A 72,089-nucleotide genomic window follows, 5' to 3' on the forward strand; every position below is an offset into this window, starting at 1 on the left:
TACCATGAGCTTAATAAAATGTTGACGGGTACTTTCCCATCTTTTGCTCAAATAAGGCTATCAATAAGGTATGCTATTAACAATGACTGAATGCAAAATGACAATCAATCCAGGTGGAAATCTGGGTGAGTGAATGGAGTGCTAGTCTGTAAAATCTACAAGCTTTGATTGGCTGCAATTATGCTATTTATCTGCCATATGAACATCCCTAAACAATCATACATGAGAATACAAAGATTTTCCATTGCAACCTTTACACTGTTAAATGTTCCCTAACTGGAGCAACACAGGCACAAGTTTGAGATACAATACAAACAAATGACAGTAAAAATATTTAGTTCATCAGGTCACAATACCGTGATTTCTTGCAGAGGAAGCCTCTTCCCCTTTTTTCAGGCTGACTTCAAGACAATATCACCACCATTTGCTGAACAAGCTTCAGTCAATGTGAAATTAGTTGTGAAGGGTAAACTAGTGAGCTGGCAGAGAAGCTCAACAAGGTGAAGGGTCTAGAACAACATAAACTTTAACTGCTTTAGGTGTACTTGTCGAAGTGGTTCTTTCTATTGCTTGTTTAACCCTGCGAACGTTAAATGAAATGAAAACCCTAAGATAAGTTGAGACATGAATTTTGGATCCACTAATAGAGTAGAATGATGCATGCCTGTTGGCTCATGAGAATTTCAATGGCAACACTAGGATCTCCATCAGCAGCAGCAAGGGCAACTTCAGCCTGAGTCTGCAGCAACAACAAGGAGCCCATCTCAGATTTTAGCAGTCTAAAGAAATTTGATGCTCATTTTATGCCAAAACAACATCCCGAACTTGCATAGACGTGTAATGCTTTTATCAGTAAATAAGAGACTGCCGCAAAAAATACTATCAGAATAGAAAACCATATTTACCATTAAATGGTAGGTTCAGCTTTATTATTATAAGGGGTCAAAGCTTCATCAACTAACTCCATATGCAATCTGTTTTAATAATACAGAGAAATCTAAAATGAAGCCGATCCCCACAATCGCTAAATTCTAGTGTTTTCTGGGTTCTTACAACAATATTACAATACTGCTCTCTTCCACTAGCCACAATCAAGAACCTTTGTTTCATTATGGTTTGGCATAAAAAAAGTGTCTTTTGGTTCATTCTTAGCAAGAAAAGTTTGATCCCTAATGTAAGCCTCGTCTAATCTTTTTTAAAGAAATTCTGTTCAGTCTTTTACTCTCAATTAAAATACAACTGCATAATTTACTTTCAAATGTCATGTTCTAAACTGATATATGTATTGGACAAAGTTTGTGCTAACTGAGCCAATGGAGTAGAAATTATGACTTAGAAACCCTATAAAGCAACAAACTGGCAAATGTAACTTCAAAAATCCAATTCCACCATGCTTATTGTACTCTCAGGGACTGATGCTGCCATGACATAATTGCATAAAAAAGGTGAGAAACCACAGATAACATATGAACAACTATTCATACTAGAATAAAAGAGGAAATCAAGATCAATGCAGGAACCTTCTCAAAACCCATTGCCACTAGTTTCTTGAGCTCTTCTTCAAAGTTATCTACACCCTGTAGAAGAATATTCTAAATAAAGGTCACAAATGACAGAAAACAAAAGCAAAATAAAATGTAAACTATCTGAATTACAAGTCAAGGGATTCGACCTGATTTTGTGCAGCTAATAGAGCGATGCTCTCACTGTCTACAGTTAAATGCCTAAAATCACAAAATGGTAGAAATGATAAGCATATATCATCTGTAGACAACAATATTTTATTGAAGGCATTTACCAGATACAAGTAGCCAATGGATATCAGGTAGAAATGCTAATTTTAGACCATATAGATACAAGTATGACATGCATTTCAAAACAAAAATGGGTTGAAGTAAAACGGCAAATATGCAAACAAACCAAACAATAAACAACAAAACATTAAAAAGAAGGAAAATTTGAGAACTTTCAACTTGTATAATGTGATGTGGAAATATATTTTTTAATGTTTAAACTTTAAACATATTTTAGGCATCCAACAAGCATTGATGGCCACTTATTGCCTAATCAGAATAACTATATCAGAAAATCAATAAGATAACAAAACCAAACTAAGATCAACTGAATCATAACAATAATCAAATAAACTCATTTAAAAACAGCTCTAACAAGCGAAAAAGTAAGTTGAACCATCATGTCAGTGACTTACCAACACGCTCACAAAATTATAAATTAAAATTACATTATGTATTGATAGAAACCAACCCAAATAAAATTTCATCATCCAATTAAATTAGTCAAATCTCATTTATTAATTATCATTTGCCATTGCTTTCAGTACAAAAGAGTTGCAGAAAATGCATGTGAACTTTTAAACCAAAAAGACATGATCAAATGAGTTCCTACCATCGGAATTCAATGTTCATTAGTCATAAAAAGTTCCGTGATTCTGCCAAATAATAGGGCATCATAATAAATAAAATAAACCAAAGTTTGTAGTATTTTAACATTTGATTAACTGATACTCTATCTTATGCTTCTCCATATTGGCTAGTATTCCTGTTCCACAATATGATCTTTATATGACAGTTGAGCATCGTCATAATCCCAATCATCTTCAAGCTCAGCTCCATCTGTACCTCTCCAACCTCATTAATATTATCCTCTAATTCTAGAAGCATCTTTCCTAGGCCCTAAATTCCAACATATTGTTAAAAATAATTGATGTTGAAACAGTTTCTGACCATTGTCTTTCCTATCACAATGGCTGTTAATTGGCATATTCATGTATAGATGATCAGGGTTGACTAAATCTAGAATATCATCCAGTTTAAAGTTTATTTCAGACAAGAAGAATTGCAAAAATATGAAAAAAAATTCAGATGATCAAGAAATATCAGTGTAGGGAACAGTCTTATGCTCCCAAGAGCGTTCGTTTCCACAATGTGCAGTTATTCCTCAAGCCCAAATAGAGAATATAAAAGTTAAGAGACAGACAGATGCAGACAGAAAGAAAGAAGCACAAAGATTCATTATTCATCACCGAAAACCACCTAAACAGGACTGTATTTAACTAGAATACCTCTAGGCTTTTCCCTCAAAAAGGAAATAAGAAAAAAGAACAAAAAAAAAGGGAATGGTGCTTTGAGACTTTTTATGTGTGTTTGTGCAGATTAAGAGATGGCAATGGATAGATCATTTTAGCGCATGGTTTGGACCATGATCATGGAATCGATCTTCATTGTGGTAAACGAATCTGGTAGATATTCATTTCAAGGTTGTCACAGGTGGCTGCCTAGGCACCTACGTGGTCCTGCATAGGTGATTGGGCAACCCAACCACCAAGGAGCCTAGTGCTTTCCAGGCCTTCAAGCAAGGTGGCCACCCAAGTGCCTAGGTTGGCTCCTATCAGGTCCTGAGCTGTCTAAGGGCAACCTTTGTCTTGAGCAGGAATCTTGTTCATTGGTTTATTTAAGGAATTAATTTTTTTTAAATTGATTCTCCCTTTAATGAAAATGTTTCAAGAGAGAGAAATTATCCATGAATAATATGTTTGCATAGATACAATCAGCGTCATCTAGGAGCCCAGCCTAATGATAAGCTGCCCAGACAGACTGCCACACAGAGACAATGTTCCTGAGGCTATCCTGCCTGATGTGGCTGTCTTGGCAATTTTTGTAAGTTTTCTTCCTATTTTTGACTTGTCTATTTTGCATCATGTTGCTCATGCAGTACAATTTGTATTTTATGGAATATGGATAATACAATAAGATTCTTGCAAAACTTAAATCAAATACAACTCAAGTGTTGGATTTAAAAATGATTGTATTCAAAAATATCAATGACTTAAGCTTTCATAAGTAAGTGGATTATATAGATTGTTTTCTAGCTAAATTGGTATATAAGATTCTTGAAAACTTAAATCAAATACAACTCAAGTGTTGGATTTAAAAATGATTGTATTCAAAAATATCAATGACTTGAGCTTTCATAAGTAAGCGGATTTTATAGATTGTTTTCTAGCTAAATTGGTATATGTCTTCATTTCCTTTGTTAAGCAGAACAAATATTTGTTGGATGCAAACATAATTATGAATCACATGTACACTTGTGTTACCTTCCATTTGATGCTCGTGGTTCTGTGCTTGGTGGTGCTGTTTCTAAGGGATGATCTGGAGCAGAATTATCTAGGAGTCTAGCCTGCAAGCTTATATCAGAATCAGCTGTAGTAGCTGAGCGACTTCGTGCAGAGCCAAGAGTCATTCCCCTCCCAGGAAATCTGGAGTCTTGTGCTGGCTAGAATATAAAGTAATAATGCCATATGAGAAGCATGAATCTAGTTTAAATGTTTAAAAGTGAAGGAAATTTAGCAGCAAAGAAATATAAGTAGAAAATTCTAGCTATGTGGTAACAGCACCAATTTACAGCAAAATCGAAAGAGAAAGGCGTATAGCCTGCGGGTGCTCATAATTACTTGCAGAGTTCATTAATTTCAACTAGAACATAGAAACCTTCCTCCCCAAGGAATTCAGGGTCCAGGGCTGACATCAAGTTACATACTAAGTACCAATACAGATTGAAAGCAAAGACACAATCACAAACTTAATTTAAACATTTAATAAAGCAAGGGACTAATGTGTAGCAGAAAACAGATCTGGAAAAAAAAATAGTGTGACGAGAGTGCCAAATTGCAAGAACAATTAACAGACTTTCCACAGAGTACAATTTCTTGAGTGTGTAGTGTAACTTGAAAACCAATTCATTCAATGTTCTCTACAAGTTCATGATTTTTTCTTCTTAGTTAATATTGACAACAGACCAGGTAGCGTACAGCAGAAGGCTAGTGCAACAGTAAGCATTCAAAGGCTCTATCCTACCATATCTGGCTGATAGATCTCCCAGCTTCAAATGAACTAGCAGTTCATGAACAGATCGTGTTCGGCTCAGAATTCAGCTCAAAATGAGCTTGTGCGATTAGTAAATGAACCGAACATGAGCCAAATATTTGAGCTTGAAAGTAAAATGAGCTGAACATGAGCTGAGCATACATCACTCATGTTCAGATCGATCTCAAAATTAATATATGAATATATAATACAAATATAATATAAATATTTAACACAAACATAAATATTTTCCACACATTTTTCATTTTTAAGTTACAAAGATGAATAATGAATAAAAAATTTGCCACCAAAAAATTATAGGGCTGACTGCCAATGTTGACCTGGGAGTTTAGAAGATGAAATGAGTTGGTAACAGATCAGTTCCTATAGATATATTTCAAAAAGTCACTATAGAAAGAAAGTCAACTTTTCACACAGCATGCCAATTGCTAGATCTCAATCTAATAGTTGGGACAAGATTAATAAACTCCAGGATACCATGGAGACCCCTAAAGTTCTCATCTCTCTCCACTTTCTGAATGACCTCCCTCACCTCCATCCTTGCTCCCTTCACCATTCATCCTCTCTCTCTCATGTTCTGTACGTGGTAAACTAAATTTAGCTCCCAATATTCCCCAATCATCCTCTCTCTCTCATGTCTTCTTGATTATGATGCTGAGCCATCAATGTTGCCTCCTGCATTGCTTCCTATGCTTCAATCTACGTTTATTCTCTTCCCACTTTCTCTCAACCTATCTCCAACAGCAAGCTAGCCAAGCTAAGCTCGAGTTACCTTAGGTACATATAAGCCAAACTTGATTATATAGTCCCACACTGCGTGATTAAGGAGGTGCCACATGGGTTTACAAGCATGGGCCTGTCCTCCATGCAATAGCTTAAGTTTTTGGGCTATAAATTCGTAACAAGTGGTCTCAAAGCTAGGTCTGGTGTGCATCATAGCCCTTATCAATCATATGGATCCCACATTGGGATACAAGGATCTCATAGGACCCAAGCCATGGGCGGGCCCCCTTCTCAAGTAGGAGCCAATCCCGGACATTACAAAGTCAGGTTGGGGAGATTGTTATAGTCTCACATTAGATGATTAAGGGGCACCACATGGGTTTATAAGCCTAGGTCAGTTCTCCATCCAAAAAATTAAGCTTTTACAACGTCATTCTGAGACATTAAACTGATCCTTGCCAACTTGTATCAAGTTAGGCCAAGCCTCAAGCCAACCTTGGCAAGCTTGTGTACAACACTAGGATGGAGAAACTAAATCCTCACTTCTTGTTTATTTTAAGTTCATTATACATATCTTGCACAATGATGCATCATTTTCCCAGTCCTTTAATAACAACATGCAGGAGAAACTCACCAAAACTCCATGTAAAAACCAAGGTAAGCCATACCATACCGAATCGGACAATACAAAGCATATATACCATACTAGTTTGGTACCGGTACACGGCATGGAGAACGTGCCGACACTTGGTATGCTGAACCGGCCCCATACCGAGCATACTAACATCGTAACAAGATGGCACCGGTATGGGACTCGGTACCGAGATGGAATACCTTGTGTAAAATAGAAGTTGCAAGAGTTTCTGAAGAGACTTCTATAAAACTTGCCATTATTTTGTTGAATCTTTTCATATACCTGTATGTTAGGTTCGCCATACCATCCTGAGTTACTGGCTTAGGGCATACCAAATCGAACTAACAAGGAACTAGAACAGTTTGCGTTATCAGCTTAGTAAACAGGCTGAACCCATTAAAAGGCCCCCTCCCTTCCCCACATCCTTCAAACCCCTTCGAACCCCCCACGTCGCAGATCCCCCCTCCTCCGGCCACTTTGCCTCCCCCTCTGCTCGTGATCGCCCCCCCCTCCCTGGCATCTATCAAACCCCCCCTCATCTCTCTCTCTCTCTCTCTCTCTCTCTCTCTCTCCTGCTCTTGATAAGAAATTGAGGATTTCTACCCCCTCTCTTCTCTTCCTCGAACCCTAGTTGAGAACGCCAAGAATCCGAGGCCTTCAAAACCCTCATCTCTCTCCCTCCTCCACTCAGTGCCGCTGATGCCTTCTCCTCATTCCGGCCTTTCTCTTGCTTCCTGTCCTTCCTTGTTTACGGCTGCTGAAAGACCCAGCTACGGATCAATCCACACTTCCAGATGTGTTCATTCTTGCATGTATGTATCAGCTCGAGAATCTTTCACAAATATCCACAAGTAAAATCCTAAAAATTATATAAGTGTGCCAATGTGCCATGAGAAAGTTTTTCTAATCTCAAAATGCCCCTATCCTAAATATCCTTATAATATCTCTTTCTCTTCCAAAATGTCACCAAATAATGAAATAAGTCACCTCAATCTTTGAATTTACTTACGATCATCTTGACCACTCAAACTCCAAACCATTTAAAACTCCGTAACCACTAGGTCCTCCTCTCCATGTTAATATCTAATTGAAATATTTCTTTTCCCATCCCTATGATGCCCCTATACCGAAGAATAGGAAAAGCATAGTGTCCATTTAAAACTTTAACCATGCCCTTTTACTCTCTACTCATCCTCATCAGCGGCAATCACTTGGCATACTAGAATAAAATAAGATATCAATAAGCAGAATATTATTGCTATTGGATTTTGTTAGATTCAAAGAATGTAATGACACCCATACTCCAAACTAGACTGGATGACACCTGGACGATGATTGGGTTGATGTTGTCATACTTGTGTGGTAAAAGCCAATCAAGAAAACAGCATGTAAGGAAAAGAACCAACAACAGAATAAGGTACCGATCGCCTTGTTTTCAAGGGAAATGAGCATTCAAAAGGTGGTACTAGAGCCTCCCAATATGACATCATAAGATTTAAAAGCAAGTATGCAGTATCTGCCGGTAAAAGAGCCTATTGCAAGTAAAGAACGCTATTTTATTGTGAAACAAAACCTACTTGTCAAGAAAAATCTTTTAAAGTTTAAATATTAGGTACTGTTCCATTGCAGAAGAAACACCATTTGACATGCAAAACACAATAAGCGGACAAAACAAGGTACATGGATGATACTATAATATATCTTATTTTGCTTGTGATCCCTTGTAATGGAAACCCTATCAAAGAGAAACTGAAAATCTGTCTTTTCCCTCATTATATATTAATCTAAAAAAATAAATCAATCCATTTATTTAGTTATTTTGGTATCCTTGATTGAATTCTTCTAGTCTGATACAATACGTGTATATATATATATATATATATATATATATATATATATATATATATATCAATTTGTGCCAATTGTAAATTATGATTTAAGCAAGGTATGCCATACCGCATCGAATTGGATAGTACGGGGCATATTATAGTACCGATTCAGTACCGATATACAGTACGGAGAGTGTACCGATACTCAATATGCCAAACAGGCCCCAATGCCAGGAGTACCGACACAGTAATAAAATGGCACTAGTACAGAACCTGATCTAGAAATGGCGTACCTCGGATTTAAGTTTTATTATCATCAATTACATGTGCATAAGCATGTGCATTATAACCAGTGATACTAAACATCCCAACAATTACTATAGCTATCTTCAATATATAGATCTGATATTTCCACTAAGGGATCCTACAGCTAACAAATGTTTACTTTCCCAAAAACTACTCAATTTTCGCAAAAAATATGCTTTGGAAACTTAGAAAGGAACTCAAAAGTTCATGCTTTTGATTCTCTCTGAATTGTTTCTTCATCACAATGATTTGATGTTCAAGGAACCTTCTTCTCATAAAAGTCCCAAGCATCTGCTTTTAGGAGGTAACAAAAGTCCATATCCATCAGATCTAAACGACAAATCTAACTCCACACTAAAAACCAGCTGAGTGTTTATTAACAATTACAAGAATAAATATAATTCTACTATACAAGAAACTGAAATGGAGAAAAAAATGTCAAGGAAAAAATAAGATGGATTTATAGAATAGTTTCAATTATGAAGAAAGCCCTCCATTATGAAACCTTTATGACGAGCAATTTGCTTATATTTCTGCTATAGAATGAGTTAGCTATAGCATTTCAGTTTGACTAATCCAAACAATAACATGAATTGGTCCACTCTATAACAATTTATAATTTGTCATATAGAACCAAAAATTCGCCAACTATGGCTCATAGTTTGCCCAGTCAACTCTCTTCTAAAGTTTTCTATATATTCATTAGACTTTTAAAACCAATTACTAGATTAGAAAAAAAAATCATTCATTTAGGGCCTATTTGGTATCATTTTTATTTCTTATTTTCTATTTTTTTAAAAAAAATAGAAACCAAGAAAACATGTTTGGTGCTATTATTTTTATTTTATTTTTTAATAAATATTTTAACTATTTCTAAAAAATGAAAAAAGTAGTCCTTAATTTTCATATTTTTAAAAATAAAAAATAATGTTTTTTAGTCACCACTACCACCAACGCAGTCCACCACCATTACCATCACTTCTGCCATTGTCGCCACCCTCACCATTGTTGCTGCCATTGTCACACCACCAGTGCAACCATCGCCACTTCCACCAGATCACCAGTGCCTTCGCCATCACCTCCACCACAACAACATCATCATTATCACTTCCTCTGCTACTACTACTGCCTTTGCCATCGTCGCCATGTTTGTATTTAAAAAATAATTAAAGATATTAAACATGCTTATATTTTTAAAAATTAGAAAAAATAAAGGCAATTTTTTTTCTATTTCTGTAAAATAGAAAAAATGAAAGTGAGGCCAAATGGCACCTTATAATACCCATTATCAAACAAACAAACAACCTATATAAATTGTCCTTCCCACATTTCATGCAGTACCATTCACCTCTAGCTTCACCATGGTTGTGAATGAACCTAACTCTAGGAATCAAATGCCATGGATATTAACTCTAATTTGTTGGAGTGCCACCTGAATGATAGTCGTGTACATTGGAAATGAAGGCTAAATGAGGCTAGCTGATTCATTTCCCTAAAACCATCAAAGCATTCCCCTCAATGAGAAATTAACCAAAAAATTCCAAGAAATGCAATGTCATTCTTGTATCAAGCATGCGGTCTTTAGACATGGACATAAAGATGTTATAATACTGGACTAATCAAAAAAGGTACTAGGAGAAAGCTTTTTTTCTTCAGATATAGCGAAAATAAGAAGAGTTCATGAAGGCCATCACCTATTACAAGAGACTATCTCAATCAAGATCCGTCGTACCAATACCGGTCGGCATACCGATGGCAGCCTGGACCAGTTCCGTACTAGCCCCGTACCAGTACGACAGTCATACCGGTCAGTTTTCTAATAAAACTTCCGGTACCGAATCCCACATTGATTCGGTACCGGTTCCAGCCCGGACCGGTTCGTACGGGCCCGAACCGGCCGGTACGGCATACCCTGGTCTCAATAAACTATAGAATGTCCTATCAATAGCATAATTGTTTACATAATTCATGAAATTTATGACATTATACAGCAATTTAGGAGACCACCTTTCTTATTCAACATACATTGTGACTAGGAAGTCTTTTGGAGGTCTTCATTTCATGCTAGAGAACACCTTACAAAAACCAAAGGAAGTCCTATCTAGAGCACCAAGGATTAAGGACCTTCCAAAACAGGATGGTAATTTCAGTGCACTACTATTCCAAAGGCAACATGAGACTGATATAGGTTCTTAATTGGATTGGGACATCCCACATATCTTGGCCAAAATTGATCAAGACTGACCGGTGCCAGGGCACGGTTCAGCCATTACCAAGCGCAACTTGACCAGATTGCCCACTTCAGAAATGTGAAAAGAGAAAGAGAGCTTGGCGGCCCATGCTCTCTCCCTATGCTTTGGTCATGGGTCTGCTATGGGTGGCAACCGAGAGAGAGCGAGAGAGAGGACAGGGGAAGGAGGCAAATTTGGCTTGCCCTCAACATGGTCCGACCCTTGGCAAGGCTTCGTCGTTCCCCTCACTTTCACCACTAATTGGCAAAATAGAAAGAAAAAAGAATAGCGGAAGACCATACGACACATTTTTGTTTTCGAAAATATATGTTTTTATAGAATTATATAATTTTCAGATAAATTCAATTACTACAATAATATCAAATAATTTTATGAGGAAAAGAATTGAAGCATGTGTGCACTATTAGTGTGCATGTGCTCGTAAATTCAAGAGCACCCAAACCCATGCCCAAAATTGGGATCAATGTAGAATTATCACACCAGAAGAGTTTCTATTATGTGTATATACCATGGTATGTTGTACCATACCGTATCGGACGGTACCGGGCATACCGGTCTGGTACTAATACCGGTACCGATGGCGTACCAACACTCAGTACGCTAGGCATTATACCGCATACCGTACTATACCGATACTATGATAGTGTGGCACCGGTACGGGATTTGGTACCGGTACGGCAAACCTTGGTATATACATATACACATACCATGGGGCATCCACAAAAGCCCCTAAGCACTTTTAATTTTCAAACTTTCTATAATTTTAAATTAAATTTTAAATAAAAATCAATTCAAAATTTTACAAACTTAAGTTAAATATGAAAATACGATCCACATGTATACCCTCAGTCATCATATCCCCAGAGAAACACTTCTGCACAATATTACCCTTCCTACAAGTATGGATATATTCCAAGGTCAATAAGATGCTGCCTTTTATGACCTTGAGCAGGGAAGAATAGGCTCCTATAAGACATACCATTAGCCACAGTATCAAAAGGGATATCCACGAAATATCAAAAACCACATGAACAGCAAGGGTTGGGACAATATATAGAATATCAAATCTAATGCTCTGATTATGAAGAATAAGTGGGCATACACGAGTCATAGAAACTCCACCTAAGAGAGAAGTGAGTTGGAAGATTTTAATCAAACTCATGACTCCATCGTACATAATCTAATTGATAAGTATTGTTCGTTATATTCATTCATAATTTTTTAAATTATTATTTAAATTATGGGTATCTGTCCCAGTACCAGCATCACACACCTGACACCCCACTGGTATCCCAAAAACCATTTGAACATGGAAAAATATTCACTAAAATTCATTTAAGATGGAAAATTGAAAATTGAGAAAAAAAATGTTACAATATGTTACAAAGACACAAGATTGATATGGGTCTCAGTATTAGTATTTTAAACCTCATACGGCACAATAGTTTAAATAATGTATGTACCATATGATATGAATGTGTGGGTCTAACATACATATATAAATATAGGTATTTAAATAAACACATATATACATGTGTGTGTATATATATATATATATGTATGTATGGGGATTGATAACCTACTCTCTGTTATGGTAGGTTATCAATCTACCCATTTTTCCGTAGACAAAAAATATCCTTACTTTTTATAACTCTTAACCCCCCAATTAATACTCTCTCCCTCTCTCTCCGGTATATATATATGTGTGTGTGTGTGTGTGTGCATATACGTATGTATATATACATACATATATCTATCTATATATATATACATGATAGTGTATATAATTTTAAATTAAATTATACAAACTTTCTATAATTTTAAATTAAATTTTAAATAAAAATCAATTCAAAATTTTACAAACTTAGGTTAAATATGAAAATACGATCCACATGTATACCCTCAGTCATCATATCCCCAGAGAAACACTTCTGCACAATATTACCCTTCCTACAAGTATGGGTATATTCCAAGGTCAATAAGATGCTGCCTTTTATGACCTTGAGCAGGGAAGAATAGGCTCCTATAAGACATACCATTAGCCACAGTATCAAAAGGGATATCCACGAAATATCAAAAACCACATGAACAGCAGGGGTTGGGACAATATATAGAATATCAAATCTAATGCTCTGATTATGAAGAATAAGCGGGCATACACGAGTCATAGAAACTCCACCTAAGAGAGAAGTGAGTTGGAAGATTTTAATCAAACTCATGACTCCATCGTACATAATCTAATTGATAAGTATTGTTCGCTTATATTCGTTCATAATTTTTTAAATTATTATTTAAATTATGGGTATCTGTCCCAGTACCAGCATCACACACCTGACACCCCACTGGTATCCCAAAAACCATTTGAACATGGAAAAATATTCACTAAAATTCATTTAAGATGGAAAATTGAAAATTGAGAAAAAAAAAACGTTACAATATGTTACAAAGACACAAGATTGATATGGGTCTCAGTATTAGTATTTTAAACCTCATACGGCACCATAGTTTAAATAATGTATGTACCATATGATATGAATGTGTGGGTCTAAAATACATATATAAATATAGGTATTTAAATAAACACATATATACATGTGTGTGTGTGTGTATATATGTATGTATGGAGATTGATAACCTACTCTCTGTTATGGTAGATTATCAATCTACCTATTTTTCTGTAGACAAAAAATACCCTTACTTTTTATAATTCTTAACCCCCCAATTAATACTCTCTCCCTCTAGTATATATATATATGTGTGTGTGTGTGTGTGTGTGTGTATATGCGTATACGTATGTATATATACATACATATATCTATCTATATATATACATACATCTATATATATATACATGTATATATATACATACATATATATGTATGTATGTATGTATGTATGTTTGTATGTATGCTTATATATATATATATATATATATATATATATATATATATATATATATATATATATATATATATATATATATATATATATATATATATATATATATATATATATATATATATATATATATATATATAAAAGAGAGAGAGAGGGAGAGAGTATTAATTGGAGGGTTGAGAGGGTGAGTTAATGTGGAATTGTAAAAAGACATGAAATACCCTTAAGAGTTATAAAAACTAAGAGTATTTTTTGTCCAATGAAAAATGGGTAGATGATAACCTACCATAACAGAGAGTAGGTTATCAGTCCCCTATATATTTATATATATTCTGAAACACAACAATGTGATAGGGATAGTTGGAACAATTAGCAAATCCTCCTAAGCATCCAATATAGACAATGCTTGCTGTAATAATTCTCCATTTCAGATTGCACAGAATAAATTTTGGAGAAAAAACCCTTCAAATATCTAGAAGTTTTTACAAAGAAAAGATAAAAGTAAGTTATCCTAATTTAGCCCTACAAAATTTTGAAGAGCCAAAACTAATCAAAATTTGGTCTTAATCAAATCCTACATCAAGAATGGAATTAAAATGAATATAGCTAAACCACTCTTGATCATATTCAAATTAAAAATGAGACATATTGCTCCCACATCACATCACCATAATCAGCTTCCTTAAGCACCTTCAGATCCTATGTTTTGGTTTGTACATAGTTAAGCTACAACGAGCAAGAGTAACTCATCATAAACAACACGCACTTTTTAGTTCATACGACATAAGAAAAATCTAACTATATTAGCAAAGGGGAGGTTTGAAATTTTGAAAAGATTTCACATGTGTTATTATAACATGCTAAGTTGCTAACCTTAACAAATATTAGTAATAATTACTGAACCACACTAATTGAGACAATGCTAAAACTAATCTTATTATCTTATATAAAAAATAATTCCATTTTTTCAAAATTCTTAAGTTAATTGTCAAACACATATCATGTATTTTTTTTGAGTAAAGATGTATTTAATGTTTCATATTATAGGTATGATGTATTCCCATGCGCATCAAATGTCTAGAAGCAATACATAGCTGTTCACCTTTTTTTTCTTGCTATCTATATAGCTGTTCAATTTAAACTCTAAAATTTCTCATATGCTTTTACAGTGCTAACTACTTACCTGACTGGTTGACACCTCCCTTTGTGGCATCCATGAAGAAAGATTCCTCCATATGTTTCCTGGGCTTAAACCACTGCATCAAGGCAGAAATAACAAAATCAAATCTTAGCTAACAATGACTAATCAGCAAAATTTGGAGATATGCAGTTTACCTGGATGCTGTAGTTGCATTCGAATACATAGGAAGCTGACCATATGTAGTCCCGCCAGTGCACAAAATAAATCCAGGACGTCGTATACAAGCAGACTGAAAAAACATAAAAATTCAATTTTGATATGTCAAGAGCTAGGATAACTCTAAGCATACAGGTAAGTCTCAGATTTCATGAATATTTCAAATGCTTATTTGTCATTTCTTTTTACTCCAAGTGACCTTAATTTCTGCAATTACAAAAAACTAGAATAGGAAATGCTTGCATCAAATATGATTATTACATAGTGATTCTTTGCAGAGAATCAATATGAAAACTCACAAATGCCTTGAAGAATGATTTTGTATTCAAATGTATATCAGTGCATGTTCACATGCTTATATCACATTGACATAAGTTAGTTCTAAAAAACTTACTAGAAGAGAGGAGCTTTCAATGGAATAGTAGAAAGACGGTCCGGGTAGCAAGTAGTTGAACAATCCATAAGTGTCTGGTGAGAAACAGAAACAATCCTATAAGCATTATGAGTTCCCCTTCCGTGTTATTCTGACTTCAAGTCTTAAAGAAAAAAAAGGTGATGGATTAAAGGAAATGCAAGAACAAACATGCAAACCCAGATAAAATTCCGCACAAGTGTCCCAATAATGAAACGTTGGTTGCAAGAAGTTGGAACAGTACCAATAAGATCCACGCATACCTGAATGCGGCATTTTTTTACTCAGTGAAGATTTCAAAGTCTATAACTGGATAAAAAGACTATGAGACTGGAAAATTAAGAAAATTTATTTCATGCAATGTATACCATTTGGCAGGGACACTGAAGAGTCCAAAAACACTGCAAAACATAATAGAAAGCAAACATCAACAGATTGGGGTATAATGAATAAACAGGAAATGGATCATTCACATTTTCTGAATTATTATAATCTGAACTCTAAAGGTGTGGATACTTTTACATTTTTAAGACTGAACTGCCAATTATATTGGGTGTCAGGTTTAAATTGCCCTCAGATGAAGAGGTTTCTGCTTCAAAGCAGTGTCCTGTGCACCAATGATCTAAATGCTGGTACAGGGCCCGTCCTGGTTTGTCCGGGTAAGTATGGTGTACTAAAATGGGTAGGGAAGAACCGGAATGATCATTAACAACAAAAGTGAAGAGAAAAAAATTGTGCCAGGATGCCAGGCCACCCCAGGTGTCAGGATGAAACCATCCTGATCCATCTTGGCCAGGATAGACCGGGATGACTGTGTCTAAAGAGACCCAGGGTCCCACATGCATCCTGGGATCCAGTTTATCACTGGTCTAGTGTGGTACCGCCGGGACAAACTAGGACGGAAATTCTTACAATGCAATAAAGTACTGTATTTTTTATGCTGGTGTATTGAAAAAAGAAAACATTTATAAAAAATTCTAACACATAACACACCTCCTAGATTGTACCCCGCTTAGGTTTGTCTCTATGACGATCATCGAGAATATGATTCCAGAAAAACCAATGGCACATTCATTCATCAGAAATGGATAAGGGTATAAAGGAATGTGGGCCACAACTAAAGCAATAATAAGATGAAAAATAGCATTAGTTGTAGCAAGCAAGAACATTAAATACAACAGGCGGATGGATCCCATAATTCTCTCCAACTCTGTACCCAGAGGAACCAATGCCAACATATTGAAAAGAACATGCAGCAGAGATCCATGAAAAAGAACGGACGTGTAAATCCTGTAGACTATAAAAAAGAAAAATGAAGGTTAGAGCTCAATATAAGTCATATGAAATTAATATAACAGAATAGCATATATCAGCTAATGAATAAATACTCATTGGAGAGCTCAGCCCAAACAGAAAAAAGAAAAGAAAAGAAAAGGGATACAAGCTTTAAATGCCAGAGATAACTAAAAATTCAATTCCATTTTCCTCGTAATGCCTATCACCTTTTTTCTTCCATATATACATTAGCTTGATACAAATGATAGATATCAGATTTGAAAAGTTTCTAGTGTATAACATGAATATGAGCTTTGGTTATTAAAAAGTATGATCGTAGGTCCTTCACCACATGCAATAGCAAGCAAATAACGGAGACAGCTATTCTATTTGTAAGTTCAGTTTTATCAGAGAATTTTTTTGTATTTTCTCCAAGGAGTTCGTTGCAAGAAAAGAGAAGATTATGCTTCTCGCCTAGCAATTCAGATTGGAAAGAAAACAGAAAGCAGGTTAACTTGCAACACAAATAGTTGGTCCTTGTAACAGATGAGTGCACATTGATTTCATGGGGACCATGACTACAGGGACTTACAGATCTGCTAATAAGTGTTTAAATACTTGGAACTCACACATCCCTGGGCCATGCCTTAGCTCATCTACGATTCCCGACTTATTTTAATCAGGGATAATAAGTATCATAGAAGACAAATGAAAATTTCTTGGTGATGTCCTTCACCTTTTTCATTGATCATGACCTAGGTTTGGCTCACAGAAAGTCATCTTAAACCTAGAGTTCCATAAAAAAGTCAAGTCTTTAGGAGATTACTGTCTCTGGAGAATAGTTCAAGCAACCACTTTTGGAAGCACCGACAAAGTCAAGAAAAGTGTACATTGCGTAATAAAGATAAAATCATGCTCTTCTCATTTATTCTACATTAAACTTATATGAAGAAAGAAGGAATGGTTGCGATTTATTGATTAAAATTGGAGATAATTGCTCCCTGTTTGTGTATGTTAACCTTTCTATAGCTAATTGTCATAATTCATTTCTCGTGTCATCCTATCCCATTTAAGTTGGACCAAGGTATGCGATACCGACCGAATTGATGTACCAGTGGGGACCGGTACCAAATCGGTTCACAGAAAAAAAAAAACGCGCGGATGCATGCGCGTCCGCATTTAAAAGCCCACGCGGGCTGCCCTGCGTGGGGACCGCGCGCGCGGTTCCCCGTGCATGGACGCACGCGGGCGCGAGTCGGGGATGCGTTTCCCCACTCGTGCCTGTGCCCCCATGCAGCGCGTTGCCCCGCGTGCAGGTGCTATTCACCCCGCCTCTCTTTTTTTTTCTTTTCTTTTTTTTTCTTTTCTTTTTTTCCTTCTCTTCTTTCCGAGCCGTTCTCTTTTCTTTCCCTCTCTCCTCCTCTCTTATCCTCTCTTTCCCCCTTCTCCTGCGAGCAAGGGAGGTCTTTTTCCCCGCGAGGTGCTCGGGAGGAAGAAAGAGGCCCGGTAGTCTTCTTCCCCGCAAGAGAGGTCTTCTTCTCCCCTTCGACAGATAGTCTTCTCCTCTTTCTCTTCTTCTTCTTCTTCCTCTTCCTCTTCTTTTTCCTCTTCTTTCTTCCTCTTTCTTCCTATTCTTTCCTCTTCTTCCTCTTCTTCTTCCCCACGAGTACCTGTGCGGTTCACACCGGTACGGACAAGAAACCGTTTGGTTCCGACCCTTTTTAATTCTATGGCTGTACCGTACCGGTGCCGGCTGGTACCATAGATGAGAAGATGTCTAATAAAGATCTCATAGAGTGAAATTAATCTGCAATGGCTCAGGGAAGATCATTTGATAACATCATTTCTTTGCTTTACATAGATGAGAAGTAATAAAAACATATAAATGGTAAAAAACATCAATGCATTAGAAATAGATGATGGCTAAAAAAGATATCATAGAAGGAAATTAATCTGAATTGGCTCAGGGAAGATCATTTCATATGTATCACTTCTTTGCTTTACACAGATGAGAAATAATAAAAATGTATAAACAGAAAAAAGAAAGATAGCTATAGTTTATTCTAAACTAGCATTACTTAGGTTCAAATCCTTGAAGAAAGGAAAAACATACCTTGGAACCGTGAAACCACTTTAGAAGGCAAGAAGCATATCTCGATAAAGGAGTCATACCCACTCAATAGGCACACCAAGTAAATTAATCCACATAATATAACCACACCAGAAGTGATGAATGGAACACTAGCCCACCATTGACTTAGCCTAGTAGACAATCCAGCCTACAAACCATTTAAGAAAATGAGAAAAGTTGAATTAAGAAAACATATAATCACTAAAGAGCATAATGAAGGAGTCTTGCACTATAAGAAGCATGTTGACAAGCTTGATTCTGTCATCTTTTATTAATCAACAATGGCATCACACCAGCAAATAACAGCCTGATCTGGACGACATTGTCAATATCTTCATCCTTTTTTGTATTTGGTATGAGAAATTCTGTAGTAATTTGTTAAAAACTAGAAAAGTCACATTATTTAGCATGAATAACAACAATTATTCATTTTAGATAACATAAATTGGAAAAGCTCTAAAATGATGCAAAATGGGATTGCATTAAGGCGAAATAACACCAATAGAAGTATAGAAAACTACAAAAACCACAATGTTTGATCAACTTAATGCATATTAATCAATGAGATTTTAAATATCAAGAATAGCATAATTATATTTCTTCCAATATCCAAAGGTTTGTATTAACCATGAGAGAATCAACAAAATCTAGCCAAAACGAGGGCTGATGTACAAAATTTGCTATTTGTGTCTCGTAGACAATGAAAACAATTGGTGACCTATTTAATTTTCTTGTATTACTTGGCTGCATTTGGATAAATCTCAACTTTTTTTATCAAACAACTGGTGGTCGTGGTACATTTTCTTCACGCATGGACTGGGCTATAGTTGCATCCCTTCAAAAGCAACAAAAAGAATGGGAAATTAAATGCATACCTTTTGCTAGGAGATTCTAAAGGAGAATACATTGGTGCTTTCCAAATATGAGATTTAACAAGGACAATACAAGCAAATCATCTTTTGCATGTGGTTTGGTCAAGAATACTTTTCTATGTTCCTTGGAAAGCAATCTCCATTATTTAGGTCTTTGCTCATTTCAGTGATCTTTTTGTATCATCTTTTCTCGTCAACCTTTACATGGCGAGATACTTCTTTAATATCTCCTCTTTAATTTTGAACAATATAATTTTACAGTTCTGTTGCTTAAAAAAAAGAAAAATTAAAAATCAATAATATAAAGTGATTTCAAAACTAGTTTAGCTTCTTCTAAATTGCATTAAAGATTAATATGAAGATGCCCACTCATCAAGCTCGAATCAAATCCCATCCTTCACCAGGGTTTGGAGGGTTAGGGAATTTGAGGGCTACCCCCACCGGCCTTCTACCAAAAAAAGGTGTGAGAGGAACATATCTAAACTTCAATCCTCCTAAAATCTCTTATACAAATTATTTAATTGCATGGTGGGGATCATTGGAAACCTTTTCCTATTTTTAATCACTTTTTACAATTGCCTAAAGGACAATTGCATATTAATTTTTTATCACCTGAATTGGTCTCAGTGTGACTTAGAAGCAAGGTACGTTGTACCGACCCGAACCAGATGGTACAGAATGTACCATACCGTACTGATTCGGCGTGGATGACGTACTGAGACTCGATATGCCAAAAATCTCCATACTGTACCATATGTACCAACTAAGGTCTGCCAAACCGAGCCGAATCGTCCGATTCGGGCAGCACCGAGCCGAATCGATGCGAAATCAGGTTGGTTCTCTTTTATTTTTTGGTTCCGGCTCCAAACCGACCAGAACTGATGCGAACCGGCCGGTTTCGTTCAAACTCGGTGCATAAAGAGGTTATTTATTGTCGGTAAACGAGGACAGATCACAGGATTTTGTACTGGTCAGCTTTGGGCTGGCGAGTGACGATTGGCTGAGGCCCTCGTGGTGGAGTACTCTCTGACAGAATTGACGCTTCGCATGGGCGCTCTATTATTGCGTGATCAGGTGAAACCTTCCTTGGAACATTGGCGAAGAACATACTGATCGAACACAAACAAGTAATTCAGGCCCTGTTTATAATTATATATTTGACGAAGGACTTCAAACCCATCTTTCTGGCGGATCGCCCGACATGTTCCGCAGTTGCTTCAGCAGCATACCGAGAAAGATGAGGCCGCCCTTTTCTTTCCTCCAAACAACCTGCAGAGGCCCCAGTCCTTTTATTCCCCCTAGCTTAGAGAAGGCCTTCCCAACAATAAGTGAAAGCGGCGAAAAGTATTCCGCCGCTTCTTCTTCCCAACAACTCAAAAATTACATCGATTCAGCAGTTCAAAAAAAAATCAAAGCCTAAATAAGATGTGCTTCCTCTCTTCTATCTCATTCTCTCATTTTTTGGGGGGCTTCAAAAAATTACTCGAAAATTGCACAATAAGAAGAGATCATGCCAAAATTTTTGATTTGGGCTTGATATTATTATATGTTGTAGACCTATAGACGATCTACACGATGATATAAAAAATTTTAATTTTTGAATTATATATATGTTTAAAAATTAGAAATATATTTTTAGATTAAAAAATAAAAAAATTAAAATAAATAAAAATTAAAAAATGTAAAATCAGAAACGTATTTAGGGGTATGCAAGCTACTCTCCATAAAAATTTGGTATTCATTCATTCAAATTTTGATGCGACCATGCACGCAGTGGCCTAGGCCTAAATTTTTTAAAAAATAAACAATAAGTAGCCTTTAATGCATGCATAAGAGCCTAGAAAATATATGTAGCATCCATTGTTGGGTTCTACATAGTTCTGAGCTGAAATTAATTTTTTAAATATTAATATTTAAAAATTATTTTTAAATTCAAAAATAATTAAAAATATATAAATAATACAAAAAATTAATAGTACATATTACATAATTTAGAAATAATTTCTGCAGTAGAAATCGTATTTTTCTGAATTTATAAAATTTAAAATATATTTTTAAATTTAAAAATTATTAAAAATATATAAATAAATAAATAAATGAAAAGTTAGTAATATGTATTAGATAAATCAGATGTAATTTCTGAGGTAAAAAAATATCTTCATCGTGACAAAATTTTGCTATTTTTAAATAATTGATAAACTAACATATTTGATAAACCTACAGAAATGAAGCCATCAAGAAAAAAAGCCAGAGCATGACATTGGCTGGGATCATGGGCAAATGCTTTCGAGATGTCACTATTGGAAATATAACTGGTGCAACACAGAGTTCAAATGAGGAGAGATAACTAGGTTGAAGCAACACTTAGTTGGTGGTTATCTCGACATATCTATGTGCCGGAAATACCCACAGAAGGGTCGACAGCTGATGAAGAAGCACTTCGCTGATTTCAGAGCAACAAAAAAGAGAGTTTCTAAGAATAAGACAGAGGTGGACCGCCGAACGGTAGAGCTACCTTCCTATCACTCTAGGGAGTCAGAGAAGTGTCCGCTCCAGATGATGAGGAGGCACAGATCCAAGCTGCCATGCAGGCGAGCCTGGATGATCAGTGACAGCAGGATGAGGTAGCCAGGCATAGGGCTCGATTTAAGCCCTCGTACCACAAGTTGAGCTCCAGTTCTGCGAGCAGCACGGCAGATCCAGAGTTCAGGAGAACCTCAGTCGGGAAGGCCGTCAGCAGATGTGGTGGCCTGATTGAATCTATGTTGGTAGCAAAAAGAAGTCATCCAGAGAGATTCCACCAGAAGCAACAATTCATGATTTAGATCTTATGCCTTCTCCAACGGAGATTAGAAGCAGCAGAGGGTTGACTCAATGCTAAATAAGGATAAGAAGGATATGTGGCGAGATATTGGATCCTGGTTCCACTTCAACTATATCCCAGCAAATGTGGCATACAATACATACTATAGGTCTGCCATTTCCTCCATACAGGCTGCCGGTCCTGGTGTAAGTTTTTCAGGCCCAAAGGACATCTACGGTGAGTTTCGTGACAGTAATATGGAGCTAGAAAAATGGATTGCTTCCTACAAGAGCAAGTGACCCACATATGGACTGACGGTGATGTGTGATGATTGGGCTGGTTCTACCAGACGGAGCATGATCAACTTTCTGACATATTATGATATGAAGACTTTCTTCCACAAATCGATTGATGCTTCTGATTAGGTGCACAATGCCGCGTATATCCTCAAACTAATGGAGGAGATGATTGATCGGGTAGGAGAGGAGAATGTCGTACAGGACATCACTGATAATAGGTCACAATATAAGACTGTCGGGAAGATCTTGATGGAGCGGCGGCTATATATTTTCTAAACCCTATGTGCTACACATTGTATCGACTTCATGTTGATGGATATTGGAAAATTTGTTGGGTACAATAGATAGTAGAGACAACCCAAACCATCACCAAATATATTCATAACCATACGTAGGTCCTTTCACTGATGAGGAGGTATGCAGGAGGAGAAATCTTGAGACCAGGAGTCACACAGTTTGCTACCAACTACGTTGCACTTGATAGCCTTCTTGAGAAGAATGCAGCCCTACGTCAGATATTTGTCAGTTCTGAGTGGCAGAAAAGTAGATATGCGAGGGTCGATACTGAAGGAAGTAGTGTTGTTGGTGACGAGGCAGACATTCTGGCGGCTGGCCGTTGAGATAGTAAAGGCTATCAGACCATTATATTAAGCGCTTCAAGCCGTAGATAGCAAGAGGTACCCCCAGATGGGCTTTTTGTATCACATGATGGAGAGGGCAAAGATTCAGATCATGGAGGTAGATCTGATGCATGCCCAAGAGTACATCGACATCATTGAGTGGTGGTGGGACTACCAGATGGGTAGAAATTTGCATCTAGCAGATAAGCAAGAACATTGAAAATTAGATTGCTCCTATACTTGTACAATTTTACTAAGATAATGACGAACTCTATGTGCAACATACTACCTTAACTCTCGGATCTAGTACAGCGTACCTGGAATCGATATGAATGACAAACTTCTAGCCACTTTGCGTAATATGATTTACAAGATAGAGCCGGATCCAGAAGTCACGGCCCTATGTCTAGAAAAGGTAAGTTAACTTAAGTGGTATGCGTAAGTTAACTGGTATTTTCTATTATTAACATAGTATAATATAATTTTTTTTCACAAACCAAAATATTTAAAGAGGACGGTGACAGCTTTGGAGCCTCGGCAGCTATCATAAGTAAAAGAAGTATGAATCTAGATATGTTACACATCAGGACATTTATCTGGCGTTAGATGGTTACTAATATAGTACTATTTTATATGTAATTTTTTTTAATATTTTTGCAACTGAATGGTAGATTCATTTTGTACTATTTGCGAAAAATCTTAAGCAGCCAACTATCCAGATCCTCTTTCAGATGGTCTCCTCGAGTGGTTGTAAGTGCAACTGGTCCACTTTCGCCCTCATCCATAACAAGCAGAGAAATTGTTTGACACATAAGCGCCTCAACGACCTTTTATATGTTCACTACAATTTGAGGTTGAGGATGAAGCGCATTCAGAAGAAAGTGAAGCTCAAATACACAGATTCGAACCATAGTGCTTTTGTTGATGATGAGGATGATCCTATGATCAGATGGCTTGTGGGCCAGCAGCAGGAGCCAGAGCTTGATGAGCGATGATAGCCTTCACGACTGGCTATTTTTGTAGCCAGCAAGGCTAGGATTGATACAAGGCAATAGGCCGAAAGAAATATTCTATGCATCCTTACAGCTGGTCATCCACAACCATTGGAGAGTCGGTCACCACATGACTTCTTATTTGAGACATCCTCTCAGAGATGTGATCGAGCGATACTTAGATAATGCCATTACGCTACCCGGTTGACTCGGTCAGGAGGGCGACATACATGCTCCCAGCATAGCCAGACAGAAGGAGCACAAAGGGTAAGAAGGCAGCTGCCCAGCATACCAAAAAAGAAAAACAAAAGGCACTTACAGCCCCAATGGAGATTGTCGAGTTAGCTCACTCAGATTCAGAGACCAGAAGAAGCAATTCTGATGATTATAAATATGCTGGCCAGAGAGAGAGTGGAGGACAGAGACCACTATTTATGAGACATAGCCGCAAGGTGGTCTTCGATTCACCGATGAGTCAAGTTTATGCATGCTATATAGGATAGAGATCATGGTGCACGATCTGCTAGAGTCCGCAAGGATACGATTGCATATAAGAGACAGACTCCTCAAGGTTATTCAGTAGGACACGAAGTAGCTGCAGATAACCTAGTACGTGGAGTAGGATCCATAGACGTATCAAGTTCTGAGGTGTATACTGGATCCTATTATTCACAGCCACAGGCAGTCTACAACCCATACGAATACGGATATGATATATCTGAAGCATCTTTCTGTGGTTTCTACCCTATGCAGTCTGAAGCATCTTACGGATTAGATTTTACTATCGGCATATTCGAATGGGCTCCTGCATATTTGTATTATCAGTTAGAGGACACCTCTCAGAACCAAAGCTTCAGCGAGAGATCCGAGAGTGCTTATAATCCGGCGCATATTTCTTATGGGATGAGCATACAAGACACAACGCTACTTGATTAGAGGGATGGGCTGATGTGCCTCCTGACTATGCTGATGATCTGGATATCTACAAGAGGCATCGCCACTCAATCTGATTTTAGATATCGGTATATATATTATACTTTAAATGTATGTAATTGATTGTATTATTTTTTAATTTTCACATTACTACTTGATTTGAGGATATTTTATGTTGTTAATTGTAGCATGCAATATCTCACTAATCATTTTATGATTTGTATTATTTTAAAACAACAAGATGTATCATGTAGGTTAAATAAGGATCATAGAAATATCAAAAAACATCATGAAAACATCAAAAAAAATCAAATTAGATTTAAAATTATTGAAAAAGTTTAAAAATAGTGATTACAAATTAAAAATTCTTGAAAACTCCAAAAAAAATGGACATGTTGGTGCAAAATAGACACGCCCTACCCATACTGACACAGTACGGTACCAAACTGTACCAGGCGTCGACTGGTATGGGTACCAGTACCAGTTAAGCGGACCATGGTACGGTGGTACCAATACTATGCTAGTGTGGCACTGGTATGGGGTCTGGTATCGAGATAGCGAATTTTGCTTAGAAGTTTAAATTTATATTTAGAAGAAATTAAATATTCCACAAGTGACAATAGTTTAACATGTTCTAAAGATAGGATTTTTTGGGCTTTCCATTGAGTGTGACTATAGTTGGTCATGTAGTTATTACAACATATAGCATCAAAGGCAACATTCGAGATTGCATGGATAGGCATGAATAAATTGTGGTTGTAGTTGCGACTACGACAAAGGGTCTTGCACTAATATGCCCCATCCTATCATCATGTTTCTTTTTAATTATGTATGCCTTTATTTTATTATCTAGAATTTATTCTTTAATGCTCATCTATAAAGCTCATTGATGAAAAAATTTGCCTCATGATTTTTTTTTGTAGAGAGACAAAGATAAATAAACTTTTTATAATATTCATCTATCATATACAAAACAACAATGAAGTCCAAGCACTTCCCTTTGAATTTATTGAAAAATATTACCTTTTTTCTTCACAAACAGTGTGATGTTCAGAGAAGTTGGTTTTCAATGTAATTTAGACACTTAACATGGTTTATCCAAGTGAGTATGAAATCTCCAACACTTCAACCTCCAAAAACACATGGTTGACACTTAATAGAATCCAAGTGTTAATAAATGCCTGTATTCATGTGTGCTTGGATACAACAAAATCTGTCAACTACTCCATTGTTTCAACCAGTCAATGGAACTTTTTTCAATAAACTTCACAGCCTGAATATCATGAGATATTATTGCAGAAGAATATATATGTATATGTGTGTGTGCATATATATTATGCATACATATCAATGTATGTATGTATATATATGTGTGTGTGTGTGTGTGTGTAAGATAAGGGTATCATACTCCACTAGGAGTGTTTAAAAATGCATGCTATGTTTTTAGTAATAGTTAAGAGTTGAAGTGTCATAACTTAAGTATGTTTCTACAATATACTCAGAAAAGCTGTACGAAACAACAATACTGGTAGCCAGAGCATGACAGTATTTGGCATGCAAAGAAGTATTATGTTGTGCCAACAAGGTGTTAGTACTCCACAAATTCTGAAAGATTGGAGTTTCAAAGTAGCACTCTTGGTTGTCAGGGAGGAGAAGACTGACTATAACACATGAACCATTGCAGGTGCAATCCCTTCTCTAAAGTCCTAGATTCTCAGATACGCCTTGATCATTGAAACTGATCCGTAACCTCATTTGTGCTTTCCATGCAAATTTACACTTACAGGTTTAGTAACCAGAATTGGAATTCTACGCACTGCACCAATTTTGAAAAGATTGCATTGACATAAACTTAAGTTATTGGGTAAATTTAAACAACATCTATCAGTTTTTCCTACGAATTAAACTACCTCTAAAACCTTTTTCTTCTTAGTTCATGATCATGGCGAGTAACAGCAACCCGTTAACATGTTCCTCTTTCCTAAGATAAAGATACCACTTAACTTACATGTCCATCCACTAGAAATTGAGAGCGAAAACAGAAATAAAAAACAAACAAGGGCATATTTGAAGAAAAATGAAACCCTCTTCATCCGCCAATCCCATTTTGTTTCCATAAACAAATCAACAGATACAAGAAACTATCAATAAATGCAGCAAATTAAAGATTTCAGAGTCATCAAATGCCTCGTAGTGCCATTGAAGTTTTCATTCTTCATACCATCACAGCTCAATAAAACCCTAATCATTCAAAGAAACTTAAAAAAGAGGGCAGATCAAAAATTTTAGAGTGCCGAGTTATCAGAATTTCCAGCGAATACTAAGAAATCCAAGTGGAAGGAGATCGCTGACTCCCAGATCTGGAATAAGGATGGAATAGATCTTTCGAAGACTTACCTCGGTGACTACGTTCGGTCTCATCTCGCCCTCTTCGCTGCGCCGGTTTCTTCTTCGTTGTTTCTTTTTTGCTGGGATTTCTTCGTTCTTTCTTCTCCCGCTCCGGTACCTTCTGTTTATGGCCGTGGCTTATAAGACGACTGCCCCTCTCTTTCCCCCTCCTGCGGCACGGCTCCGTTATCTTGCAACAGCGGACAGCGGCTACGGACTTTGCGAAGTTTCCATGGGAAAGCGACTCGCCGTTAACGGGCCCCTGCTCCGTGTTCCTTCTTAGTTCTTAATAGGTGGGCAAGGTCAGGGCCCAGTTGTTGGTGCGGTTTAGCTACCGGATGAAGCCCGTGCGGCAACGAGAAAATTTTTTTTTAACTGATTTTTTTTATAAGGAGTAAGCACTCACTTGGTATAGCTCGGACACTTAACGACTTCCAAAAAAAATAATAATAAATAATAAAATAAAATAAGCGTGCTTCTCTGAGAAAAAGGTAAAAAAAATTTTTTTTAAGAATTCATGTTACCAAAAACATAAATTTAAAGGCTTGTTTGATAGTGCTTTCCGTAATGAAAATATGTTTGATGCTATTATTTTTATGTTTTATTTTTGAAAAGCGACTTTCATTATAGAAAAATAAAAGTAAAAAATTCTTATTTTTATTACTTTTCAAAAAAATAGAAACTCATATTTTTTTGTCACTGCTTGATGGAATCTAGGAGATCATTAGAATACTTACAACAAAAAATAAGAGCATTTTGTTGATCATATTATCATATAAAAAAGCGCGTATTGTACCAAAAAAAGAAGCATGGATTAAAATAAATTATACTTGCCTTGAGCGTTTAATCTGATGTAGATCTTTAAGATCATGGGAGACACTAACACTATAAAACCATATAATTTTTGAGAATTATTATCCGTAACATCTCCTCTTTTGTAGAGAAGGGTACTGAGTCCTAGAGAGACTTAGCATCCCTAAGAGGAAAGGAGAGAGCGGTAGTATCCTTATTTGCTATCCCCTCTCTTATAAGTCTCATGTGGACTCTAATTGGGAGAGGGAGAAGGGTAAGTGGCCTATCAGATAACTGCTCCCTTCTTTCTTAAAGTGTGTCCCCACTTGTGGTGCTCCATGTAACTAGGACATTGACCCTAGTGGTTGGCTCCTGCTCGAGTCCAACCCAAGCAGTTGGTTAACCATTGGGTCGGGTCTTTCTTGATCCAATTTAGCTCAACCCTAGTGTCTAGGACTAATTCCTTAACTCAAACTCTTCTTCAAGGTGATTATAACCTTCTTGGTTCAATAACTGAAAAAATCCTCAATTGGAATCCATTCTTAATTAAATTGGTAATAAACAACACATGCTAGATGCCCATGAGGATAGGTCACTCATTTCCTATTCACAAAGATCTATTCCTTCAGGTTCGCTTGGTCAGACATTAGCTGTGGTCCAACATGGGAACATGGAGCCCATAACACATTATTGGATTTATTACTGAGTAGGATGAAACTAGTTAGTCGTCTTGTTCCTACACAAATCTTGTTATGCAATCAGTCCTCCCATCATTTTAGTGTCCACGTATGACTATTGAGTACGATAATGTCAGACCCTTAGTCTTATGGTTTCATGATCTATTACAACATTAGTTCATGTTAGACATTTTTTTGTGAATATCATTCTCATGAATCATTTTGAAAATAATTACTTATTATACATAATAATTAGCAAAAAAAATATATTTTTTTTAAAAAAATCTTATAGGATACTGCCGAGGTCTTAGGACTTATATGTTTGACCATGTCTCTTTTCTAATATGGATACTATGATATTATGATGGTTTCTATTGCCACAAATCCTAGGATATTTTGATGTGGATGACCTCTATGGGCCTACAAGATAATAGACAAAGGGTGAACGCTCCCTGGATTGGCTCTGATTGGAAAGTCAACAAAGGTTTTGTGGATGAAAAATGAAGGAGAAAGAAAAAGTAGAGATCAGAGAGAAAGAGTCTCCCGTAAGCTAAGATTTTTTTTTTTCGTTATCTTTTTCAGAGAACCATTCGGACCTATTTATAACCGAAGTTTGATCTTCTAGAATCGCATCTTAACAAACTTGGGACTGTGTTGCAACGAATTGCTGACATGACATAACAACCTTAGGGACGTGCCTTAACAACATGGTGCATGGCGGAACCTAGTGCGCTTTTGAGGCTGTGGAAGCCGAGTTGCCCCTTTTATGGGAAAATCCTACTTGGCATGGGCCGACAGTCCAGGTTGCAGAGTCGAGATAGGATGATGCTAGTCTCAAAGGTTGGATGCTTCAACTCTGCTTGGTCTACTCCATGCCTAATCAAGGAGTTTGGGCCAAGACGCACTAGAGGAACCTTAGACATGTAGGGACTGCAGTGTGGGCTGTGTATTGTATGAATCCTTATGTGCCACATCATACCCCCTCTACTTTCGAACCCGAAGTGCAATTTTGGTTCAGGTAAAGGGAGTAGTCATCATTGATTTTGCATCATTCAAAAAAGGACGTTAACCCATGGTTCGCGTCTTCTTTTCTAGATGGTAGAACTTCGTACCTTGGTCTTTTAAAAAGATGCTTATTGTCAAGAGCAAGAGGGATGCAGCATGTGTCCACTGATCTGTTCGTACAAATCAATTTGGGTCGTCCAAATGTCTATAAGAAGGTAGGGGATGACCCCTTGCAAAACCAAATTGCGGAATTATTCTTGGGCACAGTAATTTTGTGACCTCTTTTCCTCACGTTGTTGTAGTGTAGCATTCTGATAGATCCCTTGCAGAAGAGAGATCTCCACCAACATATTGAAGTGTTCTAGTCGGCTTTTCGACGGGGCATAGAGAGGGTGGCAGAAGTGGAAACCGAGCTTAGATCCCTCTGAATTGTAAGGTTTTGGTATGATATTAGGGGGCAGCAGAAGTGCGGAGCGCGGAATTTCAAAAATTTCTTAATAAAATTTCGTTACATCAAACCCTTATGAACCAAGATCATCTTAATGGTAACAATCAAATAAATAAATATAAATATAGGAATAGAGGAATACCTCCAACGCTATATCCATGCAGAATTTTCACTACGTGCAGAATTCTGAAATAAAAAAAAGATCACATTATATTTGTAGCGTATTTGAAATACATCGTGTCTATTCATATCCTTCAACTCCTTTATATTTTTTTAATATTTTTAAAATATTTTTTATTTTATTTTTGATATATAAAAACGTAAAACTCTAATTTTAGTTATTTTATTTTTTCATTGATAAAAATAAAATCAATATTTTTCATTTTGAATCAAGTTTCAATTGATATATAAAAAAAAATCATTAAAAAAGAAAGAAAAAGGATAATTCTTAATTCTATACCTTAATTGAGAGCATATCTCTAGGAGAAAGCACTATTATCTCCTATCGAATAAAATCCTAATTCTCCTTTTGGGGCTTCTACTCCAGTATAAAGTTCTCTTTTTGATAATTTAAAATTGGGTGAAGCATTTCTACTAATAAATCTAGAGCAAAGCTATTGAATCTTGATTGCGTCGGTGGGACTTCGTTTGTTTATAATCTATGAAAATTGATTCTTACAATTGAACCTAGGATGATACTAAAGATTATTATATATAAGACTCAAATATGAATTTAAATAAGTCTTCTTTCATTAGTTCTAATGTTTTCTAAATGATATTGAATCCTTGATTCTCAACCATTCAAATATTGACGAATTTATTGGTCAATCTAAATTCATATGCAACTCGCATGATCATGGTAATTGAAATAGAAATCAAAGTCTTTTAGACTTTTTCTTATGAACAAATCTCAAGATATATTGATTTTCAAATTTTAATAACATATTGCTTCATCTGCTCTCTATGGTATGAATGTACGATTCATTTACTAAATAAAAGGTATCATATATAGACTATTTATTTTTTATATATGTATGAAAAGTTAAGGAATCAGCATATAATAGTTGAGAAATTGTAATAGAAAAAGAAAAGGAATGTTTGTGATGATATTGAAATTTTTGCTATAGATAATCTATCATTTTTTGGCATGAAAATAAAATATAGAACTAGATATAACTAGATATGACTAGTAGAATTCTATTTTTCTAATAGAATGCATGATTAATTAGCACACGGCTAAACCAAATAGAAGAAAAAATGATTCTAAGGGTCATGCTTAGAATTCAGAACCAGGGATTGCTCTATTTAGCAAATTTTTTTGTTTCATGTGAGATACAAGTTGATTCTGTCATTAGTGCCCGGTAAAAAAATATTTGGGATGGAAGGACCAGAACCATCGGGTAACCAAACCGAAGCCACTAACATATCATTTGACGCCATATTTCAATTTACTTCAATTTTTGGGAAGTATCATGTCAAAATAAGATAATATATATGGTAAAATAAGAAATCTCTTCCGTTTTTTTGAAAAAAGATTTTTGAGATTGCGTAATGCTTACTCTCAAACTATTCATTTATAAAATTATAATATTCTTTATTTCTCTCTTCATTTTTTGGATTTCTATCTAATAATTTAGAACATAATACTAGACATAAGGAGTAAAAAATGATATTTTATTTTTTTTTATTTTCTATTTTTGTTATGATTTTATCTACTCTATATGTTTAGTTTTAATAAAATCAAAGGATCCAATTTTTTTTAGATTTGAAAGTCTCAAGTAATCAGAAAAAGAGAAAGATATTCAAACTCTTGATACTAAAATAACGCAGACTTGATTTTTATTATTCTATTATATATTATTATAATAATTATATATATATGTTATATTATGCATGATAAGTATGATAAGTTATTTCTCATCCCGTTCCTTTTCATTCAATCCATTTCTTTATTTTTCTGATTTTCTCATTAACTTTGTTTATTTACTATGGAATTTTTTTCATATATTGTTACAATAAATTTTTGACACTTGAATGGGTTCAGTGAACTATATTATTCAATTCGATTATATTACCTTAGTAATTGTTGTGGAAATAAAAAGTTTCGGACTTAGTCTCACATCGACTGAATAACGAAAAGGTCTGTGCCTTAAATGGAGGGCTTAATTACCCTTTCTTCAGAATACGCCTTTTAAAGAACAAAATCATGAAAGGAGTAAGCTGCCAACAACATGCGTTGCACGATACGTACGCACTTTTCCAAAGCGGACAATACCTTATGTGGGGACGCAGTCTTCTTTTTCTGTTCCAGTTTGGTGGGGGCTAAAATTTGAGGTCGGAACAGTGATCATCTTACTATTAATTGATTATATATATATTAATTAAAAATTATGTAGGTAATTATTTATAGATTCATTCTATTGCATTTGAGTTTTTGATCTAACCGTTACAGGGTAATAAAAAAAAAAATTGTTTGTCTGATGGCTGTACCCATCAGCATAGATAATGGGCCCTCCCTGAGCACGATTCCAGCTCGGACCCCGAGGTCTGCGGGACCCAACTCGCCCACGGTGACCGCTCCAAAAAGTGAAACGCGTCCGGTAACCACTCCCCCTAGTCCCACCGCCCGCGACTCGTGCCTTCTGGGCCCCTCACGGTAGATTTTGTTGTGCTGTTCCTCCCGAACCAATTTAAAGAGCTTTATCTTCAATCCTCGCAGCTCTACCCTATCCCTCTTCTCTCATTATTATTTGTTCTATTGGAGACTCTGGTTGGCATAAACGTAACCCGAGGTAACGACTGAATACTCCTCGTCGGGACATCAAAGGCAGAGATACCCCCATCCCCTCCTCCTCCCCCCCCCCCCCCCCCTCTCTCTCTCACTTTCTTTCTCTCTCTCTACACGCGTAGAGAGCGCTTCGTCACCATTCTCATCATTCTCTTCTTCTCCCTCGTTCCGATTTGGAAACCCTCGAGGAAACCGCGTCGATATCTTCGTCGGTTTCTCGCTGTTAGGATCTCGCTGTCTCGAGCTCGGCCCCCGGTGATCGATCGGTCTTTCGCTTTGCTTGAAGATGAACAACCTTCTAAATGTACGTCTCCTACGGTGATCTTCGTTTCCTTTTTCAGTAGTTTGATTTCTTCTGTGATCTTTGTTTGTTCTAGATCTAGTAATGGTGGGCAGATTAAGCGAGATCCGAGCCGATCCAGATGTCTTTCTTGCGTTTGAGAGTTAGGTTAGAGTTATGTTTAATATGAGAGAGTTGGAGAGAAGTAGAAGAAACCTAATCGAAGGTTAGGGGCAATGGGTGGAGACTCCGACATGTTAGATGAGAATGGGATATGCCATCGTTCCCAGTTGTAAGATCCAACGTTTCTGTTTAGGGATCACAGCTCTTAGTTGAGGTAGCTGCTGGGTTTTGAAAATGATTAGATGAATAAAGATCCAAACTTTGATGGAGCAGGAGGCAGTAAACGAAAGTATGGAACCCGAAGGGAAGAAAATATGATTAAGGAAAGACAAAAGAAATTCTAGTTCAACATTGATATATAAAGTGTGCCTGTTATCCCTGTCTTTGAATTGATGTATCTCTAAAATAATGGCCTAAAGAGTCATGTTCTGAACCATGATGGATTTCAACATTTATAAAGCTCTTTTATCTACTAAATCTGCTACTTTTGGACACCTGCCCGTAAAGCATGCACGTATAATTTAGAATCTTGATCGGCTTTTGTGCAGCAGAATAGTTTGAGTAAGGGGAAATTATTATTGAACGTGAATAAAAAGTGTTAAAAAGAAGGGTCGTTTGGAATTTGATACAACAAAGTTTTAATTAATATGAAATCAATAGTCTTCCTATCTTCCTTGTCTTGACAGTTTATAAATATCTGAAATAAGTGCCTAAAAAGTCTTGATCTGGATCATGTTGGAATTTAATCAAATATTTAATTTTAGCTATTAAATCTATTTCTTTTAGGCACTTTTTTTGACCTAGCAAGCACTTTGTTAGAGTAAGAACTTTGACTAGCTCTGGTTGATCTAGAAGTTAGATTATTTGTATTTCTTTTAAAACCAAAATAAAACTGTGAAACTTTGATTGCAAGGTCATGACAGGGTCTGCCCTTTAGAGTTTGCCAAGTCATTGCACTTTGGAGTTGTTTTGGGTTCAATAGAAGAATGTGACCTGGCCAACTATTCATCAAGGATGATTGTTTTGAGAAGAAACTCTGATACATTTGTTGTTTTACAATTGATGCAGACAAGGAAATGAACCGCTCTGATGTTAAGCTTCCCACAGAGGTTTAGCTGATGGCATTGGGAGTAACTGAAATACATTCCCTAGAACTCAGTGAAAGCAAGATTAGTTGGCCTCCATATCTTGTAATCATGATGGTAGTTTCTAGGTTAATAGATGTTTAATTTACTTTTCATTCAAATGAATCAACTATATTCTGAGCTCTATAGCTCAGAATCCTTCACAGCTTGAGACACGAATTAATGCTAGCCAAGACCTTTTACTCGTTATTTTACAATGAAGGGACACTAAATATCTATATTCTTCATATGATGATACACATAGATGTGCATGAAGCATAACTGGTATTCTCTGAGGAATTCAAGTTGCCAGCTAATGATGAAGATTTCTGTTTCATCTATGCATACTGATGTAATTTCTTTAGTGTAGCTTCCCATGATATGCTTCTGTGTGATGTTTAATAGTGCTTTTGAGTGTGTATTGTTAAAGTTCTGAATATGTAATGGGAAAACTAAATGGATGGCACAGATATTTAAGTATGTACTATGACATTTCTCCTTGTATTGAGAGCACAATTTTAGCCATCCATCTTCTGTTATATGGAAGTGGATACCTCCATTCTGTAAGAAGGAAGCTGTTCCTTTAGGGTGTTATTTGATTATTTACTGCTAAAGGTATACAAAAGGAAACATTTATAAGTTAATTATATTCCTTTTGCTGTATTGTTTTTTTTTTGTTTTTTATAACCCCATTGAGGAGGGCAATAAGCATAGCATGAAATTAACTGAGACGAGTGGAGTTGTGGTAAAACTATGAAGGATAAATAAAACAAGTTCAGTAATGAATTACATGGAATAACTTTAATAATGTGTGGAGGGTGTTCAATTATGTCTAAAGCAACCTAGGGAATCAGAGATGCCTCGCTAGTCGCTACTTGCTATGTACGTTAATTAGATTTATCTTGATGGGTTGGATTCAGAAAAAGTGGCCAAATCTATTGGACTTGGATTGATGTTGAAAGAAAATACTTGTTTGTCACATTTTATTAAGAAGAATCAGGCCTTAAATGGCTTATTAACTGCAATGAGGCAAACCTTACAATGATGGAACAACACTTGTTTGTGTTTGTATTAGCTTGAACTTATATACTACAAGCATTTAAGCATTAGTGAATTCCTCTATTTTAGTTGAAACTTTATCTAATTCCTAACAAATTTCTCTCCAATAGGGGGCAGAATGGTGGTTCTCTTTTATTATAATAATTGCTGGCATGTTTCAGAAGTACATGATGAGTCTCTAAACAATTCAAAACTAAATGGGCATGGATGTTGTGTAAAGATTTGCTTATATTTTATTTAGCATAGGTTCTAATACTTTTAACATATATTATATAGTTACTATTTCAATAATCAAGTTATACATCCGAATGGAACTAAATAAATAAGGTACTTTCTTGCAAATATTTTTATTAAAGTATGAAAATACAGCATGTGTAAAAGCTTAATTGCACGTTGGATAACTGCAGATTCATCCATTTTGCTCAATTTTTGCTTTTTTGTATCATATCAGGCTGTTAGCTTCAGCTCCAGTTGGAGATGGTTTTGTAGATTTAGGCAAAGGACCTTATCTACTCATTTAATTATATGCATTGTATAATTAGTGTTGAGAAAGACAACTTAAAACAGATTTATACTTATTTTTACCATACGTGGAACCTTCTTGGCTGATGCAATTTGTACCTGAACATTCATTCCCTTAGTAAAATGATGATGATCTGCATTAGTATTTTTTCACCCCTATTTGTTGTTCTACAGGACTCCTTTGAACTCCACCGAGGTGAGGCTTCAAGAGATGGAGACATTGAAATGGGACAACAGGTTCCAATGAATTCTGCTGATCTAGGTCTAGAAGGCTTTTTCAAACAGGTATAGGGTATAATCAGTAGTTATGTCACCATGTGTGTGTTATCTTGCATCATTTTTGGCACTTTAATTCAGCGGCATGGTTCTTAGGTTCAAGTTATTGAGAAACAAATTGAGAAGCTGTCTAAGCTGTCGAAGAAACTTCAGGTATGTTTTTTTTTCCTTTTCAATTTTTAAGGTCACCGTTTTCTTATTGGATCCCATACAAAGTAAAGTTTTGAGGTCTTTCCTAAATATATTGGTTTATGTTGCTCAATTAAGCATAGCTTGTACTGTCATTTCAGTTATATATGTTTGCTTTTTTCTGATATTAGTTCTCTTTTGAATATGCCACTTATTGGATGGTGCCAAATAAATCTGCCTACTAGAAAGAACAACTAAGGAACCCACCTAGTTTTCTATGGTACAAGATGGAAAGCCGGTGTCTCCCTTAATTACTCTAATACTTAAGTTGCCAAGTTAAACCAATCTTTATGTCATTCACATGTATTCTAAAAGAGAATGTTGATGATTTTTGTTTTTTCCCCTTTTTTTTTGCTATTCTGGGGTTGTCATGGGATCCCACAATTCTATAAAACCTAAGTTGAGGTATATAGTCATTAGGAAATCTCTATCAAAGAAACTTGTGCTCTTATAATTGCTTCTAGTGTCAAGGATTAAAGACCTACTAAAATGGGATGGTACCATCAATACCCTACCATGCTGACGGGAAACAAAATCGATATGGGATGCAGGATCCCTATCCTTAATTGGATCGGCACATCCTACCCCGACATGGTCGAAACCTATCAGGATTTGCTGGTATAGGGTTGGTTAGGCTGATAGCGAGCATGTCACAATCAGGTCGCCTCATTTGAGGAAAAAGGAGACAGCTTGGGGGCCACATCCTCTTTTTCTTTTCCTTTTGGTCACAGTTTGCTATAGGTGGGAGACTGAGAGCCCGGATTTGGTGAGGCAGTGATGTGGCTTGGCCTCCTTGATGCCAAAATATCACCCATATTTATTGTTAATATTTTAAATATTATATGTTTTAAAAATATTTTAATTATTATTTAAGTTATGGGTGTTGCTATCAATACTGCCACCATATGCCCATTGAAATGTCTCAAAAACCAATTAAACATGAAGAAAAAAGAGTGCAGAAAACATCCCAATACGACATCAAGGCATAGGATCATTTCAAGGGTCGGGATAGTACTATCTAAATACCATACTGATACAATGAAAAGCCAGTATGGGTCTTGATACTGGTATATCCAACCTTGCTCGACGTGGATAATTTGCTATTCAAATTTCATAATTTCGGGATTGCCATGGCCATTTAGTAACAAATTAAGTCTTTATCATACTGGATACCTTTACTGTACAAAGATTGTTGACATCTCTTTGATTGCAAAGATTCTATTCACATCTATTTGATTGCAAAGATTCTATATGGTGCTTGAAGTCAAGAAAAGCATGCCAATAGAATTAATGCTATGCGTGCCCCATGCTCAGGAAATTAAAACTTTATGATAAGTTTTTATTCCTCTGGAAGTAAATTGAAGCAAAAGCTTGAAAAATTTTATATTTTGAAACTGATTTTTTGGAATACTTAGCATGAACATTTTCCTTTTTCTCTCATTCTATATCTTTATATCTTCCATTCAATTATTTCTATCTGACTACTTTAATTCCTATTTCCTTGTGCAAACATTTAACATCATCTAGCTTCTTGCCATTATTCTTGCTTTGTGCTGCAGGTTCTTTTGGATCAGGAAAATGTTCTCCAATATTTAGCCACTTTTCATTTACAAATTGTGAAAGTTATCAATTGATTGATACATCTTGATTACTACTACTACTACATTTTTTCTTATTGATCTTTCTTTTCATACCAATTGAGGGTTCAAAAATGTAATTGTCTTTTGGTTCATATCATATCAAAATCGACTTTCTTTATACATCTTATTGAGAAAAATACAAAAAAAGGGAGAAGGGTTCATCGACTCTATATATCATGCACATCTTTTTGTCTATTTCATGACCATACAACTTTTATTAGAAATTGTGAAGTCTTCTTTGTTGAGACAAAAAGCAACTAGTTCCACCTGCCAGCACATCAAACCAGTCACAGGAGATGGATGTGGCTGCAATAGATGCTCATCCATCGTACTAAACTTTTGGCTGCTGCTTTGTCAAGCCTACATTGTGTGGGTTATCTAGTTCTAGAAGTTTGTTCTTGTGAATGGTTTCTTTGCTTGGAATTCGTTTGTAGATGAGCACACGGTGGGAACTAAAAGCAGTTATCAGATCCTCATTGTGCACAGAGCCTAGTGCAATTAATCAACTCATGCACTTGATGACTGTGACTCCCTAATCAGTAATTTGAAATAATATCATTTTATTGTATTAGACTATCTCAAGATAGCTTAATCTGCGAGCAGCCTCATTGAAACACAAAATTAAATGTTGGTTTTGTGCTTTAAAAATATTGTTATCTGTGTTATAGTTGAAGGCAAAAGTAAAATTGTGAAATTATATATATAGTTAACATCTTGAAGTCTCAACATGATTGGTACTTGGAAATGGAATGCTGGAATACTCTTGTGATTGTGTTCAATTTGGAACTGCTGCTTTTCTTAAGAGCAAGTTTAGTCTGGTTGCATCAATTGTCTGAAAATGGAAGTATTATGATACATTTCATGAAATTTTACTTATTTTTACAAATGACTCTTGGGAAATTTAGTGTAAATATTTACACTGCGTATTGAATTTACACTTTGAGGTGGGTGTTCTAGTATTCTCATCATAAATAATCTTGTTTCCTGAAGAAATGGTTCAATCTTGTTAATTTAGTAAAAAGTTAATGTGTATACACCTGACCATATTCTGGATGCTTCTATTAAATATCTGGAATAAAGATGATGTGTCATGTCTACCAAAATTTCTGCTCCATTAAGTTAATACTTGTGCATCTCATCTCATTAACTTGAATCAACTTGCTATGCCTGTAGACTGCGAATGAGGAGGCCAATGCTGTCACCAAGGCATCTGATATGAAAGGTAGGTTTGGTGTTACACAGTTAATTTTATTATTCAATTTTTTGCCTCTATAATATTGTAGTTACAATGAAGCATATCTGTTTGCTTGTAGGAATCAAACAGCGCATGCAGAAAGATATTGATGAAGTGGGAAAAATTGCACGTGTAGCAAAGGCCAAACTTGAAGAACTCGACAGAGATGTATGTTTTGCATTATTGTAATGCTGTGATAAACTTTGCTAGTTAAAAAAGTGAGGGAAGATAAGTGATTCCTAAGGACTTCTCTTTTATACTTTCTAAAAATGTCAGAATGAAACTGCATTGATTATGTCAACCATCAAATTTGTTTTATATTTGGATTTTTTTTTTTTTGTGCTTCAGTTTGCATCCTGCGGATCTGTTCAAAACGCATTTTAGGATACCTATTCCTTTTCTATTGTTATTGATCTGTATGCCATCTAATCTTTTCATTTACTTTTCCTGTGTGATTTTTTCTAATTCTGCTTCATTATATGTTTCTGATGAAACTTAATTAAGTTCCCTGTTCACTGTTCAACTGTTATATTCTTCACATGTTTAGTCATATTTTCGGATACTGCTAGATGCTTTTTGGATGTACCCCTTGCATTGTCTGTCAAATGAAATCCTTTTTTTTCCACTGAGTCGCTTATTCATTTGACAGCTGTAAGAGGAGAAATCCACAACATTTGCACTGAAAAGTCTGTCAAAGAAGGCAATTTCCTTTTGTTTTTTTAAGCTAATTTGAATTCATAGTAGCAGTATCTGTAAAACAATTTTGTATATTTCTCCATGTGGTGTACATTGATTTCTACTAGTTCTGCTATATAGGACTGCTGTTACTTTTCTTTTTTTCTTTCTTTTTCAAGATATTTGTCGATGTTACTTTTCATAGTCAGATACTGACTTTTCTGTATTGTACCTTAAACTAGAATTTAACCAACCGACAGAAGCCAGGATGTGGGAAGGGGTCAAGCGTAGACCGATCCAGAACTGCAACTACTGTGTAATTTACATGCTCTTTTCACTATTGCCATATATTTATGAGGTGTTCCATTTTGAGATCACCTGGCTCATGTGCCAAGTTTATTGATAACTACAGAGCATTAAAAAAGAAGTTGAAAGAGCGGATGTCTGAATTCCAGGTAAGATCATCCCAAATTCATCAATCATCATGCCTGTTTAATGCATCTCTCATACATCATCTTAGAATATATGACAGATGAAGAAACATACTAGTGATCAAAGCAAAACGACATGAAAAAAGGTTAAAATATGCAAACGTGTGGGAAAAGCTATATTGTATTCCATTATCATTTTAAATCCATAACCATAACCGTCCAGCTGGGATTGGGTTTAGGTCCAAAGCCTGGATGAGACAAGTGGAGGGTTGATGTTTATTACAACTTGTCAAACTATGATGAAATGGTTTTAAAACTGATATTCCACTATGTTTTTTAAATGTGAAGAAATTTTCTTTTTCTAAAGCAACACTGCAAGTTTTTAGAGTGTTACTTTGAGGCTGTAAAACTATTTGTCACTTATCAAAATGTTATTGCATAGACTATTTCTCTTAACAAGGACCAAAAAAAACTGGTTAGATGATTTCATGATTCCTAATGATGGGAAAAAACCTTGTGAATCATTTACGTCTTTGCAATTTATACATGGACTATGCTAGTCTCATGATCATTGACAATTTGGTAACTTTTAATAGGGAAAGATATGACTTAAGTTAACCGAAGGGAAAGGAGGAGAGAAAAGAAAGTATAATACTAGTTGCATTTCATTTGCTGAGGAAATTATAATATGATGAACTAGATGTCCTTGAAAATACAAGTTTTAGTTTGAATAGGGTATTAATGATGCTTTAACCTGAGGCAATTGGCATGATTTTTATACATTGACATCATTGGGTAAATAATTGAGGAACATTTAGAACTTTAGTTCAGTAGAACAAGTTGTGCTTCACAAGTTTCTAATGATGATGCTTGCTGTATTTGCTCCTCAGACTCTAAGGGAGACAATTCAGCAAGAATATCGGGAGGTTGTTGAAAGAAGAGTTTTCACAGGTTGATTCCTCGCTGTTTAAGATGGAATTAGATCTTGTGGCATTCAGGGATGAACTCCTATTTTATTTTTTTAATTTTTACACTGCTAACTTTTTCTTTTTCTTTTTTTAATGGATGTCAATCAGTAACTGGTAATCGACCTGATGAAGAGGTAAGGTCATTTTTTGTGAATATTTTGGCTGGTCTTACTGCTACGTATACATATTAGGCCATGACTTTTGGTTCTCCAGACGATTGACCGATTGATAGAGACAGGAGACAGTGAACAGATTTTTCAGAAAGCAATTCATGAGCATGGACGTGGCCAGGTTTGTCCGTTACATTCTTTACAGGTTTTATTTATTATTCTCTTTTAAAATACCATCTGAATAGTATAAATTAGAGTCGTTACTATAAACCTTGAAATTTTTCGCTGCAATGTGTTTTGAATGTCAAGGCACAATTCCTAACAGCAGACAACTTTATTGTTTGATGCAGGTAATGGACACCCTTGCAGAAATTCAGGAACGTCATGACACTGTCAGGGAACTAGAAAGGAAGCTTCTTGAGTTGCAGCAGGTCATTCTGTTCATAGCAATTTTTAAATCAAATGATTTATATTAGCCCATAATTATCTGAGGTCTGAGAGAACACTAGTTTAACCTCAAGAAGAAGGGTAAACTGAATTCTGCTTAACCTTTTCAAATTTAATATTCTTGTTCATGCTCAGTTATAATGAATAGTAGTCCTTGTTATGCTTACACGAGTAAGTTTTGACCAAGTTCCTACATACACTGGACAGTATATCACCCATTCCTCATTTCTAATATAGATTGATTAAGAGTCTGATTAGACTACCTTGATTCTTATCTGGAATATTTGATGAACTTCATTTACCATCCTGAACAGTAGTGAAAATAACATTTGACAAAGAAAGAGTATTCCAAAGCCATTAGCACTAGGATCATTGGCTACAACTAGTAGAAAATATTCAGTACGTCCTCTGGTCATGTAGGAAGTAGCAATTAATGCATGTTTTTGCTTGAATCTTAGCTTCATGGCGTCCACTAAATCATAATATAATAAGGGGGGTCATCCATTGATAGTGCTAGCTTTTCTATTTCTTTGTCAAACTTTCATGTTACTGTAGATATCCTCCAAAGCCAAGCTTGCAACTTATCTGAGCTGTTCCACATGCCTGTTCCATTAGTTTACTCTACACCCTTAGTTCACAATTGACATGACTAGTTCATTCTTGTTTCTTTGATTCTTTCTCCACTCACCTTATATGCTGTTCTAGCTATCTTGGCTATCTTGACGCTTTGAATGAGTACCACTACTCATCCAGGCCTACTGAAAACTTTTTCTTGCGAAGTTGCACGTGATGCGATCTTAGGGGACTCTGTGCTCTTTGTTCATGATGCATGCAACTATCAGCCCCTTTAATTACTTAAACCATGTCGTTTTTTCTAATTTCACCAGATAAAGCTCAACTTTCTTATGTCAGCTGGAGTTCCATTTATATGGCACAGGGGCTCCAGATATATTGGATTTGTAACACTTCCATGCTTTTTGATGGGAATTGGCTAGCAGAATAATCTTTGAGAAGTGTGTCACTGAAAAATAGATAACTTAGAAAATCTGATAGCATTTCCTTATGGGCGAAGTCTCTCAAGCTTTGAGTTTTGAATTACCTTCAAGATGCTTAAAGCTAAATGCCCATGCATGCATCTTTCAATTATCTTCGAGAGTTCTACCTATTCTCAAAATCAATGAGGTTCAAAGGTAGCTAAGATGACTGAACATAGTTGTAAGTTGTAACAATAAGCACAAACATAGAAAACAAGAAACAACTAAAGAAGCATTTAACCAGGTTATTGGATGCCCTGAAATGCTATTTGAAATTATGCCATGCCTTATGTTTTTAATCTAAACTGCATATTATTTGCAAGATGTATCAAGAAGGCAATACAAGGCTTGGTGATGTTATGATCTACAAAAATTTTGTATAGCTTTCGTTATGTTTCAAAAGAATCATAGTCATTACAAATCTAACTCCTCCCATATAAATTGCATGTGTAAAATTTGATGGTCCAGCAAGGTTCCTTGTATACCATGCCCGAGTATCCAAACTTTGCCCTATCGGGAGTTTAACCTCCTATTCTCTGTTATTCCAAACAATTCAGTATTATACGTTTTTGCTTGGCGAACCAAGACTGCCATTAAGAAAGGGCTAAGTTGTAATTAGTTAGCCAAAGAAATTGAGCTCCTGCTTATAGGTCTTTAACTGTTGTAGTTTTTTTAGTAGCCAGGTTAAAGAGAATGAACAGAACTCCTTTATTGGATGAACAAACAAAGCCAAACATCCTTGAATCTTGACACTCTTGGTTGTTATAGATCAATGTTTTATATTTTAAAAGAACCTGTGTTATGCTTGCAGGCAGAAATTTGGATGGAAATGAATGTAAAATGAACATAGAATTTATGGTTTGAAAATGAGAATAGTTGAGTGACTACCTAAGCTGGGATGCTTGTAGATGACTTTTACCAGGTCATGTGTTTGTGATTTTGATCAACGACACTGATGTCTTTACAATTTAAGTTGCCTATCTTTTATTGTTGTCATTTCTATTAAAATTCATACTCTAGTTAACTCGTTATCTTTATATGTTCTGTAGAAAGAGATCACGGAAAGAATAATAAGAATTTTTTTCAATGACTTCATAAGGAAATACTAATCATACATTTGTATTGTGATGTAGATTTTCCTTGATATGGCGGTGTTGGTTGAGGCTCAAGGTGACCTGCTGGATAACATTGAATCTCAGGTATCAACAAACATTTCACTTATGTCCAGAAAATTTGGTCAGATTTAAGGCTATGAAGGTTTTCATTCCTTTCATATTTGACACAAATAAATCGCCTGTCATATTGCAGTTTCATGGCGTAGTGGATTCTTTGTCCATCAAAATTATTAATTTTTTGGGGAAATTCTAGCCTCTCTAACATTCACCATGCATTTTATACCACCTTAATATTCTATACCATGTTAAAAGTGCAAGATGGTTTCAAGGGTTGGTCTATATTCATAGTAAAATTGTTATTAATTTTTGAAGCAAACATGTATTCGAAAAATCATGTTCACTTTCTTAACTTTTCTATGTTTATCTTTAACCAATATTTTATCCAAACTTTATTCCACTGAGCTTATTTGAAATAGTAAAAAATATCCATTCTTGCTGGAACCCCCAATCAACATAGTTGGTATAATTTGACTTCAATTTCTAATATTGCATATGCATGTCCTGGTGTACTGGTAAATCCAAGTTGTGGTTGCAATTTTTGATTGCTAACTCTCTAGCAAATACTGGTTAACTATTAATATTTATGATTAAAATTTTTTAACAAAGGAAGTATTTAACGATACCAGATATGAATGGTTTTCTATGCAATTGTTAATAATGAGAATGATGTGTTTTCATCAAGCATGAGGTGATCAAGCACCAAGAAATACTACGATGGTACGTATTGCTAAAAAGGAGTTTATTACAAATGGCGTCTGAACGACTGACCTGATCTCTGTCTCCTTCAAAATCACTTGTTATGTTCATCATGACAGTATTCCTTTCAATATCCTTTTTCTGTCTGGGCTTTAATTTGTCTGTAGGTCTCAAGCGCTGTTGATCATGTGCAATCTGGGACAGTTGCACTTCAGAAGGCAAAGAAGCTACAGAAGAACTCTCGAAAGTGGATGTGCATAGCGATAATTATCCTTCTCCTAATTGTCGTCATCATTGTTGTGGCCGTGATTAAACCGTGGAGCAAGAATAAATAAAACGTGCCAGATGTGTAACGCAGATATATCCGTTGTGTTGATCTCTCTCCCTCTCTCTCTCTCAATACGCTTGATTCATGATTTCATGGAAGCCTGGAGATTTGTGCTCGTGCCGTTTGGGTTCAGTATTTTTTATAGCAAATTGGATGTTATTCAGGTAATAAAATGAGGCTTGCAGGTGCAATTGTCGTGCCCTAACATGGAACATAAAATCTCTCTCCTCTCTTGTCCTAGTGGCAAAAGATGGTAATATCCAAACTGAAGTTTGATGGTAACTTTGTTTTCTTTCATGCCCAAATAGCAATATTCAAAGCTGAATACGTTCCTCTCATGGATCTCTGTGCTTCAATGCTTCAATGCTAAGCATTGCATCGTTAGGATTGGCAACATGTGCTGGACATGGATGCACTAATTCATGTAAGTTAATTCATATCAAAATTGCTTGTTTAAGTAGCAGTGTCAGCCTGTATCAAAAGATGAAACTGGTTCAGGTTGGACTAATTGGCAATTCAAATAGAAATTATGTTTGAATCTGATAATAATTTGAACCAAGCTTCAATTTTCATTTGAGTTGGTTTGAATCAGGTTTATGATTTGTTTTATTGATTGATCATGATTTGGATCAGAATATCAAAATAAAACAAGACCCATATGAAACTAATTGGGCGGCAAACATATCACAATTTGATGGGCCCTTCCCTTCTTTATTGTTAGACTAGTGAAAAAATGGCCCCACGTATAAGTGATTATCAACAAAAGAAATTAGTTGATAAACTACAACTTAGTGAACATACAATGCTAAAAGCATATTGATTTATAGGTCAAAAGGAGCAATGACATGCGTTGGCTTTCAGTGTGATCAAGCTTTTAGTGCGATCAATTTGTTGATTGTTCAATCTGCAGACAAGCAATACCATAATAGAAGCTTCTCAGGAATCAAATGTTAGAAAACCTAATGCACTTTCTAAGAGCTTCAGTAAAACAAGTCTACGAGTCCAAGTCCAGTCTAAGAGTCCAAGTCCTCGTCAAATTGTTAGTAGGACCAAATGCTCAATGGAAAAGTGAGAAGAAACTAAAGAACTCACGGAGAGCTCTTCCGAGAGAAGCAGGCGCTGCGCTCTCTCTGAATCCGGAATCTTGATGTCAGGAGAAATTATGCCCTAAAGGTAGAAGGCCACCACGATGTCCTATGCTCCATTCTATTCCCTCGCATGTTCTCAGTATTCCAACATTCTAATTAAGATTTAGACTACAAGCCATGCTATTTGGGAACTCTTCCTCTGCTCCAATCTATTCCCTCTCCTATTCTCCCTATTCCAGCATTCTAATTCTGTTAGATGTATGTCCTAAAAGTCAATATGTCTGATACATTAGTTATTCTGAGACATAGTTTTATACTTGACATTATTATTATTGAATAATAAATAGGCATCTTTTTCATTCATATTGTGTATATGTTTATGAATCGTCCAAGAAATTAATAAGATGATGCATATTCTCAAGAGTTGAGAATTTAAGCTATGTGTCATTGGTGATTAATTCCTAAATGCTCATGATCGATAGATCATCACGAGGACGGTGATTGATCCGATGAAATTAGTGCACAAATCACTATTCTTTTGGATGGGCGAGTCTCGAGTCCACAGTATAAGGACACTAGAGTGATAATGCAGATTTTTGTTAGAGAACAAGGGTGCTGAGCGTGACCAACGCAAGAAGTCACTTGGATGTCTATCACTCATCAGTGACTTACTTGATGTTGCAGTAGTATGACTGGTTCTTTGATCTACGGTGCTTCGGCTATTCACATTGAGGTTGCTGTAGTTTGACTATACATATACATAATTTTTAGCCATATGGGTTCTTGTGGTGCAGATTATCTGCAGTAGGTTCACTGTAGGAGTAGGGTATGCATCTACAAGAAATTTATCGACCTTGGTAGATAAGGAGTGATCCTATGTAATTTATAAGACCGAGTTCGTAAGACCTTGACTAGGGCAGTATGTGAAGTGGGAAAGAAGTTTTCTACTCTTGAACTAAAGTTGAATAAATCTTGATATATGACAGACGAAGGGGTTTGACGAGTCATCCATGATCTCCGTCTTGTAGGAATCCACGATAGAAGGATTGTATCATACGATAACTGCACCTAGAGGTTTATTTATTTCATTTTGCTGGGTTGCTACTACATGCTGCTAGGTGTCACTAGTGGATGGTGAGACTCACAGGGATTATCTTGATGATCAATAATCCCTGGTGAGATGAGTTGGAATTATTCCAATCCATTGAAAGGAGTGTTCAATGATATTGTGATAGAGATCATAATATAACTTACTACCAGACAGAATAGAACATATGGGGTCACAAATATTAGAAGTATTGACCGATCCAATGATTGAATTGTGATTTGGAATCACAATAGATTATGATTATCAATTTGATTGATAATTGGTTTAACCTACTAAGAGTTAGTGAGTTGAAGAAGGAATAATTGCAATTAGATTGCAATTTGATTGAATCAATTGGACTTAATTAATTATCATTGATCTTATTAGATAAGGTTCAAGAGTCCTACTTGGAGTAGAATTTCTAGAGTCCTAATTAGATTAGAACTTCAAATTATTAGAGTCCCACTTGGAGTAGGATTCCTAAAATCCTAATTGGATTAGGACTAAAATTATATGAGTCATAATTGGATTAGGACTCCTAGAGTCCTAATTGATTTGATCTTATGGATAAGGATTGAGAGTCCTCATTGGATAAGGACAAATTGGGTTTACTTAATCCTCCTTAGAGGAGGATTTCAGCACCCATGAAAGGAGGGCCTGTTAGAATACCCGCCCATGCCGCAGAAAAATTTCAAAAATTTTAGATGCAGCGGAAGAGGCATGCGCGGGATCAACCGTTCATCGCATGAACGTTGTTTAAAATCGTTCGTAGATAGATAAGGATTAAAAACTTTTTAAGAACATTAGAAGATCAGATCTTCACCTTATGCGGGTAGATGATCACCGCAAACTGATGATCATGGTTTTTGGATGAAGGTTCGCTTGAAGTCGTTCAAGTGCCCGGCCTCTACGGGTATCCACACGAAGCAGGAACCGATCCAAGCTTTCTATCTCCCCGGGGTGCTAGCTCCCTTGCAGAGATAACTTTGATGGCTGATGTCCTCCCTTTTAATCAACCCTTGATTGTGCTTGGGAGGAGGAAGAAGAAGGATGAAGAGAGGAAGAAGATCAAAGCCCCTGCAGCCTTCTTTCTTTTCCCTGCGTTGGAAGGAAGAAGGGAGGATGAAGAGGCCATCTTTTTTTTCTTCCTTTGCTTGCGGCTGAACTAAGGAAAGGGGAGGAGAGGGGGCCACGAATTTGGAGAGGGAGAGGGCTTCAATGAATGCCCTAGGTCAGCCCCACGCCTCCTCTTAAATAGCATGTGGAGCTCCTACTTTGTAGGAGCTCCTTGATTAAATTCCAAGAGGGGCGCCGGCCCCTCTTCTTTGCCGCACCAAGCAAGGAAAAGGAGGAGGGGCGTGTGCCCCTCCTTCATGGTTAACCTAATCCTCCTCTAAGGAGGATTAGGAAGGTCACTCTTGGTTAGGTCCTAATCTAATTAGGTTTGGACCAAGGGTGAACCAATTTGGATTTTAATCTAGGTAAGTCCTAATCCAATTAGAACTTGATGAGCCATGACTCAATTGAACCCTTCAATCCTAATCTAATTAGGAGTCATCTTGATTCATTAGATTAATAATTAATTGGGACTTAAGAAGTCCTAATCACATTAGGATTTATTTAATTCTAGTCCTAATCCAATTAGGACTCTAATTTGAATTCGAAGTCCTAATTCGATTAGGACTCTAGAAATCCTACTCCAAGTAGGAATCCAAATTTAATTCAAAACTCCTAATCTAATTAGGATTATAGGAATCCTAGTCCATGTAGGAATCCTAGTCCTACTCCAAATAGGATTTTCAGTCCAAGTAGGAATCCCAGTCCAAGTAGGAATCCCAGTCCTAATCCAATTAGGACTCCAAGAATCCAACTCCAAGTAGGACTCTTGTTTCAAGTCCAATTAATTAATTCCCTTTGTTCCTTCTTCAACTTATTATCAATCGAATTGATTACTTGTGATTCCTAATCACGATTCAACCATCGGATCGGTCAATGCCTCTAGTGTGTGTGACCCCATAGGTTCTACTCTGACTGGTAGTGAGATATATTGTGATCTCTATCACAATATCATTGAAAACTCCTTTCAATGGGTCGGAACGATTCCAACTCTACTCATTAGGGTTTATCGATCATCAAGATAATCCCTATGAATCCCACCATCCACCAGTGACACCTAGCAGCATGTAGTGGCTACCCAGCAGAATAGAATGATGAACCTCTAGGTGCAGTTATCATGTGATACAGTCCTTCTATCGTAGATCCCTACAAGACGGAGGTCATGGATAACTCGTCAAACCTCTTCGTCTGTCATATGTCAAGATTTATTCGACTTAAGTTCGAGAGCGGAGAACTCTTTCTCCACTGTGCAATCTGCCCCGGCCGAGGTCTTACGAACTCAGTCTTATAAATCACATAGGATCTCTCCTTATCTATCAAGGTCGATAGATTCCTTGTAGATGTATACCCTACTCCTACAGTGAACCTACTGCAGCCAATCTACACTGCATGGACCCATATGGCTAGAGACCATGTATTTGTGCAGTCAAACTACAATAACCTCACTGTGAGTAGCCGAAGCATCGCCGGCCAAAGGACCAGTCACACTACTGCAACATCAAGCAAGTCACTGACGAGTGGATAGACATCCAAGTGACTTCTTGTGTTGGTCACGCTCAGTACCCTTGTTCTCTAACAAGCACTTGCACAATTGCTCCAGTGTCCCTACACTGTGGACTCAAGACTCGTCCATGAAAGAAAGCAATATGTGCACTAATCTCAGCGGATCAATCACCGTCCTCGTGATGATCCATCGATCAGGAGCAATTCAGGAATTAATCACCAATGACACATGCCTCAAATTCTCAACTCTTGAGAATATGCGTCATCATCTTATTAATTTCTTGGACGATTCATGGACATATAAGAACATGAATGAAAAAGATGCCTTTTATTTATTCAATAATAAATAGTCAAGTACAAAATTATGTCCTAGAATAAAATAATGCGTCAGCCAAATTGGCTTCTAGGGCATACTTCTAACAATCTCCCACTTGCACTAAAGCCAATTAGCCATAAATCTAAGCCCCATCTTCTCAAGATGCGTTTTAGTTTTCTGCTGAGTTATCTGCTTAGTGAATGGGTCCACCACATTTCCTGTGGAGTCTACTTTTTGATCCTCTACTTATTTCTTTTCGAGGTAGTCGCTTGTTAGGTTAAACCTCCGCTCTATGTGCCTCGGTTTCTGGTGAGACTTTTGGCTCCTTAGCTAGTGCTATGGTGCCTTTGTTATTGCAGAAGAGTGCTATGGCATCTGATGGCATTACACCTAATTCTGCAATGAACCTTTTAAACCAAAAGGTTTCCACTGCACCCTTAGAGATGGCTTAACATTCAGCTTCTAAGGTAGAATCTACAATGATTGGTTGTTTGGAACTCTTCCAATTTACTAAACCATTATTGCACATATTCTGATGTAGACTTTCTATCATCAATATGTGTGCATCCTTCTACCTTCAACTCTGATATTCTCCAAAGACCAAGAATAAATCTTTAGTTCTTCTTAAGTACTTAAGAATATTCTTTACAGTTATCCAGTGCTTCTTGCTTGGATTTGACTGATATATGCTCGTGACACTCACAACATATACTATATCATTTCACGTACATAGCATGGTATATATGAGGCTCCCTATAGCCGAAGCATAAGGGATCTTGCTCATCCGCTGAATCTCTTCAGATGTGTTAAGGCACATCTTCTTGGAGAGATTTATCCCATGCCTAAGGGGTAATAATCCCCTTTTAGAGGTTTCCATGCTGAACCTCTTCAGCACTCCCTCTATATACATATTCTGTGATAGGACAAGCATCCTTTTAGATCTATCTTTATAGACCTTTATTCTCAAAATATAGGATGCTTTCCCAAGGTCTTTCATGGAGAACTCTTTTAACAACCAGACCTTGACTGAGGTTAGCATGGGAATATCATCCCCTATCAGGAGGATGTCATCCATGTACAGTACGAGAAATACGATAGCACTCCCACTAACCTTTTTGTAAACATACGGTTCCTCTTCGTTTTTGATGAAATCAAATGTTTTGATTGCGTCATCGAAACGAGTGTTCCAACTCCGAGATGCTTGCTTTAGTCCATAGATGGACCTTTGCAGCTTGCAGACCTTGTGATCTCCATCACTGGAAGTAAAACCCAAAGATTGTTTCATATAGATATCTTCATTAAGATATCCATTCAGGAATGTAGTTTTCACATCCATCTGCTAGATTTCATAATCATAAAATGCTGCAATGGCAAGCAATGTTCGGATGGATTTAACATGGCTACAGGTGAAAAAGTCTCCTGATAGTCAATGCCTTCGCGTTGACTATACCCTTTCGCCACTAGCCTTGCTTTACAGGTCTCTACCTTTCCATCCGAACCTATTTTTCTTTTGTAGATTCATTTGCATCCAATAGGTATAATACCTTCTGGTGGATCTACTAGGGTCCAGATTTGGTTGGAATGCATGGAGTCTAACTCCAATTATTTCTCGGAATCGATATCAGATATCGCCTCGTCATAGGTTTTGGGATCTTGTATGTGATCCTTATCTCCCACTAGGAACATTTCCTCGGTATCCTCTTCTAGTATACTTAAGTATCTATCGGAAGGATGGGAGACCCTACTAGATCTGCGAGGTGATTGAGGGACATCGTGTACTGGCTTAATATAAATAGGTTCTATAGGCACAATGGTTCGTTGCTATTTAGAGACTTTCTCTTCAAGCTCAATTTTCCTTCCACTGTCTCTGTCAAGGATAAACTATTTCCATGAAGATAGCGTCTAGGCTCACAAACACTTTGTGATCCTTTGGGACGAAAAGTCGTATCCTAATGACTCTTTAGGATATCCTATAAAACGAGCATTAATTGTCCTATCCTTTAGCTTGTCTGCCAGTAGTCGCTTGACGTGGGCCGGACATCCCCAAATCTTGAGATGACCAAGACTTGGTTTCTTAACATGTCATATCTCATATGGTGTGGTAGGAACGGACTTTAGAAGGAACTCTATTCAATAAGTAAATAGCTGAAAATAGGGCATCTATCTAAAGAAACAAGGGTAAATTAGTGAAGCTCATCATGGACCGGACCATATCCAATAGAGTCTGATTCCTCCTCTCTGACACTCCATTGAGCTGAGGTGTACCAGGAGGAGTCCATTATGAAACTATACCATTCTCCTTGAGATAATCACGAAACTCTCTATTAAGGTGTTCACCTCCTCGATCTGATCGAAGAACCTTAATGAGTTTTTCTGTTTATTTTTCTACTTCATATCTTAACTTTTTGAAACTTTCAAAAGTTTCAGATTTGTGTGTCATACACATATCCATACCGTGAGTAATCATCGGTAAATGAAGTAAAAATTACAACCCCTAGCTTTCACATCGAATGGGCCACACATATCAGTGTGTACTAGGGTAAGTATTTCAGTGGACCACCCTGTGTCCTACAAAGGATAATTTGGCCATCTTTCCTTGAAGGCAGAATTAACAAATCGAATATGACTCGAAAGTCAATGAGCCCAAAAGTTTTTTTTTTTTCAATTTGTTTATTCTGTCTTCTCCTATATGGCTAAGCCTGAGGCGCCAGAAATACTTTGGATTTATCTCATTTCTGGATCTATTAGATCCTATGGTATTGACTGTTTGCTCAGATACATTCATAGATACATCCATATGTATGTGATAGAGAATGTCAATCATAAAACCACGTTGAACTAATTTATTTCTCAAATAAATGGAACAATAGTCTTATAAAAATCTTTTTTGTACTAAACAAAATACAGAAATCAAATTTCTGCTAGCAATAGATAATAGTCCCTAAGTATCCTGAGCATATCTGACATACCTTCTGAAGGTCTGTCACCCTTCATATTTTTATGCTTTCCATGTATGTAGGACAGTTCCTCTTCCAATGGTCGTCCATGATGCAAATGAAAACATTTTTCCTTGCAATTGGCCCTTTTCTTGGAACTTCTTTACTTGGCGTTTTCTCAGTCTTCTGCTTCTTCGCAGGCTTCTTCTTCTTCCAAATAGACTCTCTCTTAGAATTAGAAACCAACTCGACAGCGAGAACGATGCCCCTTGAACTCTTCAATGTCCCTAAGGTAGTTACCAATTTATTTAACAATTCTATTTTGGTGCATACAATCTTGTTCATATGATAATTTACTATAAACTGTTCATATGAAGCTAGAAGGGATTGTGGGATCAAATCCGTTTGCAATTCCCTGTGCATGGTCATGCCGAGCTTCTCAAGCTTCTCTAAATCCTTTATCATGGTCAAACCATGATCATGGATAGACTGCCCATCACGCATCTTGGCCTTGAAGAGCCTCTTGGACATTCAAACCAAGCTGCGTGACTCTGATCATCATACAACTCTTGCAGGTGTTTTAAGGTGTCCTTGGCAATCTTCATGTTCTCATGCTGGCATTATAATTTATTGGACATGGATGCTATTATGTAGCACCTAACTTTATTGTCATCGTTCGTCCACTTGGCATGCGTCTTACGCTGATCAGTGATCGGACAGATTGGTAATACAGGGATTCCATGGTCTAGCTCATACCCTAATTTCTCACAATTCAAAACTATTTTGAAATTTGCTGAGCCAGTCTTTATAATTGGATTTGGTCAAACGGTTGTTCTATAGGATATGAGTTAAAAATCTAGAAGCTGACATTATAATCCTCATAGAGTAAAGATTCTAGTTAGAATTTTGTACTTGATCCTTATTTGTTCTAGGGTCTTTTTTAGAACAAATGTACCTCCCACTATTTTTTTGAATTCCTCACACTCCCCTGGTAGGAAAACGAAAATCCTCGCGACTAGGGTTTCTAGTAGGTACTGCGGTCTCACCAATCTACATGGCACCTCACCTAATAGTTATTGGTGACACATAGATGGATGAGTGTACAACTCTTGTACAATGCTTCTCAAGCATGTTGCAGTGCAACTTGGTCTCTAAGCCATGAAGACCTCACCTAACAGTTATTGGTCCCATTTATTAGTTAAGTCAGACCCACCATATAACCGTGGGAATAAAATCGTCATTGGGTCCTCACCTAACAGTTATTGGTGCCCAACCTCACCTTTACCCTACAACATCTCATGTCTATAGAGAGGTCCAGCCTTCCGATGCAACTTGCCCACTGTATCCAGCCGAGACAAATCAACATTAGAAAGACCTTAGCAGCTCTACTACAGTGGAAGACCTATTGACTTAATATTGGTTAATCAGGTCTTAGTGTTTGTAACTTGAGCTCTTCATAAGAGGTAATCGAACAATTGGCCACGTAAGCAGGTGGGAGGCTCCCCTTACTCAGAGAGTAAGGTCCTAATTAAGTAACCACCTTTCATGCTTTCCTAGACACCAATTAGATTAATTAATCTAATATGACTCGCTCATGTTGGTTCACTCTCGACTTGATTGAGGAGGTTTTAATTTAGGTCTCATTGAGTTTGCTACATCACATGTAAACCTATCTATCCGACTCTCATTCACATCACATGCAAACGGCACATCACAGGCAGTTATAATCGCAGCATCAAATAAAGCTAAACTTTAAATAGGTGATGATCATGGATTCTAATTAGGTCGTATTACAAGCACATGCACGTCAATCGATCAACTGATCTTCAACTCTTGAATTGGTTCCAAGCCTCCTTGACTCGATCCTTGATCAACTCTTGATCCCATCACCATCAACCACTTGGATCGCCGTTCATCTCATGCCTTGTCTTCAACTTGATCATTGACGTACATCACATCACAGAAATACAACCAGATGTAAAATAAAAATAATAATAAATTATATTTCCTTTTAGGAGGCACGCAGGCCTCTCAAAACATCAAATAAGATGCATGCAAGCATCTGAAAAATTACATGACATTACAGATCACATCGCAGGTCATTATATTTGATACCAAAAGGGTTTGAATCCTATGATCATCACCACATGCAACAATTATAATTTTCAGATCTGAAATCTAATTGATTATCTCATGATATAGGTTGCTGATCATGCTAATCATGATTCTAAACTTTGTAATCCCATTAACAATGCAATTAGAATCATCTTTTTATCACATAAAAATCAGCATGCAAAAATCAGCATCCTAGAAAAAATCTGCATGCAGAAAATTTTCAGCATGCATAATCATTTAAATTTCAGATCTAATAAGCCTATGAATAATTAATCCTTACCTTAATCTATGATGCCTAGGCTCTGATACCACTGTTAGAATACCCGCCCATGCCGCAGAAAAATTTCAAAAATTTCAGATGCAGCGGAAGAGGCATGCGCAGGATCAACCGTTCATCGCATGAACGTTGTTTAAAATCGTTCGTAGATAGATAAGGATTAAAAACTTTTTAAGAACATTAGAAGATCAGATCTTCACCTTGTGCGAGTAGATGATCACCGCAAACTGATGATCGTGGTTTTTGGATGAAGGTTCGCTTGAAGCCGTTCAAGTGCCCGGCCTCTACGGGTATCCACACGAAGCAGGAACCGATCCAAGCTTTCTATCTCCCCGGGGTGCTAGCTCCCTTGCAGAGATAACTTTGATGGCTGATGTCCTCCCTTTTAATCAACCCTTGATTGTGCTTGGGAGGAGGAAGAAGAAGGATGAAGAGAGGAAGAAGATCAAAGCCCCTGCAGCCTTCTTTCTTTTCCCTGCGTTGGAAGGAAGAAGGGAGGATGAAGAGGCCACCTTTTTTTTCTTCCTTTGCTTGCGGCTGAACCAAGGAAAGGGGAGGAGAGGGGGCCACGAATTGGAGAGGGAGAGGGCTTCAATGAATGCCCTAGGTCAGCCCCACGCCTCCTCTTAAATAGCATGTGGAGCTCCTACTTTGTAGGAGCTCCTTGATTAAATTCCAAGAGGGGCGCCGGCCCCTCTTCTTTGCCGCACCAAGCAAGGAAAAGGAGGAGGGGCGTGTGCCCCTCCTTCATGGTTAACCTAATCCTCCTCTAAGGAGGATTAGGAAGGTCACTCTTGGTTAGGTTCTTAATCTAATTAGGTTTGGACCAAGGATGAACCAATTTGGATTTTAATCTAGGTAAGTCCTAATCCAATTAGAACTTGATGAGCCATGACTCAATTGAACCCTTCAATCCTAATCTAATTAGGAGTCATCTTGATTCATTAGATTAATAATTAATTGGGACTTAAGAAGTCCTAATCCCATTAGGATTTATTTAATTCTAGTCCTAATCCAATTAGGACTCTAATTTGAATTCGAAGTCCTAATCCGATTAGGACTCTAGAAATCCTACTCCAAGTAGGAATCCAAATTTAATTCAAAATTCCTAATCTAATTAGGATTATAGGAATCCTAGTCCATGTAGGAATCCTAGTCCTACTCCAAATAGGATTTTCAGTCCAAGTAGGAAACCCAGTCCAAGTAGGAATCCCAGTCCTAATCCAATTAGGACTCCAAGAATCCAACTCCAAGTAGGACTCTTGTTTCAAGTCCAATTAATTAATTCCCTTTATTCCTTCTTCAACTTATTATCAATCGAATTGATTACTTGTGATTCCTAATCACGATTCAACCATCAGATCGGTCAATGCCTCTAGTGTGTGTGACCCCATAGGTTCTACTCTGACTGGTAGTGAGATATATTGTGATCTCTATCACAATATCATTGAAAACTCCTTTCAATGGGTCAGAACGATTCCAACTCTACTCATTAGGGTTTATCGATCATCAAGATAATTCCTATGAGTCCCACCATCCACCAGTGACACCTAGCAGCATGTAGTGGCTACCCAGCAGAATAGAATGATGAACCTCTAGGTGCAGTTATCATGTGATACAGTCCTTCTATCGTAGATCCCTACAAGACGGAGGTCATGGATAACTCGTCAAACCCCTTCGTCTGTCATATGTCAAGATTTATTCAACTTAAGTTCGAGAGCGGAGAACTCTTTCTCCACTGTGCAATCTGCCCCGGCCGAGGTCTTACGAACTCAGTCTTATAATTCACATAGGATCTCTCCTTATCTATTAAGGTCGATAGATTCCTTGTAGATGCATACCCTACTCCTACAGTGAACCTACTGCAGCCAATTTACACTGCATGGACCCATATGGCTAGAGACCATGTATTTGTGCAGTCAAACTAAAATAACCTCACTGTGAGTAGCCGAAGCATCGCCGATCAAAGGACCAGTCACACTACTGCAACATCAAGCAAGTCACTGATGAGTGGGTAGACATCCAAGTGACTTCTTGTGTTGGTCACGCTCAGTACCCTTGTTCTCTAACAAGCACTTGCACAATTGCTCCAGTGTCACTACACTGTGGACTCAAGACTCGTCCATCAAAGAAAGCAATATGTGCACTAATCTCAGCGGATCAATCACCGTCCTCGTGATGATCCATCGATCAGGAGCAATTCAGGAATTAATCACCAATGACACATGCCTCAAATTCTCAACTCTTGAGAATATGCGTCATCATCTTATTAATTCTTTGGACGATTCATGGACACATAAGAACATGAATGAAAAAGATGCCTTTTATTTATTCAATAATAAATAGTCAAGTACAAAATTATGTCCTAGAATAAAATAATGCGTCAGCCAAATTGGCTTCTAGGGCATACTTCTAACAGGGCCCGCACCCCACTTAATTTAATTAAGTGGGCGTGCATGAAAGCAAGGCAAAGAGGGAGGCGCGTGCGTGAAAGCAAGAAAAAGAGGGAGGGGCGTGCGCCCCTCCTTAGGTGGCTAGGGCGTGGAGCTTCTCCTAATTTTTAGGAGGCTCCACGCCTAAGAATTCTAAAATAAAAGGGAGGCCGGCGACCTCCCACAAGGGATCTTTTTCTTGGTGTTTGGCGGCTCTCCTTCTCCTCTCTTTTTTGTTCCACCGCAAGGGAAAAAGAAAAGGCAGCAAGGCATGGCCTTTCTTCCCTTTTGAAACCTTCTTTTTCCTCTCTAAAAAATCAAGAGTTGATTAAAAAAGAGGATTTCAGCCACCAAAAGCTATCTCTGCAAGGAAGCTAGCATCTCGGAAAGACTTAAAAGTTTGGATTGGTCCTCTTCCTTGTGTGGATATCCGTAGAGGCCGGACGTGTGTACGGCTTCATGCGAGCCTTTCAACATTACCACGATCATCAAATTGCGGTGAATATCTACCCGCAAAAAGTGAAGATCAGATCTTCCTTATTTAAAGTAATTAATTTTAATCTATCTACGAACGGTTTTCAAAATATGTTCATGCGATAAACGGATCCGTGCTGCTTCTTCCGCTGCGGATTTGATTTTTTATGGTATGCATGGTTTCCCAACAAATTCCTCATTGATTCCCTTCATAGAAGCCTCCGTAGCCATACCATTGCCATCTCTAGCCTTCAACCAAGCCAACCCATTAACCAAATCCAAGCAATTCAAAATACCTAAACAACTCTTCATATCCTACAAAGTGGTAGCTCTGGGTTCTTTCGACTCAGGGCGATAAGAAGAGAAGTATCTCTTCAAGGAAAAATGGCCTATGTTGCAAGAAGAGACTATGCTGGAGTTTTACAAACTTCATCCCAGTGCTTGTCGAAGAAAATTAGTATTTTTGGAAAGTCCAAATGAAGACTTGTTCACATCACATGATCTATATATGGAAGTTGGTGACGGAAAGCTACACTGAATCTGAAGATGAGGGGCAGCTCTCCAACACACAGAAGGAGCGGCTAGAGTTAAACTGCAGGAAAGATGCGAAGGCCTGTGCCTTATTCAACAAGTAGGAACACAATCTATATTTTGAAGTAGAAGAAATGCAAAAGTATCAAAGGAGGCTTGGATATTCTGCAAGAAGAATATAAAGGAGAATTATCAAACTCCAATATTTAAGGGAATATGAGAATCTCAGAATCAATAAAGAAATATTTCTCAAGAGTAAAAGAAGTAATTAAGCAAAGTGAAGGCTTGTAGGAAAACTATGCCTGACAATAAGTAGTACAGAAAATCGCACTATAACTTTCCTGAGAAACATGACTACATAGTTGCTTCTATAGAAGAGTCAAACGGCAAAAATGACTGTTCAACAATTAAATTCTCTACCACAACATGACCAGCAAAGGTTAAGGTATTGAAAATGCATTCCAGTCTGAAATGAATATAAGATTATAGAAGTTACTCTCAGCGTATTGAAAGCACTTTCCAACCTGAAATGAATATAGGATCATGGAAGTTCGCCAGGAAAGAAAGTTCAGGAAGTAGCCGAAGAAGACCAATCATTAGAAAAGAGGAAGAGGATGACACATGCAAGAAGGGAGAAAGAAATTATGCAATAGGCGCGAGATCTGGAAACTTTATGTCTCAGTGCAAGATTTGCAAAGAAAACAAAAATCACTCTATTGCCAACTGTTGGTTTAAAGGAAAGCTCCAGTGCCGTGACTGCAAGAAATTTGGACATACAGAGAACTGTAGATTTAAAACTATCAATTGCGTAGAGTTTTTTGAGGGAAAAAGTTTGCTCCATGCTTGCCAATTTGCTTCACACGAGTGAGATAATAACTAGTATCTTCCAACTGGCTACAGTAATCACATATCAGAGAATGAAAAAAATATTCTTCTACAGTAATCAAATGTCAGAGAATGAGAAAATATTCTTTAATGTAGATTGTTCCTGTCGAATTCGGGCTAAGGTCGGAAAACAGCTCGGACGACCTTGAGATCGGCCGGACGAAAAAAGTGTTAATAGCAATAGAATTATAGTTTATTAGTTAATTTATGATATTATGGACTTCAAGTTGTTGATTGTGAATTTTGAAACTCTTTAGCTGTGAAGTTTTGAATTTTTGGGTTTAGATGCTCTATACTAGCAACTTGGTTCTTATTTAATTGATGGAGAACTTTGAATATCTTTTTGTTATATTTTATACAAGTTGGGTATCTTATACAACTTGCTATAGTTGATTTTATCTCATCATAGGTGATACTCTATTGTAGCATGGCCATGTCGAATTCCAAATTTGAGGGGTAATAAGAATAAAGAATAAAACTTTTGAGTTTTGCTTCAATATAGTTTCCCTCTAAACCATCCATTTTTGTAAACGAATTATTCAAACTTTTCCTCATATCCCTTCAGTAACTTAATATACCTCATATTTATAGATTAATAGTGGAAAAATATATGTAAATTCCTTGAAGAGTCGTTATATCGAATTGATGTCCTGGTTTAGAAATATTTTATCTACTAATTACAAGATCTTGCACAAAAGATCCTCCATCCATAGAGGACTCTCACACATCTCTTTATCTCATATTCTCTATCTCGAGTTTCTCTTCTCTCTCACCCAAAACCCCCTTATTATCTCTATTGTTATTTTTTTCACATGTTCTCTATCTCACACCCTACTCTCTCTCTCATTTGCTCTTTCTTTCATGTAGTTGAGAAAGATATCCTAATTCTTTTAGTTGTTAACTGCTTGAATATCTAAAGCATCTCTTTGCGCTTTGTAATTTCAAGGGTTGAGATTGCACAAGAAATAATTAATATATATAAAGTATGAAATAAAACTCTAATATCAATAGATAGTAGTTGTATCCTAGGATTCATGTTCCTTCGTGCAAATGGTGGATAAATGATGTAGTTTATAGTGCTTTGAGATTTGTGTGGTTGGTGATCCAATTATGAATCAAATTAGAAACAACCTCCGGGTCTCCACATCTCTCTCATACTCTCTATTCGTATTCTCTCGTTTTCACATCTCTCCCATACTCTCTCTCTTCGTATTCTCTCCTTTTCTTGCTCACTCCGTGGTCTTATAATCTCTCTCTCTATTATTATTTCTCTCAGGCATTCACTATCGTGCACCCTTGTTTCTCTCTCTCAAAAACTCTCTCTTTCATGCCATTGAGAGAGAGAGAGAAAAATAGATCCTAATATTTTTTAGTCGTCTAACCGGTTGAATCGATAAATATCTAAATATTTCTTTTGCCCTTTGTAATTTCAAATGGTCTAAGATTTGATACAAGAAATAACTAATATTCATAAAAAAATATATCGAAACAAATTTATTTGTGTGTGTGTGTGATCAATGGTGCAGAATTGTCAGTGAATCCCAAAACCCTTTTAAATGCAGGTAATGGATTCTAGCAAATGGCGTAAGATAGCTTTATCTTATTCACTTTGTTGGTGGAGCATGTCTGTCTTTCAAACCCACAAGCATTCTTTCAGTACAATTAAAATATTAAATTCTCCTCCAAACTCGAAATGCCAAATGGACAAATGTTTTTTCCCAACTTGATTGTTGCCCAGATAGACAACCCAGGAGGGGGGGGGGGGGGGGTGAATTGGGTTTTAAAATAATTTTGCAATTAAGACGTTTGTGGATGACTAATTAATACCTTTGCAAGATGATTAATTAGATGCTATGTGCTGTGAATGAAATGAAAGTAAGAGAGAGACACAAGCAATCATAAACACAATGATTTTATAGTGGTTCGGAGCTATCCCTTGCTCCTACGTCCACTCCCCAAGCCTTACTTGGGAATTCACTATAACCCCTCGGATTACAGCCGGTTGTTTTACAAGCTCACAACCCAACTTGTTGTTTTACGAGGTCACAACGAACTCGGTCGGTTTTCCCAGGCTCACCGACTAGAACCACCCGATTGTTTTCCCGAGATCACAATCGAACCCTTACACGTTGGTTTCAACCTAGGCTCACCAACAAACCTATATACCCTTGATTCAATCCCCTGATTGAATCAAGTAAAGAACAGGTAGTCTAAAACAAACAGAAAAAGAAAGCTTCTTAAAAGCGTATTTAACAATTTAAGCAAGGAAGAGTAAGAAGCCCTCAAACTATTTTTGGAGATGAAGGAAGGGGCTTTTCAAACTCTTTGACTCCTCTTGAATTTGATGTAGACTTGCTGTCAGGAGGAGAGCCTTGAATATGAGAAAGAGAGTTAGAAAGTTGACTTCAATGCACTTCTTCCTTCTTTTTCGTGTAATCACTCTAGAGAGCTCTTGGTTGGTGGGGATCTCTTTAGCTTTGAATGGAGTCTCTGTTTTCTACCTTGCTACAGTCCTCTATGGCTATTTAAGCCATTCCCCACGGAAACTAGCCGTTAGACACACTTTTCTAGCCGTTCTGCACATTCTGCACATCCTGACAATGTGTCCGTTGGGATCGGAGTCGACTCGCGCGATCTGGAGTCGACTCGACTGTAGCAGGAGTCGACTCATGCTTTTCTGGAGTCGGCTCGGCAACTATTTCGGATTTGAATTAAAGTGGTCTTCTCGACTCGGAGTCGACTCGACTTAACCCGGAGTCGACTCCCCAAAGTCTGGAGCTGACTTGGCATTTTTGGAGTCGGTTCATTCCACGGAATCCAAGGATGCATTCTTCAACTTGGCTCACTCGAGTCAACTCGTGAATTCTGGGAGTCGACTCGGTACTCAGAGCCCGAACTCCCGATCTTCTGTCTTTTGGCTTGTCCAGTCTTGGAGTCGACTCGAACTGTTCCGGAGTCGACTCGGCTCTCAGTATCCGAAAAACAGTCTTCTGTCTTTTTGGAGTCGCGCTGCCTTGGAGTCGACTCGAACTGTCTTGGAGTCGACTCGAGTCTCAGAGACAAAAACACTGTCTTCTGTCTTTTGGTGTAGCGCTGTCTCGGAGTCGACTCGGGCTTTGCGGGAGTCGACTCGGCTCTCAGTGTCCGAAAGTTGCTCTCTGACTTTTGCCTTGTATTACACTGAGAGTCGACTCTCGCTTTCTTTGGAGTCGACCTGCCAACCATCGGAGTCGACTCGCGTTCCTCAGGAGTCGACTCGGCTCTCAGGGTCCGAAAACTCCTCTCTAACTTTTTGTCTGTAACTTCCTGGAGTCGACTCATACTACCCTGGAGTCAACTCGGCTAGCATTGGAGTCGACTCGCGCACTTCAGGAGTCGACTCGCTGACAGGTTCTGAGTTGGGTCTTTCTGTTTGTCTGTCTGTTCTTAGTCGGAGTCGACTCGTAATATTCCGGAGTCGACTCGAGCCTGTGCCAATGCTTCTGATACGCTTGGAGTCGACTCGTACTATCCCGGAGTCGACTCGAGTCTCAGACCATGGTTCATATAGACTTCTTAACTTATCCAAATTGTCTTGAACCAAATCTAGGGACTCTTAACCATAAATTTACAGGGATATCACTGAAACACTAGATTGAATTCATTAGTAAACATAAGATATACTCAAATGCTTTGAGCTCATCAAAATCAAATGGGGTTACAATCAATCACTCCACAATCTCCCCCTTTTTGATGATGACAAAACATTGAGTATATGTAAAGTGAATTGCTCAACAAACAAGGAAATTTATAATACAATTTCGAAATGAATTCAAATGTCTGGTTATTTAATTTATCCAAACTTGAAAGGTGTGAAACAATAAATTTTGGAGTTAAAGCTCCCCCTTTCATTTGGAATTATATAAGCCTTCATATCATGCAATCAATTGTTTGGCTTATATATATTTAACGATTTTGCTTTCTTAAAAATTCAGATTCTCCCCCTCAACATATGCATTCAACTTTGTTTTGATTCTCTGAATTTTCTTTTAGTGCATTGAAACTTTTGAACTAAAATTTTTGGTTTTTAGAGAGAAAATCTGTCAATTTGTTCTTGAGTAGGATTCAACTAATCTCCGAATATCCCTTGAATAGATTCTGGAGATTACTCCATTAGGAGCCCCAACAGAGAGATAATGAGCCTCGAGGTATCAAATCCACTAAGAACAAATTATTGTTTGTTTTAATTTTTTGATTTTCATTTTGATTCCTTTTACATATCTATTAAATATTTCTCCCCCTTTTTGTCATCGTATCAAAAAGGAGGTAAGCAGAACACACAAGCAAGTAGAGATAAATGTGCACAATATTGAAAAAAATTGTCTACTCATTGTATTGATGTATATGTATTTGTGAATACAATAAGTAAAGCAATAAATACATGTCAAAATACAAAAAGAGCTAAGGCTTCCTCGAGGAGGATGCGGCTCCCCTGGGCTGTCTGGACTGTTGTTCCACGAGTAGGGTGACCGCATCGGTGACGTGCTCTAACTGTCTGATAATGGCCGAGGTGGCCCTGCTGTGTGTCGTGTCGAGCTCGGTCACAGTCTGCTGAAGTGTGTCCAGCTTGGCGATGAGCACATTCGCCAAGCGCTCGGCCCCCTGACTAGTGGTGCCCATATCATGTCGAATGTCATCTCGCATCTTCCGTGTGTTGCTTGTGACATCGCTCATGTTGGAGAACTGGGCTTGTATCAGGCTCCTGACATTGAAGATCTCCTCCCTCAGATGAGCCGTCATCTCGGTCACGGCTGATAAGGAAGGGACCAATGCAGAAGAGGGGGCAGTGGAGGGAGCAGTCGCTGAACCTCGTAGCTCCCTCAGCAGATCGTCCCGAAGGTCCCTGACGATCTCCTGTCGCAACTCCCAGAGCTGCTCAGGTGAAATCCGAACCTCCATCGGCTGAGTGGGTGGAGCTGAGGAGGAGGGTCCGGCAGAGGTGGATGGGGCTGAGGTGGAGGGAAAGGTAGGGATGTCTGAATCAGGGTCAGAACTGGGGGAGTGTCTGGTAGTATGTGTGGAGGTAGATGGTTTCCTGACCCAAGTTCCCTCTACCTTATGAAAATCCATCCGGTGCAGGGTCCCCTCACCCATGCGATCTGTCCATCGCAGACCGCGAGAGGGTTCCCCCTCAGGAATGGGGATCCCGGACTCCCTAAAGATCAAGGTGTACAGCATACCATAGGGAAGGGTGAGCCTAGGCCTGTCTAGTGGCTCGCATAGGTATCTGTACATGAGTTTGGGAAGTTGATTGGGGTGTCCTGAAGGAGGTAGAACATGAGGGCTAGGTCCCTCTCAGACACGAAGTCAAAACGGCCGGTTTTAGGAAAGAGTGTCCTAGAAATAATGCTCAGGAGGAGCCGCATCTCAATGGAAAGTGAGCTAGCAGACACCTCATCTAGGGGGGATTGTGGTGGACTCCCTAAAATGGCCGTAAGGGCCTCAGTCCTGTCCTCGGGATGAGTGGGAGATATCCCTACTTGGGGAAGATGGAGGATTTGAGCAATGAAATCCTCCGAAATAAACAATGGGACACCCGCTACTGTTCCCTCTATCCCACCATTTTCCCTATGTACTGTTCCATAGAACTCTCTAACTAGACCGGGGTATGTGGGGAGATCTAAGGAACAAAAGAACTCTAAACCCTGGGCCCTTAACCTCTCACCTATGGTGAAGCCCTCCCGGGAGAGATAGTCAAAGTTGACGTATCTCCCGGTGGAGACCGCCTTCCCGGCGCACGGAAGCGAGGGAACGGGCCTCGGCGGGGAACGAGCCGGAGGTTGTGGCCTCACGGAATCGTTCCGAGCCTTGGACCGTCGCTCGGCACCGGTCGCGGGTTGGGGCCTCTTTCGGCTTGGGACAACGGTTTTCCGAGGCATTCTAGACCTAGAAGAAGAATGAACCCTAAGGGACGGAAGAGGGTCGACGGAAAAGCCCTAAGGATGGTCGGAGACGACGTAGGAGACGGCTCTAGGATTTTTGAACAGTGGCGGCGGTGAATAGAAGTGTTGATTAAACGCTTGGATTAGGGTTAAAAATCCAGATTCCGACCTCGAGTCGACTCCACTGAGTCGCGAGTCGACTCAACCTTGAGTCGACTCCAAAGTATGCGCGAGTCGACTCCCCTTATGCTTCTATTGGCCTCGAGTCGACTCCCGTCAATGTGTGAGTCGACTCCTCCTTATGAGCCGACTCTGAAACTTACTCGAGTCGACTCGAACTCTGGCACGCGCCTAAGAATCATGCTATTTTCGTACCAATATAGGGACAATCATTAAGTTATGATCTGATTTGATGATTATGAATGAGAAACTCCATATTTAACACAATCTCATCATCAAAATCAATGAAACTTAGAGGAGAACACCACTAGGATGGATCAATCACTCCTAATCCCCTCCTAAGCACACTAAATCTCTCTTCACTTAAGGGTTTTGTAAAAATATCAGCTAATTGATCATCAGTGCAAACAAATTGAAGTAACACATCACCATTCAGTACATCATCTCTTATGAAGTGATGTCTTATCTCAATATGTTTAGTTCTTGAATGCTGAATTGGATTTTTAGTGAGATTAATGGCACTTGTATTATCACAATTAATGAGAATTTTGTCTTGTTTAATGCCATAGTCTTCAAGTTGTTGTTTAATCCACATGATTTGAGCACAACAACTCCCGGCTGCAACATATTCAGCTTCAGCAGTAGATAATGCAACCGAGTTTTGTTTCTTGCTGAACCATGAGATTAAATTTTCTCCTAAAAATTGACATGACCCGCTGGTGCTTTTTCTATCAAGTTTGCAACCAGCAAAGTCTGAATCTGTGTATCCTATTAAGTTCAGGCTAGATTTTTTAGAATACCATAAACCTATATTCTTTGTTCCTATTAGGTATTTAAAGATTCTCTTGACTGCAATTAGATGAGATTTCTTAGGATTAGACTGATATCTAGCACACATGCATACACTAAACATGATATCAGGTCTACTTGCAGTGAGATACAATAAGGATCCTATCATACCTCTATATAACTTTTGATCTACAGATTTACCTAATTCATCTTGATCTAATTTGCATGATGAGCTCATGGATGTGCTGATTGGCTTGTTTCTCTCCATATCAAACTTCTTAAGCATCTCCTTGATGTATTTAGCTTGATTGATGAAGATCCCCTCTTTTGATTGTTTGATTTGAAGCCCGAGGAAATAGTTCAGCTCTCCCATCATGCTCATCTCAAACTCACTCTGCATCAAGTCAGCAAATTCTTCGCAGAGACGATTGTTAGTAGCACCGAAAATAATATCATCAACGTAAATCTGCACTAGTAACATATCTTTGTTTTCCTTCTTCAAAAATAGTGTTGTATCTACATTTCTCCTAGAGAATTCATGATCTAGTAGAAATTTGCTAAGTCTTTCATACCATGCTCTAGGTGCTTGTTTCAAACCATAAAGTGCTTTGTTCAATTTATATACATGATTAGGGTATTGATGATTTTCAAAACCAGGAGGTTGTTCTACATATACCTCCTCATTAATATATCCATTTAAAAATGTACTTTTTACATCCATTTGAAATAATTTGAAGTCCTTAGAGGATGCAAATGCTAGTAAAAGTCTAATTGCCTCAAGTCTAGCTACAGGAGCAAAGATTTCATCAAAATCTATACCTTCTTCTTGATTATAACCCTTTGCTACTAGTCTAGCCTTATTCCTTATTACAATTCCATTTTCATCAAGTTTATTTTTATAAATCCATTTGGTACCTATAATTGAATATTCAGAAGATCGTTCAACTAGATTCCATACCTTGTTTCTAGTAAATTGGTTTAATTCTTCTTGCATTGCGTTTATCCAATTTACATCTTTTTCAGCTTCTTCTATGTGTTTGGGCTCAAAATGTGAGACAAAAGCTAGATAATTATTTAAGTTCCTAAGAGATGCTCTAGTCCTAACAGGTTGAGATGGATCATCTAAAATCAATTCTTTAGGATGCCCGTGAGCATACCTCCAAGCCTTAGTTAGCCCATGATCCATCATATCCTCTTGGCTTGATGATGCATTTCCAATTAATTTTTGTTCATCATCTTGTAATGTCATCTCATCAATCTTTTCTTCAAGAATTTCCGTATCATCATCAAAATTAACTCTCTTGCTAGAAGAGATATCACTAGAATCATCAAAAACAACATGTATGGATTCTTCTATAACTAGGGTTTTTTTATTAAAGACTCTATAGGCTTTACTAGTTGTAGAGTACCCCAAGAATATACCCTCATCAAATTTAGAGTCAAATTTTCCTAGATTATCTTTTCCATTATTATGAACAAAACACCTACATCCAAAGATATGAAAATAGTTCACTTTTGGTTTTCTGTTTTTCCAAAGTTCATAAGGTGTTTTCTTTATAATGGGTCTTAATAAAACTCTATTTAATATATGACATGAGGTATTTATGGCTTCTCCCCAAAAGTACTTAGGGAGATTACTTTCACATAACATGGTTCTAGCCATTTTCTCTAGAGTTCTATTTTTTCTTTCCACAACTCCATTTTGTTGTGGTGTCCTAGGTGCAGAAAAATTATGAGTTATCCCCTTTTTACTACAAAACTCATCAAATAAATTATTTTCAAATTCGGTTCCATGGTCACTTCTAATAGCTATGACTGAAGTATCTCTAGCATTTGTTACTTCTTTATGAAATTTCTTGAAAATTGAAAATGCTTGATCCTTATGACCTAAGAACATGACCCAAGTATATCTAGAATAATCATCTACAATAACTAGACCATATTTATTTCCACCTAAACTTGTGGTTCTAGTTGGTCCGAATAGGTCCATGTATAGTAGTTTTAGAGGTCTAGAGGTAGAGACACAATTTATAGATTTAAAGGAGTTCCTTGATTGTTTGCCAAATTGACATGCTTCACATATTTTATTCTTTTCAAACTTTAGTTTTGGCAAACCTATCACGGAATCTCTTTTAACTAGTTTTGATATTGTGTCCATGCTTGCATGACCTAACTTACGGTGCCATAACCAACTAGCATCATTATCCTTAGTTTCATTAACAACTAAACATGGATTATGTTTGGCAAGATCCTCAAGGTCTACAACATACACATTCCCACGTCTTATTCTTTTAAAAACTAAACTATTGTCATTTGAGTTGGTTATGATGCATAGTGATGGTTTGAACAAAACATCAAAACCTCTATCACACAGTTGACTAATGCTAAGTAAATTATGCTTAAGACCATCAACATATCGAACATTATCAATAAAGGTTGAAGGGGTAATTTGTACTTTACCTATACCAATGATGTGACCTTGGTTATTGTCTTCAAAAGTCACAGCACCTCCCTTCTTAGCTTCAAGGGTGAAGAATTGATCCTTGTCACCCGTCATGTGTCTTGAGCAGCCACTATCCAAGTACCAACAATTTTTGTCGACCTTGGCTGCAAGACACTCCTACACAAGCAAATCATATAATCTTAGGTACCCAAGTTTTCTTGGGTCCTTCATGGTTAGTAATGTTGGTTTCTTTTGGAACCCAAACCCTTTTAATTTTTCTTTTAGTTTTTCCTTTTCTATAATCACATACATTTGCTTTGTGTCCTAATGTTCCACAGCAAAAACATGTTATTTTCTTAATTTTGCTCTCCCCTGCTTTAACAAAAAAATTACTAAGGAGTTTTTGCTTATTTTTTGGTTTATACCCTAGACCAGCTCTATTGAATACAGTTCGTTGACTATTAAGTATCATATTCAATTTTTCAGAACTATATGTAAATTTTTCAACCAAAGGTTTGTATTTTTCAAGTTCTTTAGTTAGTTTTTGTTTTTCCATTTTTAGAATGTTTAAGTCTTTTGTGAGATTCTCGTTTACGATTTGTTTATTGTTTTTAAGTTCTGAAATTTTCTTAGTTAGTTTTTCATTATCCTTAGTTAAGGTATTAGATTTTTGAATCAACATTTGATTCCTTGTTTTAAGTTCTACATTTTCTTTAGTGATAAAGTCCTTATCCTTAACTAATTTATCGTATTTGTGGAGGTGAGATTGATTGGTTAGTTTTAGCTCTTTATTCTTAAGATTTATACCCTTATATTCAACCATTAATTCATTAAATGCATCATACAACTCATCAAAGGTAAAATCTAGATGCATTTCGGATGTTACCTCATTTTCATTTGCCATGAAGCAGAAATTGGCCTTTTCTTCTTGTTCCTCATCCGATGATGATGATGAGTCGGAGTCCGATAAGGTGGAGACAAGGGCTTTCTTTTTCTTGTACTTGCTCCCCTTCTTCAGCAAAGGACACTCGGCTCTGATGTGCCCCGGCTTCTTGCACTCATAACATCCAATCCCCTCATTTTCCCTTTTCTTACCTTTATCCTTGTGATAGGAACTTGAGGAGCCTCTCCTTTGATGAATGGTCTTCTTACGGTTGATGAATTTTCTGAACTTACGCACGAGAAGAGCCTCATCATCATCTCCTTCATTGTCTTTCTTTTCACTGCTGCTGCTGCTGCAAGATAAGTCTTTATTAGTAGAAGTAGATTTGAGAGCTATTACCTTTTTCTTATGGGAGGACTATTCTTCGCTGTGTTGTTTCATTGTGAGCTCGTGCATCATTAGCGATCTAAGAAGCTCCTCAAGTGGAAGCTTATTCAAGTCCTTAGCTTCTTGGATTGCCGTCACCTTGGCTTCCCATGACCTTGGTAGACAGCGAAGAATCTTCCTGACAAGCTCACTGTTAGTATAGTTTTTGCCAAGGCTTTTTAGGCCATTGACAATATCAGTAAATCTAGTGAACATGCAGGTGTTTGTTTCATTAGAATCCATCTTAAATAATTCATACTTATGAACTAATATATTAATTTTGGATTCTTTGACTTGATTCGTGCCCTCATGGGTCACTTCAAGTCTATCCCAAATCTCTTTTGCAGAATTGCAAGTAGAGACTCTATTGAATTCATTTCTATCTAATGCACAGTAGAGCACATTCATTGCTTTGGCATTGAGTTGTGCCTTTCTAAAGTCATTGTCATCCCAATCCTTTTCAAGTTTGGGTACAGTGACACCCTCTACATAGATGGATGGGATGTATGGTCCATTTAGTATAATAGTCCACATCTCATAGTCTTGGGCTTGGATAAATATTCTCATCCTAGCCTTCCAATATGAGTAGTCGGATCCATTAAAGAATGGGGGTCTTTGGGTGGACTGGCCCTCAATGTGGGAAGATCCAAATGGGGTTGTCATTTTGATGTTTTACTCTTAGGGTAAAAGAGTTCCGGCTCTGATACCACTTGTTGCCCAGATAGACAACCCAAGAGGGGGGGTGAATTGGGTTTTAAAATAATTTTACAATTAAGACGTTTGTGGATGACTAATTAATACCTTTGCAAGATGATTAATTAGATGCTATGTGCTGTGAATGAAATGAAAGTAAGAGAGAGACACAAGCAATCACAAACACAATGATTTTATAGTGGTTCGGAGCTATCCCTTGCTCCTACGTCCACTCCCCAAGCCTCACTTGGGAATTCACTATAACCCCTCGGATTACAGCCGGTTGTTTTACAAGCTCACAACCCAACTTGTTGTTTTACAAGGTCACAAGGAACTCGGTCG

General features: G+C 37.2%; 2 protein-coding genes across 3 annotated transcripts; one reads left to right on the plus strand and one right to left on the minus strand.

The window, feature by feature from the left end:
• Positions 1 to 223: 223 nt before the first annotated feature.
• RBL15 (RHOMBOID-like protein 15) lies at positions 224 to 27,894 on the minus strand. 2 transcript variants are annotated; one of them, XM_039126042.3, is made up of 14 exons: positions 27,641 to 27,808; positions 18,707 to 18,872; positions 16,535 to 16,615; positions 16,312 to 16,435; positions 15,687 to 15,719; positions 15,490 to 15,581; positions 15,301 to 15,374; positions 14,885 to 14,979; positions 14,733 to 14,805; positions 4,118 to 4,296; positions 1,673 to 1,724; positions 1,521 to 1,577; positions 665 to 739; positions 224 to 580 (listed from the first exon to the last, which is right to left on the minus strand). In XM_039126042.3, the coding sequence occupies exons 1-14, from the start codon at positions 27,662 to 27,664 to the stop codon at positions 575 to 577; spliced, it is 1,131 nt and encodes a 376-aa protein (XP_038981970.3). In that variant the 5' UTR covers positions 27,665 to 27,808; the 3' UTR covers positions 224 to 574. The 2 variants fall into 2 exon arrangements, with proteins under 2 accessions (XP_038981970.3, XP_008808594.4); XM_008810372.6 differs by having other exon boundaries at positions 16,312 to 16,615; positions 27,641 to 27,894.
• Positions 27,895 to 33,276: 5,382 nt separating this feature from the next.
• Positions 33,277 to 45,843, plus strand: LOC103720597 (syntaxin-132-like). Its single transcript, XM_008810371.6, has 13 exons — positions 33,277 to 33,645; positions 36,624 to 36,734; positions 36,822 to 36,878; positions 39,728 to 39,776; positions 39,868 to 39,956; positions 40,706 to 40,779; positions 40,876 to 40,918; positions 41,785 to 41,845; positions 41,971 to 41,996; positions 42,076 to 42,153; positions 42,323 to 42,403; positions 44,587 to 44,652; positions 45,492 to 45,843. Exons 1-13 carry the CDS (start codon positions 33,628 to 33,630, stop codon positions 45,657 to 45,659), a joined length of 921 nt encoding a protein of 306 aa, XP_008808593.4. The 5' UTR covers positions 33,277 to 33,627; the 3' UTR covers positions 45,660 to 45,843.
• Positions 45,844 to 72,089: the final 26,246 nt, after the last annotated feature.

The sequence above is a fragment of the Phoenix dactylifera genome, chromosome 1 (assembly GCF_051530095.1).
Source record: "Phoenix dactylifera cultivar Ajwa chromosome 1, Ajwa_hap1_PhDact_Kaust_v1.1, whole genome shotgun sequence".
Taxonomy (NCBI): domain Eukaryota; kingdom Viridiplantae; phylum Streptophyta; class Magnoliopsida; order Arecales; family Arecaceae; genus Phoenix; species Phoenix dactylifera.

Bases quoted from the DNA above. Each gene is read 5' to 3' on its own strand.
- LOC103720597 (XM_008810371.6), top strand. The intron at 40,780-40,875 runs GTAATTTACATG...TGATAACTACAG, and splicing joins TCCAGAACTGCAACTACTGT to AGCATTAAAAAAGAAGTTGA. The intron at 41,997-42,075 runs GTAAGGTCATTT...TTGGTTCTCCAG, and splicing joins GTAATCGACCTGATGAAGAG to ACGATTGACCGATTGATAGA.
- RBL15 (XM_008810372.6), bottom strand. From the start codon at position 27,664: ATGAGACCGAACGTAGTCACCGAG. The intron at 15,375-15,489 runs GTTTGTTCTTGC...GTTTCTCACCAG, and splicing joins AATTTTATCTGGGTTTGCAT to ACACTTATGGATTGTTCAAC. The intron at 14,980-15,300 runs GTAAGTTTTTTA...ATGTTTTTTCAG, and splicing joins TTGAAAGCTCCTCTCTTCTA to TCTGCTTGTATACGACGTCC.